This window comes from Oenanthe melanoleuca, chromosome 23 (assembly GCF_029582105.1).
Source record: "Oenanthe melanoleuca isolate GR-GAL-2019-014 chromosome 23, OMel1.0, whole genome shotgun sequence".
In the NCBI taxonomy this organism is placed as follows: Eukaryota; Metazoa; Chordata; class Aves; order Passeriformes; family Muscicapidae; genus Oenanthe; species Oenanthe melanoleuca.
Window position 1 is genome coordinate 1,533,226 of NC_079356.1, and position 69,991 is coordinate 1,603,216.

Genomic DNA, 69,991 nt, shown 5'->3' on the forward strand with positions numbered 1-69,991 from the left:
GAATTGGAATCAGAGAATCATGGAATCAGAGAATCAAAATCAGAGAACTGGAATCATAGAATCATGGAATCAGAGAATCAGAAACAGAGACTCATGGAATCAGAGAATCAGAAAATCACGGAATCAGAGAATTGGAATCAGAGAATCATGGAATCAGAGAATCAAAATCAGAGAATCATGGAATCATAGAATCATGGAATCAGAGAATCAGAAACAGAGACTCATGGAATCAGAGAATCAGAAAATCACGGAATCAGAGAATTGGAATCAGAGAATCATGGAATCAGAGAATCAAAATCAGAGAATCATGGAATCATAGAATCATGGAATCAGAGAATCAGAAACAGAGACTCATGAAATCAGAGAATCAGAGAATTGGAATCAGAGAATCAAAATCAGAGAATCATGGAATCAGCGAATCATGGAATCAGAGAATCAGAGAACTATGGAATCAGAGAATCAAGGAATCAGAGAATCATGGAATCAGAGAATCAGAAACAGAGACTCATGAAATCAGAGAATCAAAATCAGAGAATCAGAGAATCATGGAATCAGAGAGTCAGAAATAGAGACTCATGAAATCAGAGAATCAAAATCAGAGAATCAGAGAATCAGAGAATCGGAGAATCATGGAATCATGGAATCATGGAATCAGAGAATCAGAGATTTATGGAATCAGAGAATCATGGAATCAGAGAATCACAGAATCACAGAATCATGGAATGGGTTGGGTTGAAAGGGAAGGGACTTTACAGATCATCTCGTTCCACCCCCTGCCATGGCAGGGACACCTCCCACTATCCCAGGCTGCTCCAAGCCCCATCCAACCTTGGGCACTGCCAGGGATGGAGCAGCCAGAGCTGCTCTGGGCACCCTGTGCCAGGACCTCCCCACCCTCCCAAGGAACAATCCCTTCCCAATATCCATCCATCCCTGCCCTCTGCAGTTTCCCCAGTGCTGTGGAAAGGCTCCAGACAGCTTCTCCAGAGCACAGCACAGCCTGAAGTGACTCCAGATGCCACTGGAGGGAGGGCAGAATCAGCTCAGGGCTTGCTCTGCTTTTCAGCCTGCACATACACAGTAAAGTGCTTTTATAACAGCTTTGAAGGACAAAAGCTTCAGGCTGAAGGAGAGGAGGTTTAGCTGGAATATCAGGGAGCAATCCTCTCCAGGTGGGGCCCTGGCATAGCAGAGCTGTGGCTGCCAGTGTCCCAGGCCAGGCTGGACAGGGCTGGGAGCCCCCTGGGACACTGGGAGGTGTCCCTGCCCAGGGGTGGCACTGGATGAGATTTCATGTCACTTCCAACCCAATCCATTCTGGGATTCTGTGACCCCTGATTTCTGCCTCAGTCCTGCACATCCTCTGAGCCCCCCCAGCACTGCCCCTCACTCTGATTTCCACGAGGATCAGTGGAAATCCTCTGTCCTGTCACACCAGACACCCAATTTTCTTATTGCACCTGCAGCAAAACAACTTCATCCCTAAAGCCACCAGTGCTGTGCCTGTCAGCAGCTGGCTCTGCCCTGGTGACAGGGGCTGGTGTCACTGCAGGCTGAGTGGCAGGTCCCCCTGAGCTACCCAGGGGTGACAATGGCTCTTTGGCTGGACACTTCTGTGGGGAAAATCCCCTGCTGATCCCTGCTTCAGACCAGGGCAAAGCTCATGGTGGCACTGCCCTGTCCCTGTCCCTGCCCCCAGGGACCTTCCTGTGCATGCTGAGCTCTCCATTCTGCCCGGCTGGAATCTCCCCAGGAACCTTTTCCTGCCAAAGCCCTGCTGTTCTGCACTCACCCTCACTTGGGCTGAGCTGTGCCCAGAGCCAGGGAATGTTTCCAGGGAGGGGTCCACCTGGATGTGCCAGAGCCCCTTCCCCACGGAGGAACCCCAGCCCAGCCTGGGAATGTGCTGGTGTCCTTCCTGCCTCCCTCCCGGAGCCAGGCTTGTCCCCGTGCCAGCTTCACTTCAGCATTATTCTAATTTAGGGAACTGATGCAAAAGGCTGTCCTGGCAGTCCAACTTGGCTTGGGTCGGGGTTATTTTGGTTTAGCTTCAGTCATCTGAGGACAGGTCACGCTCCAGCCCAGCCTCTCTCTGCAGGGCAGGGCCGTGTGAGGGGTCCATGGGGAGGGTCAAGGAGAGCTTTGGGAGGGCACAGAGCCCCCAGGAAAACTGCCCAGGGCTCCAGACACAGTTTGGGAACATCCTCACCCCAGCACATGCACCCTGCTCCCCCGGGGATGCGCCCTGAGCTGGGGAAGGCTGACACGAGCCCTGCTGGTGACATCCCCGTCCTGAGCCACCATCACGGGCAGCTGCCCACCCAGAACACCAGGTTTGCTCTGGTTTCAGGTCCCTCCCCCTTGGCAGGTCCCTGCAGCCTCGCTGGGGGAGGACTGCCCTCTGGAAGGGCAGCCTGGACCTCACCCTCTGCCCTCCCTGCAGCTGGGAGAGGCTGGCACTGGCATCTGCCTTCCTCTGCTGCTGCCACACTCACCCCGTGGGACACAGTGGAACGGGGCTGTGGCATCCAGGAACAGCAGCAGAGAGGTGGAAATGGTCCTCTCCAGCTCTCAGCTGCCCAAAAATGGGGCTGGGGACTGGTGCAGGGCGTGAAGGTGTGCTCTGGGTGCCCAGCTCACCTCTGGCACATCCTGGCCCAGCCCCGGTGTGACAGCCCAGCCCCAGGGTCACACTCTCTGTGCAGTGAATTTCATGTGCCCAGCAGAGCACACTGAGGCCAAACTGAGTCCCGCTGATGTCCAGGGAATTCCCTGAGCTCCAGAGAGAAGTGCTGAGTCGCAGCTGCCACCTGGGCACGGTGCTGAGTGCTGTGGCTCCGTGCCCACGCTGTGTCCTCGCTGTCCCGGAGCTGGCCAGCTCAGGATGGGGCTGTGCCAATGCTGAGCTCTGTGCGTGGCTCCACAGCACCACAGGCTGCTCTCCCAGCACAAGCCATCTCTCCACGACTCCCCAGCTCATCCCCAGCACGCACTGGGAGTTCCAGTCTCCTGCTGGGGAAGCACTGGGAGGCGCAGAGCAGGGCTGCCCAAAGCCCAGCACGGTGGCTGAGGGATCCTGTGATGTGTCCCAGCTGGGACACTGGGTGGCTGTGCAGGAATCAGCTCTCAGCCCGAGGAACGTGCTTTTCCTTGGATTTGAGAGTGAGGGTGCTTCCTGCACACACTGACGTTCTGTCACGTTGGAGAGCAGCCCTGCCGAGCCCTGGTTCTCATTTAGCTGCAGCCACAACGCCCTGAGCTGCTGGGAGCCCGGGCACGTGTGCTCCGCAGAAAGGGAAAGGAGCCCCGAGGGCTTGGCACCCTCAAGAGGCCCTCGAGGAGGCGGGATGGCAGGACCATCCCCATGGCTGAGGAAGGAGCCACAGCAACGCCACCATCGAGCCAGCATGGCACCAGCCACGGGAGGGGACTGTCCCACCGTGTCCCACTCCTCTCTGTGCTGCTGCTGCACCTCGAGGGCTGGGGGCAGTTCTGGACACCACAACAAAGGAAGGATTCAAAGATATTACAGAACATCCAAAGGAGGGACACGAGGATGGTCACAGGAGGAGCAGCTGAGGGCAGTCGGTGTGTGCAGCTGGGGCAGAGCACACTGAGGGCAGAGCTCAGGGACCTGCAGCTCTGATCTCTGCTCCCTGGGACAGGGACAGACCCAGGGAAGGGCTGGAGCTGGGCCAGGGCAGCTCAGGCTGGAGCTCAGGGAAAGGTTCTTCCCTCCCCCAGAGGTGCTGGCACTGCCCAGGCTCCCCAGGGAATGGGCACTGCCAGAGCTCCAGGGATGGGCAGGGGGATTGGATTGCTGGGGGTCTGGCCAGGGACAGGATGATCCTGGTGGGTCCGTTCAGCTCAGGATGGCCTAGGATTGAAACTCCAAAATATCCAGGACCCTCGCCTGCTGTGGTCTCCTCCAAACAAAATTTCACCTACCTGCACAAGGCTCCAGACAGGAGCAGCCCACGGGAGGTAAAGGCTGAAACTGCCCCAGGGGACTAAAACATCCCTCACTGGCACAGGGCGGTGGCACGGCCCCATCACTTTCTCTGTGTGTTTTTGTGGTACTCCTAGCCAGTCCCACTTGGCCATAACCCTAAAATCAGTTTTGACCCTCAACAAGCAGCGCAGCCCTCACGGGTGGCAGGGATGCTGAGGCAGCAGTGAGCCGGACCAAAGAGGTGCTGTGCCCTCCACCTGCCCTCCCTGGCTGTCACCTGGGCTGGAGCCTTTCCGTGCCTCACCTGGCCCCAGGCTGCAGGTGCTTGGTGGGAGCAGCTCCTGTGTGTGACTGCTGTAAACGCCAGCTCCATGCAGTCATTAGAGGACATTTATGGTCCTCATTAAACAGCAAGGGGAGAAAACGAGCAGTGAGGACCTGATCTCGCTGGGCTGTGCAGACAGCAGGTGCCATCCCAACGCGGAGCCTGCAGGGACGAGCGCTGTGTCTTTAACAGCAGCGGGCTGGGAACGTTCCTGGCAGGGCTGCACAGCCCAGCAGCGGCACAGCGGAGCGGATAAAGCACTGGCTTGTTCAGCTGACGGAGAAAATGCCTCTTTCTGTGCTTATTTACCGCGTCCGGTGTCAGGCTCCGCCGCGGGGGACAGCGCGCGTCCCCCGGGGATGCTGCGTGCACCGCGCCTCGTGTGCTTCACTGCCCGGCCCGCAGCCAGCACAGCAGCCAGGACAGCGAGTCCAGGGGTGCCCTGAGCCCCCAGGGTCGCGGGGAGCGCCAGGAGCTCCCGGAAAATCCCCTCTCTTGTCTCCGCAGCCTCAAGCCGTCCGCGCTGCGCTCCGTCCCCGGCGCTGGCAGCAGCGCGGGCACCCAGGTGGCACCGCCCGCCAGCCCCGAGGAGCCCCTGCAGCACAGCATCCCCCCGGGTCCTGCCCCGGGTGCCCAGGACACCCGCACCCCACCCCGCAGCCCCCCGGATCCGCGTCCCGCTCCCCCCGGGGGCGCAGCGTGTGTGGGAGACCTCCCTGCGCGGCCGTGGCTTTGGAGCTGTGGATTTGTAGCCCGGCTGCTTCCTAGCTCAGCATGGAAGACACTCTACAATTTTTAATTTGCCAAAAAAGCCCTCTTTTTAGTTTACAGGGACAGAAGGGGGACTTTTATGTGCAATCTGTACAGCTCTCCAGAAAGCACTTACATTTATGATGTTCATGAAATTTATAGCCAGTTGGCAGTGCTGCTCTCTCCTCTCCTCTCCACCAGCCACCCTGGCAGGATGGCAGACTATAATAAGCAAGCCACACATTCAAGTGGCATAAAAGGCATTTCTACAAGTTAGCCTCCTGCCCAGCCTTATAAACTCTAACAAGTCTCTAACAAGTAGGCAGGATCTCTTTATACCCAGGGAGAAAAACCCCTTTCAGAAATGGCCTTTTCACAAAGCCCACACCTTTCTTCTAATTAAGGTTAAATAGCTCCATGTTTTCTGGCCAATTTCATTCTTTCCCCTTATTCCCCTCTTAACAAGGCAGCCTTTAAAAAGACATCACTAATTGGTGTCTGCTTCTCACATACCATGCGTGCTTTGATAGTCAGTTAGAAAGCCTTCCCCATCGATCAAACTTCCCCTGAAAGGCTGCTAATGTGCTCCATGTGTCTGCCACCAGACAAAGCCAAGTGGCGGCTCCCCAGCTCCCTGCTCCTCCTGTTCCCATACTGCCGCCCGGGACCGAGGGTCCGCAGCCAGCTCTGCCCCCCGGCCCCGGCCTCCCTGGGAATAGCCCGGCCCCGGCATTGAGGAGGAATGACTCCGCGATGTGTGTGGCAATTGGAAAATTAATGGGGAGTGGTTAAATGTTAAGGGTAGGATCTGAAACAGAGCAGGCGAGAGAGCAATTGTCATGCTTATGAGACTGGAGGAGGGCCAGGGAGCTTTCCTGTGAATTCCAGTCTCCCCCGGTGCTTGGAGTATTCCTGGGGAGCGGGCTGGGTGGGAACGCTGCCGGGGCGAGGGGCAGCGATGCCCTCCGGCCCCCGAGGACGGCAGCGAGCAGGGATTCTGCTGTTGCCTTTCCCCGGCCGTGGATGATGATGATGATGGGCACAGGCTGCCCCATCTGCAGCTCATCAGCCCTTCCCCAGCAGGTCCTGACCGCCGCGGGGCCCGGGGAGAAGCCACGAGAGATGGTTGTTGTTAGAGCGCTGCGAGCCAGACCTCCCATGGCCCTGCTGCCCCCAGCCCGGCCGGAGGCTCGCAGAGGGGTTTGGGTTGAAAGGAACCCTGAAATGTCACCCAGGCCAACCCCCAGCAATGCTCCGCTCCTCCATCCCAAGGACGATGCTCGGGATGTCCCAGCCCCGCTGTGGCTGTCACCACACACTCCATCCCACACTCCCGACTCAGAGCAGAGCAAATCTCCCGTTCTGGGCTGCTCCGGGGGTCTCAAAGCACCAGCGGCTTAACTGTGGCTGCAGGAGTCACCTAACTGGGCTCCTGAGCTTGGGGACACGCCAGGGTTTGTCTGGAATGGAACCACAGCATGGTTTTGGAGGAGATGGCAGCTCACGGACTGGAAAGAGCCTTCCTTACCTGACCCAGGCACCTCTCCCCAGCCATGGAACCAAAACAAGCACCTGAGAGAAAAGAGAGTGGGGGCAGAGCAGCCTGGAGTGGGCTGGGCACGCAGGATCACAGCAGGATTTGCTGTGATGCTGTTCCAAACATCTCTCTGCCCCCCAGCCCCCCCAGCTAATAAACGTTGGGGTTCTTCAAGCACAGTTCCCTTTCCCACTGTAACTCACGCATGGCTGCCACACCTTCCCCCAGGGTAAAGTCATCACCTGCAGCTTTAGAGGCCTCCAGTGGGGCTGGTAATCCTGGAAGTGTCTTTTAGGGGCTCTTTTTCTAGGGAGGGAGCCAAGGATTCCCCGAGGAGAGAAGCAGCCAAAACCAGGCACCTCTTTGGCACCAGGTGCTCCACGGGGCAGCCACCTGTGACACAGCACAGTGACAAGGCGGTGGGGTGTCCCCGGGGCACACACACACACTCCAGCTACTTTTTCAGTGGTGATTTGCAGCCCTTTGTGCTGCTGGAGCCCGGGAGGGGAGAGATGGTCGGCAGCCAGATGCTGGCTCCCTCCCAGTCCTCGGTGGGGCTTGTCAGCGCCATGGGCTGTGCAGGTGGAGAGCTGCCAGCAAACGGCATCCCCAGGTCTCCCCGGCAGGCTGGCAGGTGCTTTCCCAGCCCTGCAGCCAGGGACAGAGCCGGGGGGACACACAGAGCCCTTTTGGAAAGACTCCTGCTTGCTGTGACCCTGCCACTCCTCCCCCGACTGAAGGACTACCCGAGGTTTTACAGCTTCATCCACAATTTGCTGCTGCAAAACAGCACGGGAGCAGGATCTTCCCTCTCCATCACGCTTGGCACTGAATTTGCTGCTCTGGCAGGCAGCAGAGTTCAGCAGCTCCCAGCGCTGGGCACGGCAGCCCTTCCCCAGGCTGGTATTTCAGGGCTGGGGCATCTCCCAGCTGCCCTCCACACCCAGCTGGGATGGCACAGCCGCTTTCCTGGGCAGCCTGTCAGGGCAGAGCCACGGGCTTGTGTTCTGGTGCCTCCAGACAGGGGGTAGTGACAGCCCTGCCCTGCAGAGCTCGTTCAAAGAGCACTGCTGCTGCTGCCTCAGCCTCTCCCAGCAGCTCACAGGTGTGACTCGGGTGGCTGGGAGCCCACATTTTCCACTGCACAGCCCTGTGTGCAGCTCCTGCTGCTTCCCCAGCTCTGCTCTGGCTCTGTGCCCGCAGATCTTCCTGTAGGAGAAAGTCAAAGCACACAGAGAGCAGTCCCACCATTGTCACCAGCCCTCTGTGTCAGCTGGGATCTCCAGGGGCACGAGGCAGAGAATAGAATCACAGAATGTCCTTGGATCCACAAGGATCATCCAGTCCAACTCCTGGCCCTGCACAGACACCCCAACCATCCCTCCCTAAGCCTCAGACCATTGTCCAGACACTTCTGGAGCTGTGGCAGCCTCGGGGCCGTGCCCATGCCCTGGGCAGTGGGACAGGCTCCTTGTTGTGTCTGCTGAAGCTCACAGGGCTCAGCACAGCTGCCTCAGCAGCACCCCAAATCCTGCCTCCACCTCCCAGCACTGCTCCAGCACAGAGAGCACAGCAGCAGCCAGGCCCCACAGATGGCCCAGCCTGGAAGTGTCCAGGGCCACGCTGGACAGGGTTTGGTGACCTGGTCTAGTGGGAGGTGTCCCTGCCCATGGCAGGGGTGGGACGAGAGGATCTGTAAGATTCCTGCCCACCCAAACCATTCCACATCTTTGTGATGATTTTATGTTGACTTTCACCCCACCAGCCCCATTTCCCTGCAGGGCTCAGAGCCCCAAGCACCTGACAGGGACCAGGGCTACCCGAGTCCTCAAGCACCCCATTACACAACTGAGCTAATCCTCCTGTATCAGGTGTCCTGCCTGAACATCTGTGCCACGATGGGAAGTGGCCACAGGTGCAGCAGGAGCTCTCCAGAGGCAGGAGGGAGCTGCCAGGGGCTTGGGATCAGAGCCGTGCTCGTGTCAGGCTGTTGTAATGAAGTGCCTGGGGAGAGGTACATGAAACAGGGCCTCTCTCATCAGAGCGTGTGCACAATAATTACTGTGCCCAAGGTGGGGTTTGCAGGGGAGGGGTGCAGCCCAGGCCCTTGGCAGAGGTGCCTGGTGCAATTCAAGAAGCTCTGGGGGACCTGAGACATCTCCACAGGGCTGGCAGATGTGACACAGGATCTACGGGACACCTGTGCCCTTCTGCCGTGACAGATGGCGGCCAGGTGGGCTAGCCCGGGGTGCCCCAGGTGGCACTGGTGTCAGCGGGGGACACACCTGAACGCAGACACCTGATCTGTGTGTGCAGACACCCCACGGTGGTGCCTTGCCACCACCTGCCCCTCCGTGCCTCGGTGTCCCCACCCGTGTCCTGGGGACACACTTGTCACCTGCACAGCTGTGCTGGGTGTGCACCTGTGCTGGGTGTGCCCTCAGGCCCCCAGCTGCACCCCTGCCTCGGGCCAGGGGGTGCAGGGGCTCTGAGCCATCCCTGGGCATCGCTCCCCTCTCTCTGCCTCATTTCCAGCTCCGTCTCCCGCGGATCTGCCTCCAGCTGCTGGTCCTTGCTCTGTCTTTCACAGCCAGATTAAAGGGCCCTTTAGTACCTGGGATTTTATCCCCATGCAGGCACTTACACGCTGCAATCAAAACACTTCTCAGCCTTCCCTGTGAGCAGCTGAGCAGCCCAGGCACTGCAGCTCTCTGCAGGGCTTTGTGCTGCCCTGCCCTGCTCAGGGGGCTCCTCTCAGGCTCCCTCCACCCCAGGGCTTTGCCCTTGCCCTGTGCTGCCCTGCACAGCTCTGTGCAGCTCATCTCTGTTTTTTTCAGCGTTCCTTGGCCATACAAAAATGCATCTTTCAGCTGTGCCTGGTGCAAGGCAAAGCTCCCCTCTCCATTCCCTCGAGACAGCTCATTGCCCACATTGTGTGGATGGGGAGGCTGAGGCAAAGGGCAGCCAGGAAGTTTTTGGCTCTTTGGACCTTCTCCCGGCTGCTCCTTCCCTCCCTGGCTGCCCTGAGGCTCGGAGAGGCGGCAGCCGTCACCCCTGTCAGATCCATCCCAGCGCCTCGCTCCTGGCTGCATGAGTGACTCTGAGCACAGGAAGGAAACAACCAAAGGCCACCCATGGAAAGCGGAGTGCCAGCTCTTGACAGCTGCCATCCTCCCCCCAGCTCGTCAGCACGGCACAGCTGCCCCTGATGTGACACTTGTCTGTCTCTGTCTCTGGCAGGAGCCACCTCCCCGCGGAGGGGACAGGCTGCAGCCGAGCTGTGCCTCCTCGGCGTGAGCACCTCGCTGCCTCAGGCTGAGCTTCCTCTTCTCCCTCGCAACTCCCAATTTTCCAACCCCATCCCAAGCCCCTCCCATATCCCAGTCATTCACAATTTCCCACCATTTCCAATTTTCCACATCCCAACCATTCCCAAATTTCCACATCCTAACCATTCCCAAATTTCCACATCCCAACCATTCAAAATTTCCCAACCATTCCCAAATTTCCACATCCCAACCATTCCTGATTTTCCACATCCCAACCATTCCCAAATTTCCACATCCCAACCATTCCGGATTTTCCACATCCCAACTATTCCTGAATTTCCACATCCCAACCATTCAAAATTTCCCAACCATTCCCAAATTTCCACAGCCCAACCATTCCCAAATTTCCTCATCCCAACCATTCCTGATTTTCCACATCCCAACCATTCCCAATTTCCCACCATTTCAAATTTTCCACATCCCAACCATTCCCGAATTTCCACATCCCAACCAGGTTCTCCTGGCTGATCATCCTTGGCCAGTGTGGGGCTCCATGGGCTCTGCTGTGCCATGGACAGAGGTTTGTTCTTGTCTTGAACCCTTGCAGAATAAACTGGAAATAATGGCAGAGAATTGCTGTGAGGGGGCACATGCCAGGACCTGAGTGCTCAAAGGAAAACTGAGGCCAAGGAAAGCACAGCTGCATTCAGTGGTTTCAGAGAAGCCTGGATGTGCTGGAGCAATGATCCAGCAGTGATCTTCTGTCAGTGATCTTTAAAGTCTCTTCAAACTCAAACTTCTTTTGTGCATTGACAATGGGAGACACTTGGGACCCACCATCTTCCTCTGGAAAAGCAGCACAAGAACCAGGACCCACCTGGCAAGAGGGGACAGACCTTGCTGGGGTGTCCAGAAATCTCCTCCATTACACTTTTGTCTGGGGAACTCTGGGCAGATCAGCTGGAGCCTCCAGAGGGTTGGAGAGGCTGCAGGTTTAGTGACAGGAGCACAGACAGAGCCAGGCAGCACCAGACCTCCTCAGGATGGAAAAGCACCACGGAAGCAGCCCCTGCCTGCTGGATCCCAGCTGGGTGCTCTGTGTCCTGGTCCAGCTTCTCCTCTCTCTGGGAATGCCTGAGTCTGGAAGGGAAGAGCCAGAGGGTCAGCTCAAGGAGGAGGAATGGCCAGGAATGTGGGAGGAGGTGTTTGTGAGCTGCTCTGACACAGGGGATGGTGGGAGCACCCTGAGGGGCTGGTTGGCTTCAGCTGGGGGGTGCAGTGCTCTGTGAGTGAGCATAAAGCAAATGTCAGTGCAAGCAGGCATTTAAAGATAAAATTGGCGGTAATAATAATGATTATGATAATTCTGTCACCGAGAATAACTGTGCAAACACTGGCAGAGTGAGGGCAGGGATGTCCTGGGTTCTGACAAATTGTGTGCAGCCAGGGAAGGGTCTGAGCCCCAGGAGAGGCTGAGGGAGCTGGGAAGGGGCTCAGCCTGGAGAAAAGGAGGCTCAGGGGCCCTTGTGGCTCTGCACAACTCCCTGACAGGAGGGGACACTGGGGGGGTCGGGCTCTGGGAACAGGAACAGGGACAGGAGCAGAGGGAACGGCTCAGGCTGGGCCAGGGTTGGATATTGGGCAGAATTTCTACATGGAAGGAGTGCTCAGCCACTGGAAGGGGCTGCCCAGGGCAGAGGTGGAGAAGAAATGAATGGAGGTGGCTCTCAGTGCTCTGGGCTGGGCCAAGGTGGGGCTGGTCACAGGCTGGACTCGATGGTCTGGGGGGCTTTTCCAGCCTCAGGGATTCTGTGATTGTGTTTGGGCTGGGTCTGCCTGGGGCCTGGGCTCTGCAGCCCTGGTTCCTGCTCACAGATCCCTGCCAGGCACTTTTCACAGCACTTAAGCAACTCTGGAAACAGCCAGAAACTGCACTGGTGCCTCTGGAAACCTCTGGGATTGATTTCAGGCTCTGAAGGGGAAATTGTCACGAAGGCAGGAGCTGTGCTCAGTCACATCAGGGAGTTATTCTGGGTGTTTGTGGCAGGGGTGGGTGAGTGTGTGGGAGCCCATGATGGAAAAGGGGGTCTTGGCCTGTTCCTTTTCCCAGACCCACTCTGATGACCCTGCAGTTGTTTCCCTCTTAGCTCAGAGAATCCCAAACTGGTTTGGGTGGGAAGGGACCTTAAAGCTCATCTCAGTCCACCCCCCTTCCACGGGCAAGAACACCTTCCACCATCCCAGGCTGCTTTCATCCAGCCTGGCCTTGAACACCTCCAGGGATGGGGCTCTGCAATTCCCTCTCATTACTACCCAGTGCAGGAGAAGGAGGATTTTTTTTTGCCATTGCCTCGGAGCAACTGTGCTCTTAAGTTTCTTCCAAGACTCACACCAGGGCCGCTTCTCTGCATGTGTGGTCTCTTGGACTGCATAGAGCTCATAAATAAATAAGGAGAAAAGTTCTTAATCTTCATTCGAAAGCTCCTGGTATCACAATGCTGCTGCACAAAAGCCATCTTATTAGCCCCAAGTGCAAAATGCTGCCTTTTCTTGCAGAAGCTCATTAATTGCAGGTCACCATTCAACAAGAAAGATGAGGCACTTGAGTTCTTCAGGCTCTCATTAGCCACCGAGCCGAACAGTATGTGTGAAATTAACAGTCACCTGAGTACCTCTATAATTTCATAATTATTAGGCCTAATGGGTTAGTCTCTGCCAAATGGTTTTAACTCCTTCCTAGACAGAGCAAGGAATCACATGAGATGCCAAGGTTGGCGCATTTCACGAGTTTTATAACCATTTAACAGCTTTCTTGTGGAAATAATAATAAGGAGAGGAAGTTTCCAGGATCATGTACTGTTTGCATTTTTTAACATATGTTTAGCTTTTAATTATTCATATCCAGCGCGCCAAGGAAGCAGATAGCCTGTATCCTGGAGAGTGGGTGAAAGAGCTTTCCCTGCAAAGGGATTTTAATTGGTTTTAAAATGTGTTCTGCGTGTGTGTTTATATTTGCCTGTGTGTGTGAGAGCCGAGCCTTTGGTTTCTCTTCTCCTTGATGATTACATTACATTATTTCCCGTCTCTTACATTTTTATTTATCTTAGGCTTAAAAAGCAAAATCAGAGCTGAGATTTCTGTCTCTGCTTTTGAACTCGAGAAGCTTGGAAATGGCACTGCCTTTTAATGGGGATTTTCTCCTACTTGAATCCAGCCCAGGCGAGCAGCCCGGGGGGAAGGCTGCCTCTCACCTCCAATCACTAATTGTTTTTCTTGTGGTTTGTCTCACAGTCCAGAGCATGGGCGTCTCATTCCAGGTGGGAACAAACACAGCAGAACCCCCTCCAAATTTGGGGTGAGCTGGAGGGGGGCTCTGGCCCTATGGCCATCACATTGCACCCCATGGCAATACCCTGGGCCCCCCACACGTGGACAAACAGCCCCTTCCCTCCTCCCACCCATTCAAAGCTGGACACAGGCACAGGGCAGGAGTTCCAGCCTGTCCCAGACACTCAGATTTGATAGCTGGGATTTAAATTTGCTTTTAAAATCATATCTGCACCCACTCCAGAATGGGTTATACTGGGAATGCTGTGCTCTCCTCCAGGATATAAATCCCTTTCCCATTGCTTTCAGCCTTGATGAGACCCTCAGCTGTGATGAGAGGACAGGACGTGACAGCAGCAGGCCCAGAAAAGAGGTTAATGGTTGGGCTCGATGATCTTGGAGGGTTTTCCACCCTTAATGATTGTGTGAGGTGTCTGCAGTCCCCCTCAGTGCCCTGTTTGAAGGTGACGGATCCCTGGGGGCAGGAGCTGCTGCAGGGGGAGCAAGGAGCACTTTGGCTGCCGTGGGCCTGCCCAGCTGAGCTCAGCCCTCACCTGGAGAGGCACAGCACAGCCCAGAGAGTGACAAACACAGCCTTGCTTGGTGACAAAGGGTGGCCTTGGCACTGTGATGGTGGCAGCAGAGCTCCAGCCCTCGGCTCTGCCAGCCTCAACCCATCCTCTCTGCTCTTCACCTCCATCACATTTGCAGGTTTGGGGCTCTTTTTTTTGGGGGGGTGATGCTGTCCTATTTTTTCTCATTGTGCAAGAGAACAGAGGGGAACAGGGGGCTTGGGGCCCAATGCCTGTGGCACAGCAATCCCTGCCCTGTGGGTGCCTGAGCACCTCAGCAGGACCTGCAGCATCCCAAGGCTCTGTCTGGGATGGGTTTCTCAGCACAGGAGCCAGCTGGGAGCCTTGGATGGACCCAGAGTCAGGCCCCAGCTCTCTCTGCTGGTGCTCCACTCCTGGCTGTGCCTGTGCTGGGAGATCAAGGCTGGGAGGAGGGAGGGTCTTTCTTCACTTTAGGTGCTGCAGAAACGTCTCCTTCGATGATATTTCACCTTACCTCTCCTTGCCACATCTGTCAACTTCTGCTAATTACCGAGTTTGCTATCACCCTCTGCACTGATGTGAAGGGTAGGGAAAACAGAAAAAGGAGGTTAAGGGATTCTACAATTATAAATGATGTCTGGCAGGCTAAGGTACCATATAATGCATTATAAGCACTTAAAAAGCTAACCCATTCTGTCTTCTTTCTTTGGCATAAATAATGGCTTTTTTATGAATAAATCATGCAGCCAAGGTCTCTGAAAATAGCAGGAACCTGGAGCAGAATGTCTCCATCCTCATTTTTGCTAGGACAGCAGAGAAGTCAGCAATCCACTCCATCACCACTGATAAACCAGGGTGAGTGCAACTCTCAGTAATGAAATAGGGAGATAAAGTTTCGGGAGGGTAGTTGGATATTTCTGCCAAGGCACCGACTGCACCCGGGCTCCAAATGAAACATAATGGACTCCAAGGAGATAAGCATTTTTTTTCCTGCCCCATGAATAAAGCAAGACCTCATAACTCATAGACAGGCAAAGCTGCCAGCAACTTAAAAGTGCTTCCTTCTGCTTCTGGTTTGTGTTTCCTTTTAATGAAGCTGCTCCAAAGCCGAGGGGGAGCTCAGAAGTGGGGCTGGAAGCAAAGCCTGCCTTTCTGCGTGTGGAGTCCGGCTGCCTGCGGGCACTGGGGAGGGCTGGGTGGGCTGGGAGGGAGCTGGGGAGGGCTGGGAGGGCTGGCTGGGCACTGGGATGGGCTGGCTGGGCACTGGGATGGGCTGGCAGAGCACTGGGATGGGCTGGCTGGGCACTGGGATGGGCTGGCTGGGCACTGGGATGGGCTGGAAAGGCTGGCTGGGCACTGGGATGGGCTGGCAGAGCACTGGGATGGGCTGGGAGGGCTGGCTGGGCACTGGGATGGGCTGGCTGGGCACTGGGATGGGCTGGAAAGGCTGGCTGGGCACTGGGATGGGCTGGCAGAGCACTGGGATGGGCTGGCAGGGCTGGCTGGGCACTGGGATGGGGGATGGGCACTGGGGATGGGCACTTGGATGGGCACTTGGCTGGGCACTGGGATGGGCTGGGAGGGCTGGCTGGGCACTGGGATGGGCTGGCAGAGCACTGGGATGGGGGCTGGGCACTGGGATGGGGGATGGGCACTGGGATGGGCTGGATGGGCACTTGGCTGGGCACTGGGATGGGCTGGAAAGGCTGGCTGGGCACTGGGATGGGCTGGCAGAGCACTGGGATGGGCTGGCTGGGCACTGGGATGGGCTGGCAGGGAATGATTTTGGAGGGTCCAGCTTGGTGCTGATGGTGCTCACACCCCTCACACCCTCACACACACAGGTGCTTTTGTGCTCTCACAATCTGGGGGTGCAGGGTCTTTGCACCTCCCTATCAGACCCTTCCCTCTCTCTCTTTTTGCTGCAGGATAATGAAGGTTTCCTGGGGACAGCTCCTCCTCCTCCTCCTCCTCCTCCTCCCCTGGGCTGTCCCCAGCCTGCACACGGTGTGCCAGCCCTGTATCCCGTTCTGAGGGGTGCCGTGGAGGATGAGGAGCAGCGAAGGCTCTGCCTGCCCCGTCTGCTGCTCCTGGCAGCCCCCAGGCCAGGTGGCTGGGTTGTTTCCTTGGGCTCCGTTCAGCACAAGCAGCTTGTGCTGTTCCTTCTCCTCCCTGGGGTGGGCTGCTCATTTTTGCCCCATAAGACAATGCCCTTTTTCAAAAACAAAGAAATTACAAAGTACATATGAACATATGGTAACATATATTCTAGGCTGCCTATGTGGCCAATTTTCTGTATGTTACCATATGGTGCCGCGTATTTAGCAAAAATATAACTTGACTGTTTCTCTTTCCATATGGGGATTCTTTTGCCTTAATTAATAACATTGAGCAAAAACTCTTTCTAAGGTTTCCAAGATTTCTGCAAGGGAGTATCTTATGACAGACACATGCTCCTGAAGGCTTTCCTCCTTATTTGTCTGCACCCTTCTGTCCCTGTCCTCTTCCACGTGCTCCAGGGGCAGCTGTGGGGACATCTGCCCATGGGATTGTTGGGAGGGGGATGTGCAGCCTGGCTTGGGAGCTCCTGTCCCACTCAGGACCTGTGGCTCAGCCCTGCTGGGCTCATCCAGCTCCCGTGGGCAGCAGGGATGGGAGGGGAGTCCCTCATGAGCTCTGTGCAACCTCTTGAAGGGTTCAGTGAGCAGTCCTGTGTAAGTAACCTGGACAGAACAGCTGGATCAGCTCCTGGTGTCTCAGCCTCTTTCTGCACCTCCAGATCGTTCCTCTTGAGGAGCTGAGCTGACCTGGAGCCCAGGTCTGTGCCCATCCCCTGAGCACCCCCCCAGCTCGTCCTGGCGGAGTAGGACAGAGCAGAGCTGGCAGAGTGGCAGTCACCAGCACCTCTGTGGCCACGGGGCACTGCCAGCACTGTGTGTGCAGCTGTTCCTGGCCCAGGACCTGGCAGCTGCTCCCCCATTTCCTGCCAAAGCCCAGAGCAGGACTCAGGGTGGGATATGTGCAGGGCAGGACTCAGGGTGGGATGTGCAGGGCAGGATTCAAGGTGGGATATGTGCAGGGCAGGATTCAGGGTGGGATATGTGCAGGCAGGACTCGGGGTGGGATGTGCAGGGCAGGACATCCTTGCAGCCACGTGGAGATCAGCCATGGCCTGGGAGCCCCACTGGGACTGTCTGCCTGCTGGCTTGGCCATTTGCTGGTGGCTTTGGGCTCGTGCCTGGGAAGGCATTTCCAGAGGGCAGGACACCAGGGCTTCACCAGCCTCGACTCCTACATTTGCATTACAGGCTGGTTGTCACCTGGGCATCCATGGCTGGGATGCAAATGCAGAATGGTTTGGGTTGGAAGGGCCCTAAAGACAATCCAGTTATCCTGCCATGGGCAGGGACACCTTCCACCCATCCAGACTGCTCCAAGCCCTCTTTGGAAGGGTGTCCCTGAGCCAGGCTGCATTCCCACCACAGTTCAGAGCAGAGCAGCCTCTGCGTGGCACAAATCAAATCCCACCCTGGCGCCAGGCTGCCAGCTGGGCTCGCATGAGGGCGGTGGGAGCAGGGGCTGGCGGGCTGCTGGGGCCCTGGTGGCATTCAGAGATGGCTCTGGGAGAAGGTCAGAGCGTGCAGAGCAGGCACAGGCTGTCAGCCTCAGCTCTGCAGGGAGGACAGCCACGGGATGCAGGATCAGCTCTGCTCAGGAGCTGTCTGGAGACGCTGCAGTGCAGGGAGCAGAACCACATCATCCTGCAGTGCTGCCCTCGAGTTCAGCTCTGGTGCAGGGTGCACGGGAATTTCTGGGAGAACAGTGGAGCTTGGCCCAATATTTCAAAAGGGGAAACAGGGTGACGTGGGTAATTTCACATCTGTCAGGCTGACATTGATCCTGGAGAAAATAGTGGGATGGCTGATCCTGAACACAAGGGATAAGGAATCCAAAAGGGTGATATAATTAATGCCAATCAACAGGGATTTATGGAAAATAGATCCTGTTAAACCAACTTGACAGCTTTCTTCTTGTTGTTTTTTTTTTTCTTTTTTCTCTTTTTTTTTTTCTGTTTAAAAACAGGATTACAAGTTTCTTCAGCAAGGTGAGGTTTGCTGAGGACATGGGAAGAGCAGCAGATCACCTCAATGCTGTGTGTTTTCTTATAAAAAAATAGAGGAAAAGCCAACCAGCCATGTGGTGTGGCTGGTTTAGGAAAACATTTAGGAGCTCGTGGGTGGGCACAGACTGACCCTGCAGGGGATTCTGTCTGGCCAGTCCCTCCAGTGCTGGGCAGGACACATGGGGCTGTGTGGAAAAGGGTCTCACTCACTGGGAGGTTCTGCTGGGACGTCACTGGTGCTGCTGGAGGAGACGTGATTTGCAGAGGGGGCAGCACCAGACACCAGTTCACCACGGAAAGGGCTGGTAATGCTGATGGAGAGAGTCCAGAGGGACTTGGAGCTGCTCCAGGGGTTTGAGCCACTCTGCTCTGGAGCCAGGCTGGGAGAGCTGGGGGTGCTCAGAGCCCCTTGCAGGGCCTGAAGGGGCTCCAGGAGAGCTGCAGAGGGACTGGGGACAAGGATGGACAGGACACAGGGAATGGCTCCCACTGCCAGAGGGCAGGGCTGGGGGGGATCTTGGGCAGGAAAACCCTGGGAGGGTGGGGAGGGCCTGGCACAGGGTGCCCAGAGAAGCTGTGGATGCCTCTGGATCCCTGGAAGTGTCTAAGGCCAGGTTGGACAGCGCTTGGAACAGCCTGGGACAGTGGCAAGTGTCCCTGCCCATGGCAGGGATGGATGGAAGATTTGGCTGGGCCAGGGGAGGTCAGAGTGGATTTTAGGGAAATTTTCTTCATGGAAAAGACTGTAAGTTGCAGGCTGTCACTGAAGGGGTTTAAAAGATGTGTGGATGCAGCACTTGGGGATGTGGGTTCATGTTGAGTTTGGAAGTGCTTGAGGAATGGTTGGACTCACTGGTCTCAGAGGACTTTTCTTCATGATTCTATGGCTCAACCATCCCCATGCTCTGGGTGCAAGCTCAGTTCCACCACCCCTTGGTAACTCTCCCCAGGATCCCTGGGGGCACCATCCCCCCCTTTCTCAGCCCAGACACACAAGCACTGACAGCAGCAGCAGCAGCCCCACCTTGTAATATTTAAAACAATTTTATTCATGAAAATATGCTGTACAATGCACTATACACAGTTCTTTACATTGCCACATACACAAACTCTAATAGCACAACCAAGAAAGTTACCATTGCCTACGATAGATGCGTGTGAGAGATGACGCCTCCGAGACCCTCCCCCCCAGCCTGTACAGTTATAAATAGAGGGAAAGGACAGACCCAAAACCTCGGGGGAAGCAAAGCTGGGGGGCCCTCGGTGTCCCCCCACACCGGCTCCAGGCAGGGCAGGGCAGGGCAGGGTGGGAGCAGGGGGGAGCGCTGTGGGGTGGGGGTGATGGAGAGGGGAGGATGGAGCTGAGTGAGTGGGACCTCGCTGACTCCAGGAGGGGAAGCTGGAGCCTCAGCCAGCCTGGACAGTGACACAAAGCCCTGGTGTCCCCTTCCCCACACTCACAGTCACAGGGGGACCCCCAGGACCCCACAGGCACAGCCCCAGCTCCCCCACCCATCACCGCCACCCACCCGGGCTCACAGCCCCGCATCCTCCGGTGCCGCGGTGGGGCCGCCTGTGCCCCCTGCCCCTGCAGCCCCCATCCCCGGGGGTGCCCGTGCCTGCCCCGCCAGCCCTCGCCCCGCACGACGACAGAACACACGACGCCACCAACACGACTGCACCGCACACACGACAAGCCCACGGTCACGAACCACGACGACAGCTTGGCGAGGGGCCGTGCCCACGCAGCGGGGCGGGGCGGGGGGACAGGGCGGGCACGGGGCAGGGGACACCTCCCTCCTGCTGCACGGTGACACCCAAGGGGCTCAGGGACCCCTGCTGGGACAAGCCCACCCCCAAATTGCTGCCTGGCACGCTGGTGTGCTGCTGGATCTGTGCCTGGAGGTCAGATGCCTGCAAGGGCCAGGACCCCCTTCCCTTTCTCCCATTCCTGGGGGGCAGAGACCCCTGTTTCCTCCAGGGCAGCCACAGCTGCCCTCCTGCCTCTGGGTCCCAACTGGGGGGTCGGGGATTAAATAGCCATTTGCAATCAGTTTCCAAGGATTTGAAAGATGCCTGAAACGAGAGGTGGTGTATAAAAGGAATGCGGTAATGATCCTGACCAAAGAATAATCCTTTTTAAAAAAGCATTCAAGAAAGATTATATATAATAGAATATATTAAATTCTGTACATGATCAAATAATGTAAACATAATTAATTAACTTGTAAGAATGTCTTTAGAGACCGTGCCTGCTGCGTGCCCTGGGTGAAGGTGAGCGGTGGCACACGGGGCTCCTCTGTCACACTCTGCCACAGCCCTGTGGGTCAGGGGAGGAGCAGGAGGTGCCACCCTGGGTCCCACGCTGTCCCTGTGGCTGGCTGGGACCCAGCACCTGCAATGTGGTGGTGCTGGGGCAAGAAGGGAAGAGCTGGGCTGGGAAAATGTGCTGGTTCAGTGCACTGAGCCTGCTGCAAGCCAGGGGCTGGGGGTCTGAGAGAGCCTGTGGTGCCCAGGAGGAAGAAGGGCTGAGCAGAGAGCCCACGGGACAGAGCAGCATCTCCCAGCACCTCCTCCCAGCACCTCCATCATCTCCAGACCAGCGGCTCCTGCTGGGCCCTGCCTGAACCCCCCCAAAACCCTGCTGCTCCTGGCAGCAGTGCAGGATGGCCAGGACATCCCTGGCCCACTCCTGCCCCAGGGAGCTGTGGTCACTTTGAGCTCCTGACACACAGCAGGACCATGTGTGAGTCGTGGTCCCCATCCCCACAGCTCCAGCTCTGGCAGGTGGGTGCACCCCTCTTGCTCAGTTCCTGGCATGCCAGGGGGGGCAGTGAGACACTGGGACAGGCACTGACCCCCCAGGAGCCCCACAGCCCTGGCTGGGGGCCCTGTGGCACCTCCCTTAGCAATGTGGGTCACCCAAGCTTGGAGCAGGAGGGACCCCACACTGCATCCAGAGGCCTGGCCACCACATCCCTCCCCTCCTCACACACACACACAGCCCCTCCTCGAGGATGACCCACCTCACAGCCCCCCAGCTTCCACCCCATCACCCAACACCCTCCCATGGCCAAGCCACGATGAGCCACGGGATGGGACACAGCCATCAGCACTGCTCATGGCCTCTCTCTCCTCTCCCTAAGCTCGACCCTTTCTTCCTTCCAATGCAAAAACTCAATGGCAAAAGAGTGCATGAAATCAAATAAATATGCCCCCCTCCCCGCCCCTGCAAGCTGCCCCTGAGCCTCCAGCTCAGGGGACCCTCACGCCCAGCAGGACCCCCCTGGAGTGCCCCCTGTCCCAGGCAGGGGCTGCAGCCTTCCCCTGGCACCCTCAGGCCCTGGAGGCTGCTGAGATGCTGCTCCCAGGGCTGCTGACTGCAATCATCACTGCTCGGTAAGAACACCTGCCTGGAGCCACACGAGCTCACCCGCAGGGGAGAGAGCGCTGCTCTCCACCAGGACTGGGGGGCCATGAGCCCCTCCTTGCCCTGGGGCAGGGTCCCCACTCCTGACACTTCTACTCAGGACTCATTTCCCAAGGTGGCTCAGAGAAGAGCCCCTTCCCAGGGGGGATGCCCACGCAGGGAGGGTCCCACACCACCACACCACCAGCCGTCACCACTCTGCCACCCAGCCCAAGGGCAAATCAAGCTGGCACCATTGCCATGGGGCACTGGGACTGTCTGAAAAGGCTCTCCCTGCCTGCTCCCCCCTGGATCTGCCTGGCTCTGGCTGCCTCTCCCACCCACCTGCCCTGTATCCTCCAGAGGACGCTGGCAGGACCTGCAGACCGGGCACACGTGGGGCTGGAGGTCCTCCCCCATCTCAGTATTTGACCCTCCGGTTTGTGTTCCGTGTTCGACCTCAAGCTCAGCCCGATGGCTCTCGCCCATCTTAACAAACAAAGGCAGAAGAGAAAGGAAAAAAAAAAGTTAGTCTCAATGTTCCCCTCGTGGCTTCCCAGCGGCGAGCCCGGCCGGGGCGGGCTCACCCGGGCACCCAGCTCTGGTTCGTGGGCTGCGGCGCCCCGGGCAGCGCGGGCACGTTCAGCCCGTTCTGCGGCGGCAGCGCCGAGTCGAAGTTGAAGTCCATCTCGTCGCTGTCCATAAAGTCATTCAGGATGATGGACTCCACGTCGCACTCCAGGCTCCCGTTGAACATGTCCAGGTCCAGGTCTGCTGGGAACCTGTCTTGGCCCAACACCGGGGGGTGGCCGGGCCCCGGGTAGGGGCCCTGCAGCGAATCCAGCAAGCTCATGTGTGCCCCTTGGTTACTGGCGTAGGAATGCAGGTGCCCGTGGTGCGGCACGGCCGTCACGCCGCACGAGTCACCGGGCAGGCTCATAAGGCTGACGGGGTTGGCTAAGGCACTGGTGTTGACCGCAGGGTGGTGGCCGGCTGATGACGGGTGGTACAACGCGTTGCTCTTCATCAGAGAGCCCGGGTGGGGCGGGTAGGGGGACAGGCCCTGCTCCCCGGCCCCGCACAGCAGCGGGTTGTGTCTGTGGCCACGGGCCGGCACCATGGGGCTGGCCTGCGGCAGGGGCAGCTCCCCCCCCGGGACCATGCTCTCCTTGTGCGCGTAGGAGATGGAGGAGAGCAGCTCCTGCAGCGAGGCGTTCCTGTAGGAGCTGACGGGCGAGAAGGTGGCCTGCTTGTTCTCCTGGATGGTCTGCATGGGCAGGCGGCGCATGAGGCTCATGGCTGGCTGGCTGTAGATGGTCCCGCAGTAGGTGTTGGAGGCGTCCCCCATGCTGGAGCACTTGGAGTTGAAGGTGAAGCTGGAGCTGCGCTGCCGCAGGGCGGCCGGGGGCAGCTGCTGGGAGGGGCTCATGCTGTAGCCGTCCTGCAGGTCCTCCAGCATGCTCTCCCCCAGGCTCTCGTTCAGGCTGATGGTGCCGGTCAGGTCGGTCAGCCGGGGCAGCTCCACGGAGCAGCGGGTGCTGAGGGAGGGAGACATGGTGCTGGAGGGGCTGGGGTACATCAGCGGGGAGGAGGGGGTGCCATCATCCTCCTCCAGCTCGTCGGGCTCGTGGTTGGCCATGATGGGCGAGAGGCGCCCGCTCAGCGTGCTGGCCGTGGAGTTGGCCCGCGTCCTGAAGTCCGCCCAGGCGTCGTACTCGTCGCTGGCGTGGGACACGGGGCTCTCCGACCACTTGGCCTGCTGCGAGGACGGGCTGTCCTCCCCTCGCTCCTGCGTCACCTGCAGCTGCTTCTTCTTGCTGGCCTTGCCCTTGATGCGCAGGAACTTGCTGTTGTTGTCCATGGACACCGCGCGCCGCCGCGGCGTCTTGCCCGTCTTGCCGCCCTCGGGGTTCAGCATCCACCAGGAGCTCTTGCCGGTGCCCTCGTTCTGCACGCGGATGAAGCGGGTGTGCAGCGACAGGTTGTGCCGGATGGAGTTCTGCGGGGACAGCAAGGACAGGGGCAGGGTCAGCACCCCCAAGGAAAGGGATGCCCAGGGGGCTGGGGGGTCATGGGGCACTGTGGGACACCTGGGCTCCATCCCCTGAAGGGTTTGGGGCTGGGAGCTCAGCTGGCAGGTCCCTCCCACATCCCGTGGGTCACAGCCCTCTGCTGCACCTCCCAGCTCTGTCTTTGGCACAATTCCTGCCAGGGCAGGGACAGGGAGTCTCTTTAGCACATGTCCCAGGGACCTGCAGCTCTCAGGGACCTTCCTTCCCTGGCAGGAGCCTGCAGAGGGACAAGGTGAAGAGGCAACAAATGCAGTGACGAGGACCACACACAGGTCCAGGGTTTCTCCATCCCTCCCAGCCCAGCTCCACTACCCCACAGGATGCTCCTAGCACAGCCAGCACCCCTGTGGAGATCCCAGCCCAGCAGCTCCACAGGCAGAGGGAATCCCTTTGGGCAACAACCCTTTGCAGTGGACTCCAAGCCTCTTCCCCTACCTGCTATCATTCAGAACGGGCTGCCCTCCACCCTGTGCAGCACCAGCACAGCCCAAAACAACCTGTTGGCACCATGTGTGACCCTGTCCCCAAAGGTCTGTCCCCCCCGTGAGCAGGACTGAGTGTGGCTCCCTGCACGGCTGGCTCAGGTGACAGGGACACATCCCCTGCCCAGGATGCTCGGGTACCCTCAGGCTGTGGGGCTGCCCTCAGCCCTGCCCCAAGGCTCGGGGCTGCCCGGGGGCTGCTGGAGAGGGGAGGAACCTCCCCAGCCCTTCCCAGCTGCAGGAGGGGCAGAAGGACGAGGAGGGGGAGGAACCCACGGTACAGGGGAGAAAGTTTGGTGCTGTTGTGGTGTACAGTGGAATACTAATGAAGAGGCAAGTGAGCTCCAGCCTCATCTATCATATTATGTAATGGCTTACTTCTCTGCACTTCATTTATTTGGAGATTGCTCCCAGGCTGGCTCCTCGCCAGCAGCCACCAAATCCAAGTCTACAGAAATCAATCTCGCACTGACTGATTAAGCCGTGTTTAGAACTAATTGCTCCTTCGTGTGTGGGGAGAATAAATTACGGGCTTTAATTTCACATCTTTAAAATGCAACTGCAGGTATGGGCCAGCCATTAACCCCTTCCTGCACGGCTGGGGAGGGGGCCCAGGGGGTGGTTGGGGCACAGCTGCCCAACCAATGCTCACCACCTTCAAGCAAAGCAAGTCAAGCTTTCCTGGCAGGGAGAGTCCCCTGACCCTTCCAGCACCTCTCCTTAAACCACAGGGTGATCCCAACTCCCATCCACGACCCAGCCACCGTTCAGGCAGCAGGGACAGAAGCACAGCACGTGGCTGTCACCAGCCAGCCCAGCCCCACGGCGCTGCCCTGCACCCACAGGAGTGGGGAGCTGGGGATGCCAAAGCTGGGCTCTGCTGGAGCGATGCCCAGTCCCTGCTGGGCCCCTGGCAGGACTGGGGACCCCCATGGCCACAGTCCCTCCAGGTCTGCTCAGCTCAGGAGGCAGGAGATGCTGCAGCCCGTGTAGCAGGGATGGAGCTGCCATGCAGAGCACGGGCATGTCACAGCTGGATGCGGGTGACATTCAGCATCCTGTGCTGCAGCCCCCTCCCACCCCAGCGGGAGCACAGGGCACCCTGCACCCCCGCGGGAGGGGACGGGGCTGGCAGGGTCAGGCTGCCCGAGGGAGAGAAGGGGAGGCTGCTGCTTCTCCTGCAGCCCAGCTTCATTAAGAGCCAGAAGACAGCAGCAATTATGTGCAAGGTGCAGCGCACCCGGCTCTCTCCTCATTAGCACCCCGACACGCTCGGCTGGCCGCGGCTGGGGCGCACGGAGCGGGGCGGGGGCTGCGCTGGGCGGGCAGGAGCTGATGAGCAGCAGCCAGGCAGGGACCTGCCTCACCCCCGGAAACACAGCGACCCCCAGCCCCGCTGGCAGGGACGCACAGGTGGGGACACACGCGGGACAGCAGGGCTGGCAGCAGTGACAAAGGTGCCCTGAGGTCAGGAAAGGATGGTGCCAATCCCAGTGCCAGTCCGTGCCCTGCAGCACTTCTTACAGCGACCCGCACCGCTGCAGGGCAGCCCTCCCCGTGCCCTCTGTCCCCGTGTCACCTCTGTCACCTCTGCCAGCCCAGCCCGCTCCCGTGGCTCAGCCCCACACGGCCGGGCAACCCCGGGAACCAAATCCCCAACAGCACCGGGCAAGGGCATCGGTCCCCAGCTCACAGCCAGCCTATGTCGGGGTGACCCCAGCCCGTGCCAGGGTGACCCCAGCCCGTGCCAAGGTGACCCCAGCCCGTGCCAAGCTGACCCCAGCCCGTGCCAAGGTGACCCCATCCCGTGCCAGGGTGACCCCAGCCCGTGCCAAGGTGACCCCAGCCCGTGCCAAGCTGACCCCAGCCCGTGCCAAGGTGACCCCATCCCGTGCCAGGGTGACCTCAGCCCGTGCCATAGTGACCCCAGCCCGTGCCAGGGTGACCCCAGCCCGTGCCAAGCTGACCCCATCCCGTGCCAGGCTGACCCCATCCCGTGCCAGGGTGATCCCAGCCCGTGCCAAGCTGACCCCATCCCGTGCCAGGGTGACCCCAGCCCGTGCCATGGTGACCCCAGCCCGTGCCAGGGTGACCCCGGCCTGTGCCAAGCTGACCCCATCCCGTGCCAGGCTGACCCCAGCCCGTGCCAAGGTGACCCCATCCCGTGCCAGGGTGACCCCATCCCGTGCCAGGGTGATCCCAGCCCGTGCCATGGTGACCCCAGCCCGTGCCAAGGTGACCCCAGCCCGTGCCATGGTGACCCCAGCCCGTGCCAGGCTGACCCCGGCACTCCCCGCAGCTCTGCCGAGGGAACAGGGATGCTCTAGGGAGCAGGAGTGGCTGCAGGTGCACCGGACCCCTGTTCAGCCCTGGCTGGCACCAGGGCAGGGCGAGGCTGAGCCCGTGCCAGCCCCCGGCCAGCAGCTGCCGGAGCCTTTGCCAAGCTGGAAGAGCCCAGGGCGGTGCCGGTGCCCGTCTGCCGGGGGCTGGTCCTGCTGCGGGCCGGCGGGGGGGCTGTGGGCACCCACGGAGCCCCTCACCCCCCCGGAGCCCTCCTCCGGCGAGCCTCATTGTCAGGGGAACAGGCAGTGTGAAATCGGTCTGATTAGCAATTAGTCCCATTGTAAAAGGATTAGCCGGACCCATTGTCGGGGAGAGTGACTTGACTGTCAATGGGCATCTGGCAGTGATGATGATGATGATGATGATGCTGATGATGCAGTGGGTGCCGGAAGCCGTTCCCCGAGGCCGGACTCCCGAAATGACCCCCGAGATGAACCTCGGACCCCGAATGAGCCACCCAGACAGGTGACGGACCCCAAAGCAGGCAGCGCTGCCCATCCCCACCCCGGGCAGCAGCTCCCGGGGTCCCGCCCAGCCTCGGGGTGCCCACGGGGGTCGGGGTGCAGGGAGTGGGGCTGGACTCCCCTCTGCGTGCCCTGAGGAGAGCAGGGTGCAGGGAAAGGGCTGCAGTTCGAGCAGGAGCAGGCTCTGGCCAGAGCTGGGGACAGAAACAGGGCGCTCGTGGGCCTCCCCATGCCTGTCACATCCCCTGCACCCCTCTGCTGTCCCCACCACTGCCACCTCTCCGCGCTGTCTGTCCAGCACCAAGGGTTTTCCAAGCAAACTCCCCACACCTGACAGCCCTGCCCTCAGAGACCCCCGTGTCAGGGTGTGTCAGGGGCTGTCTGTCTGTCTGTCCAGGCTGCTGGGCCATCCAGCAAAGGCTCCCGTGGGTTGTTACCCGGTGGGGATTCTCACACCGTTGACAGGAGGAAGCAGGGACAGGGACAAGGCAACAAGAGCTCTGCCAGCAGCACAAGGACGGCTCCAGGGGTTAATTGATGCTTATTCATTTCTTGTACATAAAAATTGCAACTCCTGGAGGAAATATTCCAGAGGGCAGAGGTTGTCAGCGATGCCTCAATGGGGCTTCACCCCTGGGGAGGATGTACAGGGACAGTCAATGGTGACACCACCAAAAACATCAGTCACCCAAAAAATGGCTCTGCCTGCGGGCGCCAGCTACCTCCTGGCACCATCCCCTGGGCAGGGGCAGGGATGGAAGCAGGGGCAGGGGCACAGTCGGGGCAGGGGGAAGCAGGAGTAGGGATAGAAGCAGAGGCTGGGGGAAGCAGGGCAGGGGCAGGGATGGAAGCAGAAGCAGGGGCACAGTCGGGGCAGGAGGACGCAGAGCAGGGTCAGGGATGGAAGCAGGGGCAGGGATGGAAGCAGGGGCAGGGGCACAGTCGGGGCAGGAGGACGCAGAGCAGGGGCAGGGATAGAAGCAGGAGCAGGGGGAGGCAGGAGTAGGGATAGAAGCAGGGGCTGGGGGAAGCAGGGCAGGGGCAGGGATAGAAGCAGGGGCAGGGGCACGGGCAGGGGCACAGGCAGGGGCACAGTCGGGGCAGGGGGAAGCAGGGCAGGGGCAGGGATGGAAGCAGAAGCAGGGGCAGATATGGAAGCAGAGACAGGGATAGAAGCAGGGGCAGATATGGAAGCAGAGACAGGGATAGAAGCAGGGGCAGGGGCACAGTCGGGGCAGGGGGACGCAGAGCAGGGGCAGGGATAGAAGCAGGGGCAGGGATGGAAGCAGGGGCAGGGATAGAAGCAGGGGCTGGGGGAAGCAGGGCAGGGGCAGGGATAGAAGCAGGAGCAGGGGGAGGCAGGAGTAGGGATAGAAGCAGGAGCAGGGGCAGGGGCACAGTCGGGGCAGGGGGACGCAGAGCAGGGGCAGGGATAGAAGCAGGAGCAGGGGGAGGCAGGAGTAGGGATAGAAGCAGGGGCAGGGGCACAGTCGGGGCAGGGGGACGCAGCCGCCCCCCGCCGCGGGGGTCTCGCCGGCGGCAGCGAGCTCAGGCAGCGCATTCGGGTCAGCGCTCCGGCTGAGCAGAGCGGGGCTGACGTGCTGCTAATTGAACCAAATGCCCATTAGAGGCGCGAGGGGCCGCGGCCGCAGGTGTCTGACACGCGAGGAGCCCGGGGCGGCACGGCCGGAGCATCCCCGCCTCCCCCCGCGCTCCCAGCGCCGCCGGCAGCTCATTAGGGAGCGCTAATCACCCCCGGGGTGTGCCAGAGCCGAGCGACAGCTGCGGCTGGGGCTGCCGGGGTCCCCTGCTCAGCCTGGAACCCCCCCGAGCATCCCCCGGCCCTGTCGGAGCCCCCTCGGGGTCCAGCCGTGCCTCCGTGGGGCACACGGACCCACGATGCCAGGCGAGCTCATGTCTGGGATGCGGGAGCGGGGCTGGGGTCGCACACCATGGCCAGGCTGTGCCACCCCCTGCCCGCGTCCCTCTGCCACCCCCGGGTGACACCTGCACTGTCAACCCAGCTACCACAGCTGCACAAAGGTGCCCCTTGCCTTGGGCTTCTCCTGATGGGGCCAGAACAGCCCCAGACCTGCCCTGGCTGTGCTGGGGCTCTGTGTGACACCCTCTCCTCCAGCCGCAGCAGTTCCCAGCCTGGTTCAGGACAGGACCAGAAGAGTGGTCCCAGCACCCCACAGGGTCCTGCCCCACCACCCCGAGGGGCTGTGCTGCCCACCCGTCAATCAGGGGGCTGAAGGGGCAGAAGAGGAGCCCGGGGGTGATGAGGAGGGCAGGGATCCCTGTGCCCCTGCAGAACCACAGCCCTGCCAATGCCCCGGCACCCCCTCCTGCCCCAGGCACTCCCCGCGGGGCTCATTAGATCGGAGCAGGGCTGTGATAACAAGCAGGCACACCTTCCCTCGGGGGACACGGCAGGGCTGGGGAGCTGGGGAGCCCCCTGAGGGACTGGGGGGTGTTTCAGGAGAGCCCAGCCTTCCCCCACTCCCTGCAAGGGGGCAGGAGCCCCACGGAGCTGTGGGCACACAGGACCCGGCTGCAGCACGCTCTGGCACCAGGGACACAGTGATGGGCTGGCCCCACTCCCTGCCTGGCTGTGGGGACCCTGCAGGGACATCCAGGACCCTGCCCACCCCCTTGTGTCCTGTCTCCCTGCCTGGAATGCTGCCAGAGGGGAAGAGCTGCTGTGCTCCCCTCTCAGCTCTGTGGCCCTGGCATGGGCACCCACTCACCCTCAGAGCTGGAAGCAGCTGAGCCACCTGCCCTGGGCTGTGCCAGGGCACCTGTCAGTGCCAGCAGGCACAGCCCAGCCCTGGGGATCTGTGCAGATCCCACTGCCTGCCCAGCTCTCAGCCAGCCCCACATGATGCTGGGGGGCACTGGGGTGCTGAGCACAGGTCAGACTCTGCCCTTCCCTTCACAGCCCCAGCTCGCCTCAGGTGCCACCACAGCCTGGGCTGCTCACAAGGTGCCCACATCCAGCCAAGGCACGTCAGCCTTGGGGACAAAACCCACCCTCAGCTCTCCCTGCCCACCCAGACCCCTCCAACAGGTGAGATGCCTTGGGAGGACCCTCTCCAGCAGCAGCCACTTACCCCATGATGCTCTAATGACACCCCAGAGCTGGCCACCACAATAGCTGCACTAAATCACCCGGAGCTGCCATGTAATTTTTGCATGAAATTACAGGATTTTTTCCCCTGAGTTCAATTTCCTCCACACCAAGTTCTCACCACAGCTGAATCATTAAAGCAGCTGTACTCCCTTCTCCTTGGGTACCACTTTATCTCCCTGCTGGCACTGGGGCTGGCTGGGGACAGGGGGTGCCCCAGAGCTGCTCCCATTCCCTGGCAAGGCACACCAAATCCTGCTGAGAGACCCCAGGGAGGCCCAGCACCCAACCTGGCCCTGGGGAATTCCAGGGATCCAGGGGCAGCCACAGCTTCTCTGGGCACCTGTGCCAGGGCCTGCCCACCCTCACAGGGAGGAATTTCTTCCTGCAAGAGATTTCATCCCACCACCAGCAAGCACAGATGGCAAAAGCTTGGGAGAACTCAGGGCTCTCAGCCCTGGGGGGGATGGGGGAAAGAGGGGTGGCCAGGACAGCAGGGACATCCCTGCCACCAAATGCCCTTGGCTGAGAGATTCTTCATGGAACAGCTTTATTAAAAAAAAAAAAATTAAAAAAAAAAAATATATATATATATAAATCCCAGTTGCTCAAGCAAACAAATGTTTGTACCAGTTTGCAAGTTTCAGGCCCAGAGGGTGGAGCAGGGGAGGGTTCAGTGATTCCTCTAAGGGAGAAAATCCTCACCACGGGGACCTGCTGAGCAGAAATGTGCCAAGAAGCACTATTTAAAAAACATCTCTGAAAATAAGGAGCAGTTCCCAGCCAATGGTGGGGTCGAGTCCATCTGGTCAAGCCCATGGCACCCAGCAGGCTCTGGGCTGTCCCTGCTGTCCCCAAGCTGCTGTTCAGTGCTGACAGCCCAGCCCAGTGCCACACACACCGTGGGCTGGTCCAGCCCCCTCCTCACTCAGCCCTGGAGCCAGAGCCCCCCGTGCCAGCACACACAGAAACCCTCCAAAACCCTTCAAATCATCCCTGGAGGAGTCCCAGGGCTTGGAACTCCCTGGTTTGGTGGAAGGTGTCCCTGCCATGGCAGGGGGTGGGACTGGATGGGCTTTCAAACCCAAACCATGATGCTGTGAGACCCCCACAGAACTCCCCACTGCAGAGCCCTGGGGTGGCACCCACAGCTCGGGAGGGCGCTGGGTGCTGGGCAGGAGCCAAAGGCAAAGCTGTGGTGGGGACATGTAAAAACCATCCCAGGGGGCTGCAAGAACACCCCCCTGCCCTGCCCCAGCCCGGGGGGGTCACAGCCCTGCCCGGGATGTCCCCAGCCTGCAGCGGGGTGTCACACACTGCAGTGGTCACACCCTCATGGGTGCACCAAAACTAACAGCCCCCCTGTACCCCGGCCCCCCTCCCGTGTCCCTGCCAGCCCTGCTGACTCAGCTGACCCCTTTTTGTTCCATTTGCTCTGCACCTGCTCCTGACAGACACCCCCTGCCGCCCCCGCAGCTCTGGGCTGCTGTCCCACTGCCTGTGCTTACTCACAGCACAGCCAGCCAGGAGCAGCAGCAGGGAGGAGGAGGAGGGGAGCCTTCCCCCGTGCTCAGCAGCTGCCCAAGGGTGGGCTTGAAGCCCCCCTCCTGTGCCCCAGAATGTGCAGGGCCTTGTGCCAGGGATGTCCTTGTGCCAGGGATGTCCTTGTGCCAGGGTTAAAGCCCCCCCAGGCAGGACAGTCACACACTCCAGTGCTCCCCAGGCACTCCCAGCACCCAGAAATCCCCAGGCACCCACTGAGCACAGCTCTGCCCATGACTGCTGTGGCTGAGCCCAGGACCCCTGGTGTCACCCCATGGATCTCTGGTGTCACCCCACAGATCCCTGTTGTCACCTGGGCTCCTGGTACCGCCCCACAGACCCCTGGTATCACCCACAACCTCATTGGTGCTCATGGGGTGAGCACAGCCCCACTGATGGGTGGGAAAAGGGGGTTTGGCAGGACGGGCTGGCTGCATCCCCTCGGTGCTGGCACAGGGACTGGCTGCCAGCAGGGCTGTGCCTCCCAAAAACACCCCAGAGGAGCTCCCAGCCCAGCACACGGGGCACAGCACAGGATCCACGGGGAAATCCTGGCCAGGGCTTCACTGCAGGCTCCAATTTCATCCAAACACATTCCCTGGGCAGGGCTGAGCGCTGCAGCCTCAGCAGGGGAATTTCCTGGCTCTGCATCCACTGCTGGAGAGAGCACTGGAACTGCCCATGCTGGGAGGCTCCCAGCCTCCCCTGCCCTGGGCTCTGAGCCCTGACCCGTGGGGCTTAGGGGGCGGCTGGTCCCCCCAAGACATGCACTGGGAGTGGGGGACTTTCCACTGGAATGAGAGGACACACCACTGGGAGTGGGACACAGAGCATGGGGGACACTCGACACTCACCCCTGGGTGGGCTCATGGCATGAAGGGCACCATCAGCTGCAGGCAAACACCCCAGCTCCAGCCTGTACTGGGATGCTTCACCCACCTCACCAGTGCCCTCCCAGTTACCCTGGGGAGGCCAGGAGTGGCCAGCTGTCCTGGACACTTGCCAGCATCCCTTGGGAACTCTGGCTGCCCAGACACAGTCCCCAGCCCTGTGCACAGCCTCGCTTTTCCTCTCACCCCGAGCTGCCCGTGGCTCCCCACACTCAGCAGAGCCACGACGCACCTGCAGTGAGCAGAGTGTGGGCTGAGCTCTGTCGTGACAGGGCTGCCTGCTCCCCCAAATCTGCCCAGCTCATGCCTCATTCTTTCTCAGAAAGAGCAGCTCTGGGACTTGTCAGCTTGTCCCCAGCCACCCAAGTCCACCCTGGGCCCCCCCAGCACGGCCCTTCCCCAGTGCTGTAAATGCAGTGGCTGGGCACAGCAGAGGCAGCTGGGGACCCCCAGACCTGCCTGGCAGAGCTCCTGGATGCTGGGTTACCCGGGAAACAGGGCTGACATCGCAGGGGATGCAGGGAAACTCTGCCCGAGGTGCGCGGGATGCCACTGCCGTTGCCAGGGAAACAGCAGGCGACATCCTGCAGGTGAGGTGGGTGCTGGGGCGGGGCCTGGCAGCCCAGCCTCACCTGCCTGCAGCCCCCGGGCTGGGCTCTGTGGGGTTTGCCCTGTGGCACACGCCCTGGGGGCACTGAGGCTGGCTCTCCCGTTGCCATCCCCCCCGGGCACTGCTGAGGCGATGGGGAGGGGACTGTCACCTTGGGGACACTGCCATCCCACCTGGGCTGGGGGAGCAGGGACGGAGAAGACACTGAGCCCCAGCTCTGAGCACTCTGCTCCCTGCCCCCCGTCCTGGATCTGCACAGAACAATGTGGAAGCGAGCCCACCCATGGAGGGGAGCTCTGCATCCTCCACCACCTCTGCCACCAGCTCAACCACAGCCTCTGCTTCCCCTCCAGGGGCTCAGGAGCACCAGGAACGCCTCAAGCTTTCTCCCAGTGTCCCAAACTCTACCACCATCACCCTGGGCAGGGTGTCCCCCATCTCTGTTTGATCACACAGGGTGACAGGAAAGCCACAGCCTCTGCAGTGGTCCCCGGGCTGAGGCAGCAGGATGCAGGGATGCTGCCAGAACAGGCACAAACCCAGCAGGACCTGGGGGAACAACAGCCCAGGGGCAATTCGTGGTGCAGCCTGTGCCCCCCAAGCACAGCTCTGGGAAGGACTCAGCCAGCACAGGCAGCCCGAGGAGGAGGAGGAGGAGGAGGAGGAGGAGAGGAAGCAGGCTGGGGCCACCCTGGGGAGGCAGCGGGGTCCCTGTAGGCTGCTGCAAAGCAACAGGAACACAACAACCCCTCCTGCCTGCCTTGGGGGAGTTTGCCACCCGAGGTAGAGCAGTTTTAGCTGTAATGGCAAAAATTACATCAGCCAGAGCTGCCGAGGCAGCCGGTCCTGATCCCAGCCAAGGGAAGGTCCGGATCCACCCCGCGCTGCCACGGCCCCACTCACCCAAAGCACAGGGAGCAGCTGCCCTCCTGCAGCGAGCAGGGAGGGGAGATGCTCCGGGCAGGCCCTGCAGCACCCTCAGGACCGGTTTTTATCGCTGATGGGTTTCTCTGGAGCAGGAGCCCCCAGTAACCTGTCCCCTGCCAACCAGCAGCAATGCCTTGGGCTGTGGGATCAGCCTCACCGTGCAGCTCCTGGCCCCGGGACCCTGCCCGGGTCCACACTGCCAGTGAATCAGACACGTGGAAATAAAACCATAAAAAAATAGTGTCTGGGTAGGAGGGTGTCACAAAATGCCCAAAAACAGGCAGTAGGAGCCAGTGCTCAGAGCACCAGGACAAACCAGCTCTGGGCTGCAGTGACAGTGCCCTGGACCTGGACCCATCCTCAGCCCCCCTGGATGTTAATTTTAGGGTGTTCCTGGGGGGTGGGGGTTGCAGCAGGGCTGGAGCAGATGCCAGGACACGGGATGGAGGATGGCAAGGCACAGGGAGGAGGTGTGGAAACCATGGGAAGTCACACATCCCCGCAGGAAAGCAGCTGCTCACCACTCTTCCCCTCTGGAAGCCGCTCCTGAGGGTCTGAGCAGCGGGGTCACACCTCAGCCCCCCAGCTGGGGCTCCCCAGGGCACAACACCTGCCTGAGGGTCTCCCCGCAGAGCTGGGGGGCGACAGGACCCCCCATCCCGCCCCGGCCCGGGGGCCCCCGGCCGCCCCCACGCACCGCCGGCTTCGTGACACGGCGCGGTAATTGAATTAGCCCGAATTAGCCGCTGCTGCCCGGGCAGCGCCGCCTGCAAACCATCCTCGAATTCCTGGGCACGGCGCCCGCTCCGTGTCTGCATCCCGGCCCCCAGGCTGCGGCCGGACCCGCTGGGGGTGCAGGAGCCCCCCGTGTTTGTGGGTGCAGGGAGCCCCCCGTGTCTGTGCCCTGTGTCTGGGGGTGCAGGGAGCCCCCCGTGTCTGTGCCCTGTGTTTGGGGGTGCAGGGAGCCCCTCGTGTCTGTGCCCTGTGTTTGGGGGAGCCCCCCGTGTCTGTGCTCTGTGCCCAGGGGAGCCCCCCGTGTCTGTGCCAGGGGGTGCAGGGAGCCCCCCGTGTCTGGGAGTGCAGGGAGCCCCCCGTGTCTGTGTCCTGTGTCTGTGGGTGCAGGGAGCCCCCCGTGTCTGTGTCCTGTGTCTGTGGGTGCAGGGAGCCCCCGCGGCCGTGCCCGTGCCCGGGTCAGCTGCAGCCCGAGCCAGCCCTGGCTGCGCCAGCTTCCCCCGCTACAGAATGTCCCGAGCTCTCGGGGCCGGGCCAGGGACACGATGTGCTCGCTGCTCCCCGCTCCGGGCCCTGTTTTTCCTGGCGGGGCTCCTGCTCCGCTGGCGGCCGCGCTCTGTCACTCAATGCAGCTTTTGTTCGCTGCTCGCTCGCCTCCCTTCACACCTCCATCCCAGCCCTACATCCCTCGCAGAGCCCTCGGGACCCCGCTGTGACCGTCCCCGGCCCTGGTGTCCCCAGCGGTGACTATCCCCATTCTCGGCTGTCCCCAGCCCTGGCTGTCCCCAGCTGTGACCATCTCCATCCCCGGCCCCAGCAGTGACCGTCCCCATTCCTGGCTGTCCCCAGCCCTGGCTGTCCCTATCCCCGGCTGTACCCATCCCTGGCTGTCCCCATCCCTGCCTGTCCCCAGCCTCACTGTCCCCAGCCCCGACCGTCCCCTGGCCTCTCCTGCAGCTCCTCCAGCGCCTCGATGGGATTTTCCCCCTCCCAGGAGCGTGGGCAGGGTGCTGGCAGCGCCTCCTGAGCAGCTCCCAGACGCCAAGCCCCAGCAGGGAGGAGGTCACAGTGCCTCCCCCTCGTCCTGCCACAGCCCCTCCTGCTCCGGGCACGGACTGGCAGCCCGTGGTGGTGCTCTGTGCATAACTCACCCCTGGGTGTTATGGGGTCCCTCCACGGTGCCTGCCCCACCACTGATGCTGTCCCCCCCACTGCTGCCCTGCCAGGACCCCCAGAGACCCCCACCCACCCACACTGGGGATCTGGGGAGGGTGGGAGATGGAGCTGCTCACACGGGAGAGCTGAGCACAACCTTCAAGCCTGACACCCACTGGAAAATGGGAATTTTCCGCTTAACTGCCAGAGGGCAGGGACAGATGGGATATTGGAAAGAAATTCCTCCCTAGGACGGTGGGCAGGGCTGGCACAGGGTGCCCAGAGCAGCTGTGGCTGCCCCTGGATCCCTGGAAGTTTCCAAGGCCAGGCTGAATGGGGATTGGAGCACCCTGGGATAGTGCCCATGGCAGGAGGTGGCAGTGGATGAGCTTTAAGGTTCCTTCCAACCCAAACCAGTCTGGGATTCTGTGATTTGAGGTCCAGTACAGAAGCTGATTTCAGCTTCCCAATCTTTAAAAATTTTCTGTGGTCAAAGCAAAAGAGTTCCTATGATTCCAAGCTGCCAGTATCCCATTTAACCCACTGGAATTGCCTCCTGCCTGTCCCTCTCCTCCTTCCCCTTTCAGCCACTTCACCTGAGTCCCCTGACGCAGCAGCTCTGGCTGCCAAGCAGGATCTGCCCACTGAGCACTGGGGCAGTCGGCCCTGGGGCTGGGACCCCCCAGATCAGCAGTCCTGGGGCTCCACCAAGCATGCAAACCCTCCCCACAACACCACAACCATCCCCCCAAACCCTGGCATCTTGGGAATCCCCAAGATTGCAATGGCAATGCTCCCTCCATCCCTGCCCACAGCCCGAGATCAGCCAAACCTCCTCCATCCCTCCATCCCTGAATCCTCTCCCACTCCCATTAATTAAGCCTGGTGGCATCACTCCTGTATCCCCAGCCCCTCTCTCCTTGCCCCTCCCCTCGTTATTTGCAGCTGCTCTCTTCCCCGGCGGTGGGAGGGGGTCTCTCTCCCCTGCATCCGTCTGGCAGCTCAGCCCCTGTCGCCGCGGGGGCATTAGCACCAGAGCTGCAGGGAGCTCCCCGGGGAGAAGTAAGTGGATCAAAGGGTTTTAGCAGCAGACGGCTCCCAGACAAATCTGGATCGTCTTCAAGGCAGCCACTTGCGGCTACAAATGCACTTTCTGCCTGCAGCTCCCCAGCCAAAAGTTTCACACCGGCTTTAGTGCATTTAACCCCTCGCTGCTCCCGACCCCGCAGCAAATCCTGGCTGGGTGGGGGGGCTTGACCTGCCCTGGAGCAGATCCAGCCCTGCAGGAAGAGAGAGACCACCCCCTAAGAGATGGGGTGTCCTGAGCCAGGCAGCAAAACCAGCTCAGTCCCCCATCCCTGGCACAGGGACAAGGGGGACATTGAGGCACAGCATGGGGAGCAGCTGCAGGATAGTGGGTGCAGATTTTGAGGAGCAGAGTGAGGGGTGCCAGGTGCAGTTTTTGGGGTGCAGGGTGATGGCCTGGCACAGCACAGCACAGCCCTGCAGGGAAGTTCATGCCAACAACACAGCCCCTGCATGCCTGGGGCTGACATTCCTGCTGCTCCCAGCTGTGCCCCCTACACCCCACAGCTCACACCCCACACCTCACACCCCACCCTCCTGCTGCAGGGCCGTGGGTGCCCAGGCCTGCCCTGCCATGCCCAGGCAGGCTGTGCTGCCCTGCCAGCCCTGCTGCTGCCTGCCAAGCCTGGCACAGCTCCCTGCTGCTGCTGTGCCTGCCCCAGGCATGTCTCCAGCTGCCTGGCACCGTGTGCCCAGCCCCTGCTCCATCCCACCTGCCCAGCCCCTCCTCCATCCTACCTGTCTGGCACTGTGTCCCCTGCCCCATCCACCTATCCCAGCCCCTGCCCCTTCCAACCTGTCCCAGCCCTGCCCCATCCCACCTGCCCCATCCCACCTGTCCCAGCCCTGCCCCATCCCACCTGCCTGGCACTGTGTCCCCTGCCCCATCCCACCTGTCCCAGCCCTGCCCCATCCCACCTGCCCCATCCCACCTGTCCCAGCCCTGCCCCATCCCACCTGTCCCATCCCACCTGTCCCAGCCCTGCTCCCCAGGGCTGCCCGTGGGGCTCTGCCCAGCGCTGCCGCCTGAAGATGAGGCACACTGGGCACAACCACAAGGACGTGGTGGGTCCCAGGGCTTGGCTGGGCACTGGGTGGTCCCCATGCATGGGCAGAGGGTTTAGGTTTAGCACCCCTAGGCAAAGGGCAGCACAGGGAGGAACTCAGCATCCTCCATCGCTGGTACCCCCAGTGCTGGGGACACGCTGCATCAGCCAGGAGCTGCTCCTGCTCCTCCTATTTCCCTTAAAAACCTGAAATCTGGTGGGAAGTGGAGCCACCCCCCAGTCCCACAGTCAGCTCCTGCCTTTCACCTGTGAACTCCTCTGCTACACACACCTTCACCAACCAGCACCAACCCAAATTAATCCCTGTGACAGAACAGAGCCGATTTTAACAACCAGCACCATCACTGTGTTACACCTCGGCAAGGGTGTGAGCAGAAACCCTGAAAAAGAGACTCCTTGTCTTGGCTTTTTTCTTTTCCCTCCAGCTTACAGGTAATAGCCAGCAATGGGCAAACCCTCTTTTAATGGACTCTTAATAATGCTGTAATTTCCCTTTGCACGGAAAGTTTTCCAAACAGTCAAAGATTCAAAACAAAGCAATGATTGTTCCTATTAGCATTAAATTCTACTCTGGGAGAGAGAATAAATCAAGCAAGGGGATTCAATTCAAAACAGAACTATAAAAAATCCAATAATGATTTTTTAATATTAATAAGAAAAATATATTGTTATGCACCCTTAGCATTTAAACTTCTAATCCAATCAGCACAAAGTGCAGAGATAAATCACAGCCACAGAGGAGAAGGGAACAACCATCAAGCAGGCAGCAATAAAATGCTGTCTTACATCCCTGGGACAGGCATAGGTTTGACAGCCTCGAAACAAAAGCCAAAATTTATAAGTCTGTCGCTCCACAAGGTTGTGAATCCCTCCCTGCATCCTGCACACACATTGCAGGGCCAGGATGCAGGGAGGAGATGATGGCTGGTGCCGTGGCTGCCCAAACCTGGTGCCCAAACCTGCTGGCTGGGCAGAGACTGGCACTTGGCCATCTTCATCCTGCCAGAACCCATTCCAGCAGCCACCAGTGGGGTGGGATGGGATGGGATGGGATGGGATGGGATGGGATGGGATGGGATGGGATGGGATGGGGATGGGGATGGGGATGGGGATGGATCCCAGTGCCCTGCAAGCACGGCAGGAAGCAGCCACTGCTAAAGGAGTGCTAAAGTAGAACCCAAGCAGGGTTCTAGGCACGGTGGCAGTGCCAGTCAGGCTCTCCCATCCTTACTGGATGTTTCCAACCCTGCACTATCAAACACATCCAGCAGCCAGTTTTTGGGGATGCTCCAAACCTCACAATGCCATGGTGTGGTGCCCACTGTCCCAGCGTTCACAGAAGCCAATGTGGAGCCACTGGTGTCCCCACAGCCCCATTCCTGTCCCTGTGCAGGGACGCCAGGCAGCCCTTCCCATCTCCTGGCGCTGTACAAAAAGCGACTGGCCCTGTGCCTGGGAGATGCCTGGCTCTGCCAGGGTTACAGCCCGGGAGTGGCCCCGGGGCTCAGGCTGTGCCAGGCTCTCTGGGACTCGGGCTGTGCCATCCCCGGGGCTCGGGCTGTGCCATCCCCGGGGCTCGGGCTGTGCCATCCCCGCTGAACCCATCGCGGATTACGGCACCGCCATTGCCCCGGGCTCCGCTCCCAGTGTTGGCTCCGGCGGCCGCAGCGAGCCGGGACAGCGGCGAAACGCCCCGGAAGGCGCTCGGCGAGCCCCAGCTCCGCCTGGATTCCCCCAGAGCCCAGCGCTGCTGCGAGCGCAGGGAATCGCCGGGAGCAGCGCGGCACCTGCAGCTGGCGGCCCGGCCATGCGACAGCCGGGGACAAAAGGCATCTCAGGCGTGCGGGGAGTTCCCGGCCGTCTGCAAACTGCTGGCGCCACGAGCAGGGCGAGAGGGCGTTTGGGGACAGGGCCGGACACGCTGCTGCTGCTGGGGAGCACTGCTGAGAGAGGCTGGGCAGGGGGAAAGGATCCATCACAGCTCCAAACCTGACGCGTTTCGGGGCGTTTCTGCTCTGCTTTCCCTTCATTCGGTTTGGGCAGAGGGCTGGGAGCAGGTGCCAGGCTCGTCTCCAGGCTCCCCAGCCTGGCACTGCATGGGTGCCAGTGACATGGCAGTGATATGGATGCCCCCAGTGCCCTCGTGGCACTGTGAAATGTATTTTAAGGAAAAAAAAAAAAAAAAAAAAAAAAGGGGGTGAGGTGGTCACAAATCCTCAGCCTAGCCTAGTGAAAGGCACTGAGAGCGCTGAGTTTGTAGGGTGGCTGCAGCTCAGCGCTCCTGTGGGGCACCCAGGAGGGGAAACCCATGTCCTGCCAGCCCCACATTGCCCTGGCACTCCTGCAAGTCTGGAGGAGATGCCAGCGATCTCTGGGGCAGCACAGCCACCAGTGCGTGTGGCCAGGGCTGGAAATTGTTTGGGGACCTGGAAAGTGGACAGTGCCAGCACTGAGAGCAGAGCAGGGCTTTCCCATCAGGCTCCCAGCAGGACCTGGCACGCAGCACCCATCCCCTGCACATTCCTTGGGGATCTCAGCAGCGCCAGGGCTGGGCAGGGAGCTGGCACAGCACCACGAATGGCTGTCTCCTCCACAGCCCAGGGCCAGCCTGGCTGCAGGAGACGGGCTGGACTCCCCAGAAGGAGTGGGCAGTGCCAGGGGTGCAGGGCCAGGGTGTGCTGCCCAGGGGTCACTCACAGCCCGAGCAGAGGAACCCCACGGGGTGGGCGAGCAATGGGGATCTTAGGGAAGGCGGAGGGGGGGGGTGAACTTTTGAACCCAGAGGCAGGAGATCAGTGCATTACCTTAACGTGAGTTAAAAATAACCGTCTGGTCCCTGGAAACGAGCCTGTCTGCAGCTCCAGCCCGGCGTGTCTGCTCCGCAGCGTCCCCGCGCTGGCGCCGCGCCAGGCGCCCCCGGGGCTCCCCCCGCCGCTGCCTCTTGTGTTCTGCTGCGCTGCTTTCGACTGTGGGGCTTCTTCTTTTCCCCCATCCCAAGTAAATCAAAGGCACTCAGTGCCCCGGTGTGGGTTACCCCTACCCTGCCTGCAGCCCAAGCACAGTCACGCTGTGTCCCCAAGGACATACTGTCCCCCCGAGGTCCCCAAGGACAGGGGGACACTGTCACCAGCCCTTGCTTGCAGGAGGGAGGTGCAGCAGTCAATAGGAGCCAACCTGAAGTGTTTCAGGGTCCTCCTCATGCTACTCTAGCACACCCAACGTGCATCCTCCTGCAAGGTGTGGGCTGAGATCCGTGGGGAGCCCGGCACACCCCGGGCGCAGGAACACACGAGGGAGCACAAGAGGGAGCACACAGGGGAATGTGTGAGAGAAAACGTGCCCACAGAGACTGCAGGTGCCTGGCAGCATCACTGCCTGCACCCCCTGGGATCTGCCCAGCCCCACAGGCAGGTGTCTGTCAGCACCAGGGGATCCGGGTGCAGCCAGCCCCCTGCCAGCATTCTGGGCTGTCTGGGAAAGCTCCTCGGCCCTACAGGCCCCAGGGAGCAGGAGCTGGGCTGCATCACTGCTGCATCCCCGGCTCAGTGCGTACAAAGTGCCACCAGCCCAGTGGAAAAGCCCAAGAGCCGCCCTGCTCCCAGGCTGCTGGGCACGGAAGGATGCAGGGAGTGGCACGGGGGTCCTGGGGACGGGAAGAACGAGTCCCTTGCTGACAAAGCGCACAGCAGCCACACAGACCCCAGTATCACCCCATTCTGCTGCTGACCCCCACCCCACAGGACAGAATAGTCCCAGGGGTGCACATCTAGTGGAAGTTGTCCCTGCCCGTGGCAGGGGGTTGGAACAAGATGATCTTCAAGCCCAAAGCAGTCTGGTTATGATTCTATGACAGCTCCCAGCAGGCAGCAGCTTGGGATGCCCTGGGATGCTGGAGCATCCCTGCTGGGTGGGAAGGCACCAGCCTCCCTCGGGGGTCCCCGGACTCCCCGCCCAGCGCCGGCTGCCTCCTCCTCCTCCTCCTCCTCCTCCTCCTCCCCGCCGCGGGTGAAAGCGAGCTTTGTGCCGGGGCTTTCAGTTCCCCTGGCTGGCACCCGGCCAAGGCACCACATAATAATGAACAGATGCTGTCCAAAATGAGCCTCAGCAGCAGACAGGCGAGCCTCCGCGTGTCCTTCCGTAACCCAAAGTGCCTTTCACCTCACCAGGCACCTACGGGGGAAGGGTCAGGGTAATTAACAGTAATGTGAGCTGGGAGCCCACGGGGGTGGGTGCAGCTGACTCCCCACAGGCAGGGTCGGGGTGCAGTGGGGTGTCAGGGCAAGGGGACACCCAGATCCAGCTCCAGAGCATCCCCAGGGTTGACACTCACAGTGGCTGTGAGGCCTGGGATGAGCTCCAGGGATGGAGGGGACAGCCTGGGGATGGGGGTCCAACCATGCCCAGACCCTGCTGATGCACGGGGAGGGGACATTCATCCTCCTCCTGCAAATTCCGTGCAAGGACCCAGAGGTGAGAGGAGTCCAAACTCACTCCTTAAGCCCCAAGGGCTTCCCAGTGCCAGCAGCATCCCAGTGAGGGCCCCACTGGGATGGGAAGCCTGGCCAAGGAGCCCCAGCTCACTCCCAAAACACACCTGGCTCGATCCACAGCCTCCCTAAAAAAATATTTACAAGGTTTTTTAATTACCAGATCCATTTCCTAGCCCAGGATGGTGGTCCTCCTCCCATCCCAGCACCAGGAAACAGAGGCAGGGATGCATGCAGACATCCAGGGGGGCAAGGATGGTGAGAATGCCAGGCTGCAAGTGCTCTTCCAGTCCACAGGATCTTAACTGTAGTTTATATTCCAGTGGTTATTAAAAATAAAGGGGGAAGTGGGGGGAGGAAGCTAAGAGCAGAGCAAGCTGTTCATTTGGAGCCTTTCCCTGGGGTTTAATAAAGCCCCACTCGCTTCTGTAGTATCATTTTTATGCTATCATAAAGCTGGACCATTTAGCAGGTTTGTGTTACTTCAGCAGTTAGCGCTGCATGAGAAGCGATTCCAGAAGAACGGAGAGAGGGGGGAAAAAAAAAATCAGAAGATGAAAACCTCCAAAAGGAGAGAGCAAAATGAGGTGGGGAGGAGGAAAGGGGATTCCTCCCAGCCACAGCAGTGCAGCACTGCAGCACATCAGGGGGGTGTGAGTGGGGTCTTCCATCCCTGGGCGAAGCTGGGGACAAGTGGGGACAGACACCCATCCCTGAGAGACCCTGAGAGACCCTGCCTGTGCCGTGGGAAAGGGTGAGGGGATCCAGGGGTGTTGCACCTGTGGGAACAGGAGAGGCAGGAGCTGAAGCAGAGGGTTCCCCCAGGTGAGGAGCTCCCTGGGCTCTCCCAGCCCCTCTGTCCCAGCCCAGGGCAGCACTCCGGGGAGCACCAGGCTCTCCCTGCTGCTGGAAAAATCTCCATATATGGAGAGGATGGGATCCATGACCGAGCTGAGCTGGCCCAAGGGGAGCCCTGAGCGGCCAGCCTGCACTCAGCCAGGTCCTGGGCTGTGCCCTGCCAAGCCCCCCTGAGCCAGCTGCTAGCCACACTGCTGATCCCAGCACAACCAGGAGCGAGCCAGGCCACCCCATCCTCCCTGAGACTGCACCCTTCTCTGCTGTGCCACCCCATGGCAGCACCCACACCCCCGTGGTGCTCCCTTCCCAGAGGGGACAGTCACACCCACTGCTCCCAGGGCTGGGCTGGAGCCTCTCCAGCCGCACTGGGCAAGGCTCCAGAGGCACTGTCCCCATCCCAGAGGGGGTGGCAGCAGTGAGAGAGCCACAGAGGCAGGAGCTGCTCCCTGGAACGATCCTCTGGGGTGCCCAGTGGGACCCTCCCTCTTGGCCATAGCTCAGGGGTCCACGGAGCAGCAGGGGGGGGAAGCAGCCTGGTCCCCCAAAGCCCCAAATCCTCAAGCAGCAATGAGAACTCTGACCATGCTCACACACCATTTCCACACCTCTTCCCCCCTAATTCCTTAATTCCTTTCCGTTCTGCCCTGCAGGAGGACGTTGGCACTGGACAGGGGGATGTCTCTGCAGGGCAGCCCCGGCCCCCACACCACCCACAGGGCAATGTAAAGGAGGAGGAGGAGGAGGGCTGGGAAATTAAGGTTTTCAGCGCTGTCAGAGCCGCATCAAGCAGGCATCCACCAGCTGATGGCTTGATTGTTATATTTTGGATGTCAAAGCGGAGCAAGCACAACCCTTTAAAATGCATCAGTGCCGCTGCCTTTCTGACGGAGGGTGTTGGTTTCCCATTAACAAGAGGAAAGCGTGAGCTGGAGCAGAAAACTTCAAGCGCTTTGGAATTGATAAAATAACAACTCCCTAATTAAGCAGAACTGTCAGTCAGCGGGCGCCCGCTGCCCTGCATCGGGAAGCAGCAGCAGCAGCTCCTGGTGCACCAGCCCAACAAGCCAGCTCAGCCTGGGGGGATGCACTGCCCGAGGATCAGCAGCCAGAGCATCCCCACTGCTCTCCATCGGACCCAGACAGGTCCCAGTCCTGGTCCCAAGGCTCAGCATGGCCGAGGTGTTTGGGTTCTGTCCCTCAGTTTACCTCACCATCAATGATGTGGCTGCCCCAACCCTGGAAGGGACCAAGGGCAAGCTGGACAGGGCTTGGGATAGTGGAAGGTGTCCCTGGCCGTGGCAGGGGGTGGAATGAGATGAGCTTTAGGGTCCATTCTAACCCAAACCATTCCAAGAGTCTATGATTTTATGAATCCATGTATTGCAATGCACAGCCTGGTGGAGAAGGAGAGGCCTGACCCCAAAAATACAACCCCTGCCAACAGCCTTCCCTTTCAAGAGACAACCACCAGCCTAGGGCACACATTCCTGACAGACACATCAGACACCACAGCCAGGTGCACATTCAGCATCCCCACTGCCAGCTGGATACAGGAAGGGGTCTGGCTGTGAGGGTCCCTCCAGGGCCAGAGCAAGGCAGAGAGGGTTTGGAGAAGTCAAGAGAGGGATTTGAAGTGTTCAGCACCAAGCTCTGGGCAACCTGGTCTAGTGGAAGGTGTCCCTGCCCAAGGCAGGGGGTGGGATGGGATTGTCTTTACAGTCCCTTCCAACCCAAAGCATTCCATGATCCCACAAAGAGCAGCAGCACAGCCAATGCCTGTGGGGACACTGGGCCCTCAGCCAGACCCCCCCAGACCCCCCATCCTGCTCTGTCCAGCACCAAGAGCCTGTGAAAGAACCAATCAAAGAAGCAGCAAGACCTCACTACGACCCTGCCATGCTGGGCAATGAAAAGCTGCAGCCCTGCCATGCTTCTGCCAGGGCTGGGGCCAGAGGGAAAACCAGCTCAGTGCCCTGGGGGCACCTGGGGGAAGGCACACCGAGGGGGTTTGGGCAGGGAACAGCCAGGAGGGACCACAGGCTGTGGGGATGGTGTTTAACCCCGGACATGCTGGTGTCTGATGAAGCCACCATGCAGAGGAGGGCTCTGCTCCTCACTGCACCAGCACCAGGAGAGGCTCCAGGGCACCCAGCTCTGCCCAGCCCAGAGTGCAGGCAGGGCACTGCACGGGGCAGTCCTCAGCCCGGCTGGGGAGCTCAAATCCCAGTGCAAACCTGGGGGCAAGGGAGGCTGTCAGGAGGGAAGCAGCCCCAGGCAGCAGAGCCACCTGCCCACAGCCCAGGCAGAGGCGCTCCAGGCTAGGGATGGGCCAGGAAAGGGGAGAGCATCCCACGGCAGAGTGCACACAGGAGAGCCCCCCTGAGCAAGCAGCCCCTGAAAATGACCCTGCTGGGCTCTGAGCCTGTCCTCCCCCCTTGCACACCACGCAGTGTGAAGCCACCAGTGACACGTGTGACTGCCTGGGAATCCCTTCACTCCTCATCCAGCCCTGCCAGGTCCAGAGCCCTGACACATCATCAGTGTATGTCCCCTGCTGTCCCCACGAGTGCAAGCATTGAGAGACCCTTTTCCCCAGCACGTGCCTGGGCTGTGCAGGTCTCAGGTTTGAGAGGGTTTGAGAGGCCCCACACAGGCACCACCTCCTGCCACCTCCGCAGCCCTGACACCCTTCCCACACCGGGGGGACACCAGCTGCCCCCAGCCCACTCAGCCCATCGGGAGTGGGTGCCCAGCCTCCACACAGCAGCAGCTCCCACAGCCTCGGTACAGGTGCCACATAGTCCAGTCTTCCTGCCCCAAAGGAGTCCCGTTTGCACCCAGAAAGAACCCCCGGGTGGGCCGGATCTGGCTGCCACCAGCAGAGCAAGGATCTGCGTGCCAGGGCCACTGGCTGGTGTGGGAGCCCCCAGAGCCTGGTAACACACTAATCACACTGGAGGTGACAGGGCTTAGGGGAGGACTTAAGAGAAACCGGCTCCTTTTTACTGACACCATCTGGACACAGCCGAGCTCTTCCCCCTTTTCAGTGCAGAGCCCAGCCGGAGGGGCAGGGGCTGCGGTGACCTCAGACCCAGCACCCCCTGTGCCCTCGCGGGTGCCGGGATGGCCGGGATGGCCGGGGCCGGGATGGCCGGAGCCGGCATGGCCGGGATGGCCGGAGCCGGCATGGCCGGGACGGCCGGAGCCGGCATGGCCGGGATGGCCGGAGCCGGGACGGCCGGAGCCGGGATGGCCGGAGCCGGGATGGCCGGAGCTGGGATGGCCGGAGCCGGGATGGCCGGGATGGCCGGAGCCAGGACGGCCAGAGCCGGCATGGCCGGGATGGCCGGAGCCGGCATGGCTGGAGCTGGGATGGCCGGAGCCGGGATGGCCGCGATGGCCGGGATGGCCGGGATGGCCGGAGCCGGCATGGCTGGAGCTGGGATGGCCGGAGCCGGGATGGCCAGAGCCGGCATGGCCGGGATGGCCGGAGCCGGCATGGCCGGGGCCGCGATAGCCGGGGCCGGCATGGCCGGGGCCATGGATCCCCTCTCTCACAGAGAGGGGAATACCGCCTGCGCCAGGGAATCCTAACGAGCCCACAGTGCCAGCCAAGCCCAGAGCCGGGGAATGCCAGCTCGGAGCCGCAGGGACCGTGCGCTGCCTGCCCGGCCCCCCGGGAGGGGGACGCGGCCCCGGCAAGGCGGGGGCTGAGCCGGCGGGGACGCACCGGGTAAAAGCCAGTCCGGAGCCAGCTGTGTGGGGACAGCCCTCCCTCCGGCTGTCCTGCCGGCCACACAGGCACCTGCCACGGTTGGGTCCCCACGGCAGGGCCGGGAGAGCTGTGGCGGCGGGGTTATCACTCACTGTACCCGGTACTCGGGGTTGGCACTCACTGGCTCGCCGGGGAGAGCCGCCCGCGACCCCGCTGCTTGTCGCCATCCCTCGCCCCGACCTCCCGGGGGGACGGCGGCACCGCTGCGACCCTCAGCCCGCAGCCGGCGGGTGACACAGGGACAAGCTCACCCCGGTTCCAAAACACAGCACCACGCGGTGCTCTACCCAAAACTTGACCGAGCCCTTATCTCCCCAACTGTGAGGACGGCGGGGATCGTCCAAACCTCCCCGCCAGCGCCAAGCTCCGGCTGCCCCGGGAGGAACCTCCGCGTTCCGGCACACCTTCGGGAGAGAGGGCAAAGTTGCGCTGGGGTTGGGGTCAGGGGGGTCAGGTACCTTCCAGCCGGCGGAGCTGTTGCTGTCTCCTTTATCCTTAAAGTAGGGGACGTATCGCACCATCCAGTCGTAGATCTGGGAGAGGGTGAGGCGCTTCTCCGGCGAGCTCTCGATGGCTTTGGTGATGAGGTCGGCGTAGGAGAGGTTGCCCCAGGCGTTGCGCCGGGAGGTCTTGGCCTTGCGGAGCTGCCCCACATCCGCGCCGGGCGGCGGCGGGGGAGCGGCGGCGACTCTGCGCTCCACCGGGGCCACCGCGTTCTCCGCCCCGTCCCCGCCGGCCGCCAGCGTCGGGGTTCCCCCCGCGCCCCCATCTTCCTCCTCCGCCGCCAAGTCGGGATGGGGGAGAGGCCAAGTGCAGGAGCGGGGACGGCTCTGCGGCTCGAAATCCGGGTCGATCTCCACCTGATGCGCCTGGAGCTTTTCTTCCATGGTCGCCTCCCCGCTGCCACCCCACAGCCCCCCCCCGGAGTTACGGGCGGTTTCCGCCCAAAAAAAAAACCCCAAACACACAATAAAAAACCCAAAATCTCGAGAGGGAGAGGAGTGCGAAGGCGGGCTCCCTGCCCGGCTGGAGAGGAGAAGAGAAGGAGGAGGCGCTCGGTGCGCGGTCCTGGCAGGGGGAGCCCCGAGTCCGGGGGAGCCCCGGGTCCGGCGGCTCTAGGAGGCGGCTGTGCCCGGCGCCGCGCCGGGAGCGCCGAGCCGGGGGACACGCTGCATGGTCCTCGGCCGCCTCTCCAGTCCGGCCCGAAGCGAGGGGGTGTTTTTTGGTTCGGATTTGGTTTTGGTTTGGTTTTCACCAGCCGCAGAGCTCCGGAGCGGTTCCCTGCTCGGTAGCCAGCGGGGCGGCTGCGGGCGGGCAGGGCGCGGGGGCGGCCGCATCCATCGGGCTGGCGGCGCGGTCACGCAGCAACAGATGAACCGGAGCGAGCGGCGGCGGGCGGCATCCTCGGCCGGGGAGAGCGGCGGGCTCCGGGGCCGGGCGGCGGGGCGGCTAAGCGGGGAGAGGCGGGACGGAGATAGCGGGGAGCCCTCGGCGCGGCGGGCGCAGCCTCCCGCGGGCGGCCCGGCGCTAGGTCCGGCGGCGCGGCGGAGCCATGCTGGCGGGCGGCACGCACCTGACAGCGCCGGCGAGGGCGGCGGCGGGCGGCTCCCGCCCCTACGCCCCCCCGCTCCGCTTCAGCGGCCGCGCACCTGCCCGCCGCCGCCGCCGCCGCCGCGCTGCCGCCACGGCGCGGGCGGGCCACATGCTGGGGCGGCCGCGGCTCGCTCGCTCTGCCGCTCGTTCGTTCGCTCCCTCCTTCCCTCCCTCCGCCGTGCCCGTTCCCGAATGCGGGCGCCGCCGTGACACAGGGGGAGGGCCCGGAGGGGCGGGGGGAGGGCGGGGGAGGGGAGTGCCCCCGCTCCTGGCGGGCAGCGGCGGGGCGGGACGGAGCGGAGCGGAAAGCTCCGGCCCCGCGCTCCGGCACCGCGCTGCCCCCGCCCGGCCCGGGCCGCGACCCCCGCCCGGCCCCGCCGAGCCCCACGTGCGCCCCGGGCGCCCCCCATTGTTGCCCCGGGCCGCCGCCGCCGCCTCATTGGCTGGAGGGGCCCGCTGGCCACGCCCCCCCGCGCGCTGATTGGACGGGCGCCGGCGGGACGCTCCGCGCGCGGGGGGGATGAATGGGGGAGCGGCCCCGCGGGTGACGTCACGGGAGCCGGCCGGCCGGCTGCATCCGCGCGTCACCCGGGGCAACGCGGCCGCGCGCCGGGACACGCCCCTTTACTACGGGACACGCCCCCGCCTCGGCCCCGCCCCCGCAGCGCGGCCGGGGAGACCCCGAGTGGGCCCCGCCCCCGTGAGGACACGCCCCCTGCGCGCGGACACGCCCCCCGCCCACTTTGGGGCGATCCCGATCTCGACCCCGATCCCCACCCGGTGCCGATCCCGATCCTGATCCCCACCCCGGTCCCAGTCCCGACCCCGATCCTGATCCCCAGCACGGTGCCATTTCCGACCCCTATCTCGATCCTGATCCCACCCCAATCCCATTCCCGACCCCGATCTTGATCCACAAACCGGTGCCGATCTAGACCCCGATCCTGATCCCCACCCCGGCCCCAATCCCAGTCCCAGTCCCCTCGGCCCTGTCCTGCCCGCCGGCCCCACCGCCGGTTGTCTCCCCGGTGCTGTCCCCGCCGGGGTGGGACACACGCAACCCAGCGCTGTTTCCTCCGGCTGCCGCAGCCACGCACAGCTCGGCACCCGCGAGGGTGCAAACCCCTCACCGTGACCCAGCTGCACGGGGACACTCTCCTCATCCCTGCTCCCGCATCCTCCTCACTGCCTGCACCCTGCATCCTCCTCCTCGGGCACCCCTGGCACTGCCCGCACTGGGACAGAGCGTCTGCAGCAGCACTGCGTCCCTTCCCCACCACCGCAGGGTCCGTCCTGCCTCACACTGCCCGCTCTGCCCGTCCCCACTGCACACCTGTCCCTGCCCACCCACCAGCGCTGTCACCCAGGATGAGTTCCCTGCATCCTTCTGCTCTTTGTCACCCTTGGTGCCACCGGTTGTTCCTGTAACAGCGTCTCTCATGCCACAGTCACGTGCAATCCGGTTCCTGCAGCCCCATTCCGGCCCAAAGGGACGGCCTGAGGTTACCCAAGCAACTAAGGAGCTGATGGCTCCAGCCTGGAAGTGCTCGGCCTGACAGCTCTAATAATATAATAAAGTATAATATAATCTAATAGATACAATATAATATAATAAATATAATACAATATACAGGCGGGACTTGACAAGTGCTCTGTTTCACAACCCGCAGTGACAGTGATGGCTGCAGAGGCTCCAGCTGTCCCTGGAGGCACATCCCAGCAGCGGGGGTGTGTTCCCTGTCCCCCTGCCAGGCAGCTGGGGACCTGCTGGCCGAGCCCCACATCTGCTGGTGTCACTGCCCCGGGGGGGCTCAGCCAGGCTGGCACCAGAGCACTCAGCCAGACCTGACCCCAAAATCTCCCGACCCTGAGTGGTGCCACCCCCATATCCCTGTGCCTCCCTCCTCCCCAGGATCTATCCCAAATTTTCCTCACTGTGGTTTACACCCATGACCTATTTCCTCTGCCCGCTGTTCCCTCCTCTCTCGCAGCCTTTTGCCCACTTGGAGCCCAGCGATGTTTTTCCCCTCAGTCTTGCCTTTCTTAGTCAAAACCCTCCCACATTTCTCGCCCTCTCTCCCAGCCTTGTTTTCCCAGCCCAGCTCCCCAGGGCTGAGCCAAGCAGAGGGTCCCAGCCTGCACAGCTCTTCCCGTGCTGCTCCCTTCCTCCCTGCTGCACTTTTCTTCAGGTGCCTCTCCCTGCCCTCACCCTCAGCCACCTCACCCCTGGGGGATGGCACTCAGACCTCCCTGCCCACACTACCACATCACCCTGGAACTTTAGCAGCTCCTAATGCTTCAGAAACACGCAGGTCTCGCTCACCTGCTTCCCCACATGTAGGCATGGCTGCAGGTGGGGAAAGTGGCAGGTTGGGCAGCTTTGTGGCTCCTCACAACCATCCCACGGTGCTCCCGTCCCAGGCTTGCCCAAGGCTCATCCCTGACCTCCTCACCCATCCCCAAGGATGTGGAGCAGCACACTCCTGGTGCAGGTGGCCCCATTCCTGCCAGGTCTGGGATGCCCAGAGGAGGATGGTGAATCCTCTGCCCCCAGCAGAAACACGGGGCTGGCTCAGCCACCCTTCCCAAGCACCTGAATAATTAATTATCACTGAACCTGCTGGCACCAGGCAGGAGCATCAGCCACGGAGTATTGGAGCTGCAGCCCTGCTGCTCAGCCACCCATGGGGACACCAAGCTGCCACCTCTGTCCCCAGAGCCCAGGGTCCCCCTGGTGCCAGCTGCCTGATCCCTGGGGAAGATGGGGCTCTGTGGAGTAAGACTTGAAATTTCAGGGATCCTTCTGAGTCAATACCCCCTACACCTCTCACCTGCTGCTCCAGCCCTGCTTTTCCAGAGGCTGGCATGAACATGGGCACAGAGGGCGAGCGTGAAAGAGCAGACCCTTATCTCCTGGCACACATTATCTGCTAATGGGCCATCTTTAAACCAGCTGGGCAATCATCTTTATCTTCCCACAGCCCATCCTCCCTCCAGGAGATATCTCCTGTTAATGGCCAGTGAGTCCCAGGGCATGACTGATAAAATTCCATCATCCCACTGGGAGATGCTCCACCCAGGGGAGGAGCCAAACATTTCCTACCCAGATAAAAACTGAGATTTGGGACACTAAGGGACCTTCTTTCCACTGGATTCCAGAGGAAAACCAGACCTTTCCACATCATCCCTGGAGCTTCAGAGGAAACTGCACCTTCTCCAGGAGCACTGCTCCAGCTGAACCACATCTGCCCCTGCAGGAGGATGCAGCCACCATTGAATGGGACTGTGCCAACACCCTGACTGACTGACGGGTGTCAGCTTGGATTCTGACTCTGGCAGGGTTTGGGATTGTTCTTTGGAATACTGCATTTCTATTTTAATTTTCCTAGTAAAGAACTGTTATTCCTAATTCCCATATCTTTGCCTGAAAGCCCCTTAATTTCAAACTTATAATAATTTGGGGGGAGGGGGTTTACATTTCAAAGAGAAGCTCCTGCCTTATATTGAAAATTCCCCCAAATGCTAATTCAGGCCACGTGTGACATTCCCACGTCGTTTCCTCCCCAGGATGTCGTGGCGTGAGGAGATCTCCAGCTGCACCTATTATAAAAATACTTTCACAGAACATAAAGTGGAAGCTAAGTGAAGGAAATGATAAAGTCAAAATGAAATATTTTTACTTTCCTGAAATGAACTTCATGTTTTGACATTATTGGAATAAACATTTTGACACTGCTGAAACAAGAAAGTCAAAGTGATTCTGCGAGGCTTCTTCCCAGGAAAATGGCAGCGAGATCGACAAGTTCCCTGAGGAAGATTTGATTCCAATAAATCCCTGTTTTCTGATGGAAAACCATTCCAGGGAGTCCTTCAGCTCTGTGTAGAGAACAGGTTTCCAGGTGTGACCAGAACCTGATTGGATCATCAGAACAGTAACAGGGAAGGGAGTCTGCCTTTATCCTGTGGGGAAAGGAGGGAGGGATGGGATGGGATGGGATGAGATGGGATGGGATGGGATGGGATGGGATCCATGGGATGGGATGGGATGGGATGGGATGGGATGGGATGGGATAATGGGATGGGATAATGGGATGGGATAAGATGGGATGGGATGGGATGATGGGATAATGGGATGGGATGGATGCACCTCAGGCTGGATTCTGCACCATCACACAAGGGCTGATGCTGAACCCTCAGTCCATGCAGGGGGCACAGGTGTCCAACACCAGCTGGGTTTGTCCCCTCTTCATGGACATGCTCAAGGTCACACGTGTCAAACCAAGGGCACGATAGTGGGATTAAATTTCACACGTCCGTTTGGGAAAATTTCAAGGGTTGTTTATGGTTTTTTTTAGTTGAAAACCCAAATCATTGCGTTTCAAAGGGCTGGAGTTTTGCTGAAAAACAGTCAGATAACTTTAGGAATATTCTTATGTAGCTGATGGCTTCATTTTTCATGAGATACCAGCTGGGTGGGAAATTGCTGACCAACCTTTGGCAGAAAATTTCCGATCAACCTTTGGTGCACACTCCAGCTATTGGATTTTGCTCCAGAACAGCATTTAGGGAAAAATCTGTTTTTTAATAATAGCAATGCCTAATAATAGTTTTCAATGCTAATTCTTGGCAGCAATTCCATGTGATTAAACACACCTTTGCTGAATAGAAAATGGTGCATGTCGTGCAACAAGTCCATTCACCCTCTAATCTCCCCTTCTGGCACAGCCACCATGGCCAAGCATGAGGGCAGGGAAATTGCAGCCCAGCACAATTGCTGCTCCACAGCAGCAGCTCCTCTGGGCTCAGCATCACCTGGCAGCCCACTTGTCACAGTCCCCAGCCTCCCAAGGGAGGAGCTCCTGGGCAAGAGACTTAGGGGATGTTGTTTCCTCACACTGGTGACCCACAGGTGAGGGCACGAAACCCTTGCCAAGGCTCAGGTCAGCAGCAGGGCCATTGGGAAGCATTTATTGCCAGCATTTATTGCCAGCTGAGCTCCTTCAGGACCCCCCTCCACTTCCCAGGTCTGTGTGGAAGGATTGCCCTGTGTCGCTGGTGCTGCTGACCTGGGGACACCCACCAGCACCTCCAGCTCCCCCAGCGCCTCTGTGGTGACCAAGGACACAAAGGGAGGTGCCTGGTGAGAGCCCAGGAGTGGCTGGGGGAGGTTGGTGACATTGGGGAGGCTGCTGGTCACCAGTGTGGGGCTGTGACAAAGGGCCCTGAGCCCCAGCACCCCTGCAGGCACTGCACCAGGGTCCCCAACATCCCTGCAGGATGGCATCCGTGCCAGAGGCTTGGCCAGCCCTGAATTTGGGAGATGGATCCCTCAGTCACAGCTTCAGCCTCCCTCTGCTTGAGGAGGCAGAGCACTCCTGCTCAGACTGCATGCTAATGAAGCATCCTGGAGTCCCTGCGTGCTCGCTTCCTAGTTAGGCTCATCTGCCTGAGTGAACTGAAAACTGTTAAACACATTGAGTGTGTCAGACCAGATATTATCAGAAATAGGACTACCTTTCTCTGGCACCCACAGCTCCCAGACACACAGCAAAGAGATATTTAAATCTTTTCCAGCTGTCTCCCTTGTTTCCAGAGAGGCTCAGCTCTGACAGGACTTTTAACCCTTCCCTTCCCTTCCCAGTGTATTTTGGTTTTCTTTTTCCTCTCCTGGCCTTCAGGAGTCCCCATTCCCTGCCATCCCATCACTCCACCAGCACCAGAGGTGTCTCCCAGCACCCTCCAGCTCCACTCCATCCCAGTGGGACACTGGCAGTGCCCACATCCACAATGTTGCAGTCAGTGAGTCAGGGGTCTCCCTGAATTCTTCAGAGAGAAATCAGAGTGCAGGGGTTGAATTAAAGTGAATTGAAGTATATTAAGCCACTCACATATAAAACAGACATTTAAGTAGAAGTAAGCTGGTTGTTTTAGGACGAGTTCTGATGCTTTCAGTAAGTGAAAGGTTTCAAATGCCAGAGTAGCAGAGTGAGCTCTAGTGGAGGCTGAAACATCCTGACATCTCTCCCTCCACTTTGGGACCCCTCTCACTTCACCCTTAACTCCTCACAAATCAATTACCACCCCGGGTAAGCTCTGGGCTGCCAGCACTGTCCCTCCCAGCCCAGCCCAGCCCAGCCTGGCCCTGCCCCAGTGCCTCCTCCTCACACGGGGCTCTGGGCTGCTTTCCCAGAGCACAGGCTGAGCCAGCAGCCTCAGAGCACAGCAGAGCCAGGATTGCAGCCCCGTGCCTGTGAGAGGGGCCATCTGGCCGGGCTCGGCGTCCAAGCCCAATTTGCTGGATGGTTTTGAAGGTCACTGAGCAGGGACTGAAGGCGCTTCCATGTTTTCTCATATAAATAACCACATTTCCAAGGGAGAGAGCAGGAGCACGTGCTGGTAGGAGGATCTGGAGGTTAATCTCACCCTCCCTGCCCAGAAGGGAGCAGAGCAGGACACAGGAGCACAGGCAGAGGCACAGACACCAGTGGAACACTTGCTGGCTCCCACATCCATGGGTTCAGGTGTGCCCACACATACCTGCCCATGCACACCATGCTCCATGCATCCTCACACACACCTGCACCGAGGACAGAGCTCTCCCAGCTGGGACAGGCTCCTCTCCCCAGCCAGGATGTCCTGCTTGTCCACCCCAGGCACCCTGCTCTGAAATTCCCTCTGGAAGCAGGATCAGGCCCCCTCTGGAAGCACAGCCATGAGCTCCAAGAGAGCACCTTGTGCTCCACAGCAGGGCAGGAATGACCCAAATCCTGCAAGACCCCCAAAGAACTCTCACTTCAGGTCTTGCCATGCCTTTCCCCAGCCATCCAGCCTTGTCCAGCTCTGCACAAGGTGGGACCCAGCCCCCAGCTGCAGTGCTCAGCACCTTCTCCCAGCCACACTGCCCTGGGGACAGCCAGCCCTGGGGCCACTCAGGCAGGACCAAAGCTCCCTGTTTCTCTCCTGGAGAGCCCTGGAGGAGTGCACTGGGCTGTCTCTGCTCCTCAGCACTGGCCAGGTGCCACATGGCAGGGACACCATGGCCGGGACACTCCATGGCAGGGACACTCTCCATGGCAGGGAAGAAATTCTTTATTGTGAGGGTTTTGTTGTAATAATTCTGCAAGGTAAGCAGTGGTGGTCAAAGAAACTACCAAATTTCCGTGGGACAGCTCTTGGGACAATTGGTCATTTAACCATCTGGCCTTGGGAGATAAAAAACAGAAGTGGGAAGTTGATCTTTAGCAGATAGTTTGGGATTGATTACACAAAGGCAGGAAATCGGATTCTGCAAAAAAACCTTTCAGACTTTTTTTTTTTTCTTTTACAAACTGGTATACACAATATTCATAACAGGGGGATTTAAACAGAGTTTAACAGGGTTTCATCATATATTTCCCTTTATCTAGGTCCATGTTCTTTCTTATTTTAAGTATTCTGGTTTATAAAACTCCAAACCTCCTATGATTAACACGAATCATTTGTCAACCACCACAAGTGTGAGGTGGGTTTGTTCTTTCCCCCTTGTTTGCGCAGGTCTTTGTCCGGGGATATTTTTAAAGCGCAGCAGCATTCCTGCGGGCCGGAGCCGTGACCCGGCCGGAGGGTTCTGCAGCCAGGACGTGCCGTTCCCGGCCCCTGCCCGCGGGGAGGGGAGAACTGAGCCGGCCAAGAGGGCTGGAGCCAGCTCAGCTCACTCCCAGCAGCATCCTCCGCTCCGCCTGCTCACCCCTCCCAAAACATCCCGAATCCCAGCCGGACCCTGCTCGCCACAGCTCTGCCAACAGCCCGGCCCCGGCGGGGACACGGGGCATGTGTCACCTGCCCCCTGGCACCTCTGGGGAGGGGACAGCTCCTGCTGTTCGCTCTGTGCTTCCAGCCTGCAGCAGTTCAGCCCCTCTGCCACCCCAGCCCCTCCTTTCCACCTGCCTCAGTTTCCCCTAAGCCTCTCTGCCACCCCCAGCCCCTCCTTTCCACCTGCCTCAGTTTCCCCTAATCCCTTCTGCCATCCCCAGCCCCTCCTTTCCCACCTGCCTCAGTTTCCCCTAATCCCTTCTGCCACCCCCAGCCCCTCCTTTCCCACCTGCCTCAGTTTCCCCTAAGCCCCTCTGCCACCCCCAGCCCCTCCTTTCCTGCCTGCCTCAGTTTCCCCTAATCCCTTCTGCCATCCCCAGCCCCTCCTTTCCCGCCTGCCTCAGTTTCCCCTAAGCCTGGTGTAGTTTGGGAGTGCAGGGGGCTGTGGTGGGCTCTGCTGGAGCACAGAGGGGTGCCAGGAGAGCCCCTGGTGCAGAACCCTGAATCCCTGCTCACCTCAGCCCTGCCCCAGCCCCCTGGTGTCCCACAGCCAGGCAATGGAGATGTGCCCTGAGCATGTCACAGCCCAGGGAACGGTCAGAAGGACCCAGGACTCCTGACCCAAGCTCTGGGAAGTGCTGCCTCCAGCCAGGCTGGGGTGAAATCCTTTTTGCTGGACGTGAGCCCTGTTCCTCTCCCCACCCTCCTTCTCCCACGCAGAGGGCTGGTGGCCAGGTATTTCTGGGGCTGTGGGCTCCAGCCAAGGGCCAGGAAACGTGGGTGCCATGGTCACCGTTTCCTGCCCTGCCTGGGGCTCTTTCCAGGGGTGCAGCCATGGGGAAACCCTTCCTGGTTTGGAAGGGTGGTGGAGGCACTGCCCTGAGGTGCTCGTGATCATCCTGGAGGGACAGGACAGAGGGGAATGGCTTCCAACTTAAACGGGATATTGGGAAGAAATTCTTTGTTGTGAGGGTGGTAAGGCCCTGGCACAGGGTGCCCAGAGCTGCCCCTGGATCCCTGGAAGTGTCCAAGGCCAGGCTGGACAGGGTTTGGAGCAGCCTGGGACAGTGGAAGGTGTCCCTGCCCATGGCAGGGGGTTGGAGGTCCCTTCCAACCAAAACCAGTCTGAGACTCTGTGATTTCATGGACTCTTCAAGCACCAGTGAGTGTGGGATGAACTGTTTCCATGCCAGGTAAATCTGGATTTAAACACTGCAGCACCAGGATAAAGAGGGAGGAACTGGACTGCTGTGGGCAAACTGGTTCAGCAGTTGAGATGGGAAGCTGGCAGGGAGGGCATATGCCAGGACCCCTGCCCCTGCACCCCCTGAGCCTTTCCTGCCCTCTCCAGAAGCTGGGCCAGCTGCACTGAGCCCCTGCTCTGGCAGGGATCCTGCCCTGGAACAAGCAGCAGCTGGTCCTTCTGCTCACACTCATTGACTCCAGCTGGATTCCTCACCTGGGTCTGGGTCTTTCAGCAGAGCAGAGGGGATCCAGAGGAGGCCACATGGGCTGGAGTGTGTGCAGAGGCTGAGGCAATGAGGGGATGAGAGAACATCAAGGGGGAATCTCAAGAAGGCAGAGCCAGGATCTCCACAGCTGTCTACTGCAGGAGTGGTAGACAAGAACCAGAACAACTTTGGACTGGATATGGGGGGATATTTCACCATGGGGAAGGTCAAACCTGGCAGAAAGCTGCCCAGAGAGGCTGTGCAGCCTCTGTCCTTGGAGGCCTTCAAGACCTGACTGATGATGGAAACAAATCCCTGAGCAGCCTGGTCTGATCCTGCTTGGAGCAGAAGGTTGAACAAGAGACTTTCAGAGTCCTTTCACCCTCAATTTTCCTGTCGTGCTCTGCTGCTGCAGGTGGGGTGGTTTTCTCTCTCTGTATAGTTTTTCTCTTATTATATCTTCTGTCTGAATTCCTTAAAAAGCCATTTCACTGTTGAAGGAATGTCTTGGGAATGGCTTTGCGCTTTCACTTCAGGAGCATTCAAGATTGCTTCCATTTTCTGGTGGCTTGGGGGATTTTTCACACCCATGATTGATAGTGTGCCACATGCAGCAGCTACACGAGCACTTAAGTTGCAAAGCAAAGCAACTCCAACCCACAGAAATGCCACAAGTGACACAGCCCACAAAACCATAACTGTGCCTTCTTATCCATATTCAGGCTGCAGGGTATTTAATTACGAGATCCCAGATTATCAGCAGCACTCCTGCCTGGTTCGGTGGGGGAGGAATGATGTGTCTGGAATGACAAAGCTGCTCAACACTTTCTTTTCCTTGGTGCTCCTTCAGTGAATCACAGGATCCTGCACGAACAAACCTTGATAGGACCCGAGCTGGAGCTGGGCCAGGGCAGCTCAGGCTGGAGCTCAGGGAAAGGTTCTTCCCTCCCCCAGAGGTGCTGGCACTGCCCAGGCTGCCCAGGGAATGGGCACTGCCAGAGCTCCAGGGATGGGCAGGGGGATTGCTGGGGGTCTGGGCAGGGACAGGGGCTGGACTAGGTGATCCTTTTGGGTCCTTCCACTCAGGGTGTTCCATTCCTACTGTCCAATTCTATTCCACCCATGTGCTGAGCCAGAAGGATCCTGTGTCACCCTTGGCCTGAGCCAGACAGGAGCCCCCAGCCCTGTGCTGACAAGGGAAACCATGGATGTGTCAGAGTTATTTCTGCCTTCCTCCACTGCAGCCCCTCTGCTGCACCCACCCATCTTCCTCTGGAAAACGAGTCTTTGATCCCAGGGCCGGGTCCTGGGACTCTCCTTTGCAGAGGGACAGGGCTGTGGGCAGAGGGCAGGGAGCTGCCCCCAGCCTGGCACAGGGTGTGGCACAGCCTGTCCCGGGCTGGGCTGGCACCGGCAGGGCCGTGCAGCTGCCCGGCAGCCGCTGGCCATACGGGCAGCGTGGGACATGTCCTGCCTGCTGGCACGGTGCCTGGCAGGCCAGCCCAGGGCAGCAGCCAGCTGGCTGCTCCAGCCTGCAGCGGGCAGGGAGCTGGCCGCGCTCCACGCGGCGCACAGCAGCCGAAAAATCGCTGGAAGGCTTCCACTGGAGTGGAAATAAAAAAAGGTGTCGGTGAAAACTTGTTTAGCCAAACGGGCTTCCCTGGCACGAGGCTGGGGCTGGGCACATCCCCACTTTGCTGTGGTGCTCAGCCCGTGCCAGGCGGGCACAGGAGGGAGCAGAGGGAGCTGGCCCTGGCAGAGCTGTGGGATCCACACCCCAGGCCAGGGACAGGGACAGAGGAGCACAGGACAGCCTGCTCTGTCACTCATTGTTTTTTATTTATTTTTAAGTGCATGTAAGATATATATATATATTTTAAATATGAACTTAAATATATATATATAGTGTATATATATATATATATATATATATATATATATATATATATATAATATATATTATAATATATAATATATATATTATATTATATATTATATATTATATATTATATATTATATATTATATATTATATATTATATATGTTATTGTGTTCTTATATTGATATACAATATATAATTCTAAATATATAATATTATTAATACATATTATTATAAATATAATAGTATTGTATTTATATTATTTTTAAGTGCAGGTGTTTCCCAGTGCTCAGCATCACCCTGGCAGCAAAGGGAGAAGGGGAAGCCCTTCCCTAAAGTTTCTCCCTCTGTGCTGCCTGTCCTCCCTGCAGTGCCCTGTGTGCCCAGCACACCCTGCCCACCTGCCCAGCTCGGAGAGGGGCTCCCAGCACCACCAGGAACCAGATCACTCTGCTGGGCCCCAAAACCTGGTTGGATGGCAGCTCCTTTCCAGGGGACAAGGCTCTGAACCCGGGGATCACCCAGCATGGGCTCTGCATGAGCTCCAGCTCCTTTTCTGTTCTGCTCAGAGGGGCTCAGAGCCAGCCCAGCCTTTCAGGCTGCTCAGGACTGAGAATCTTCTCTTGATTGTCTCTGGGATGCACCAACAGCAGCTGAGGTGTGTCCCTCCCTGCAGGACCTGCTGGGGTTTTCCGTGGGGTAAAGGGGTCTCCTACCCATTTCCACAGTCCCTCGTGCTGGACACCATGTCCTGGGGATGTTCCCACACAAGGTGCTCAGGTGTCTTCTCAGGCCTGGGAAAACACCAGCATAGTGTTGGCAGCCCAATTTTGTAGCTAGATTTTGTAGCCCAGTCCACGACTCCTGCCCTGAGGGGGTCCCTGCTTCATCCCCACCCCAAACATGCAGGGTTTTAGCAGAGCCCCCCTGCTAAAAATGCCTCCTGCCTGACCAGTAAATGCAGGGGCTGCTTGCCAGAGCCCTCACCTCCCTGCACCCCTGCTCCAAGGAGGTTTCTCTGTCTGCTCCAGGGCCCCCATCAGCATCCACACCATCAGCAAGGACAAGCTCCCTGCAGGCAGAGGCTTGGAGCACCCCCTGCCCCAGCCTGGCACCCCTGCCCAGGGCCAGGGGCCAAGCAGAGCCTGGATCAGCCAGGCAGATGGGCTCAGATGCCAGCAGCCAAGAGGCCATGGAAATCCATGTCATATGTGCAGGACAGGATTCCCATCAGTGTGTCTCCGTCTGGCTGGGCATGTTCTGCAGGCAGGGGAATGCTCAGCTGCTAATCCATGTAATCCTGCTCTAGGCTGGATTAGTTTTAAAAAATAAATAAGTGGCTGAGAGCAGTTTTGGGACTATCTGACTCAAGTGCCGGGCTCTGATGGCGAGAGGCAGAACCACAGGAGTCTTATTTACATTGATTTTCATGGAATGTGCTGCTTGGATCAAGGAATTAAAGGACTACAAGGCGAGGGTAACCTGCAAATCAGGCGAGGGCGTCCCAGTCGGCACACGGGATGTAAGATCTGATTACACTTGCCTGGGCTTTAACCTCTGTTTGCTGCACCATTTTCATATTTACATCCAGAGCCCAGGCATGCATACAAATGAAACAGGCCCAATCTTGGAAATTTTGGTCAGAGAGCAGAGTGACACTGGAATAAAACACCCAAACCATATCCTACACAGGAGCCTCCATCAGGGTGTTTGCCACATGGTGCAGCACAGGGGACTCAGCAAATCTGCTGAGCATCTCCCCAGGATGGCAGGATGCTCTGGAGCATGTGTAGGTGTGAGGGGAAGGTTTCTCACCCTGGCAGCATTGGGCAGGACCTGGGTGACCCAGGCAGACACCTCAGAGGTGTCAGCTCATTCTCCTGGGGCAGGACCTGCTCTTGGCAGGACCTCTGGGTGTGGACCATGGTCTGGTGGGTGTCAGCCTCTTCCCCAGCCCAGGATAACCTCGGGAAGGGCAGCACCCAGCCTGGCTGATCTGTGTTACAGAAAATAGTGTATCATCTCCAAAGCAGCCTTGCTTTGCTCCCAGGAGAAAGGAAAAGGAGGATCCAGGGCCTGAAGGGACTTGTCCCCATCAGACACCTCCAGCTGAAAGCCAAGTTTCTGTGATGATCTCAGGGCCAGATTCACAGCAGCAGCAGACACACACCCCAGCCTGCTGAAACTGGCAGGAGGCAGCAGCCAAGAGGCTCCTTGCAGCAATTCACCCGTGGCTGTGGCACCAGCACGATCCCAGTGCTCTGCCGTGTCTCTGCCAGTGCCCGGTGTGGGAAATGCCTGACCCAGATTCAGGCCTCATTAGCAAGTCAAGTTCCTCGTGAAAAGCAGGTTCTTGGTGCTGCATCTGGCCATGAGTAACTCCACGTGGTTGCACAACCCCTGCCTGTGCCATCTCGCTTCCCTTTCCCTGCTGAAACCCGAACCCGGGCATCAGCAGGTCCCCATGGTGTGTGGGTGATGCCAGACCCCTGCAGGACTGGGGCCACTGGGTTTGCCAGGAGACCCTGTTTCCCAGGTGAAATATCCTTGCTTTATACAGAAAGTGGTTCTGTTTCTGAGCACTCCTCAGCAGAGCCCACAGCTGAGCCCTAGAGCTGTTTGGTTGGTTGTGGGGAAGGGCAGGAGAGCCTGGAGGAGGATGAGGCAGTGTCAGGATGCACATTGGTGTCTGGCACATGGAAAAAGTGTGGGGGGTGTAGGAGGATGGAGAACCTGCCCTGTTGGGAGTTTCCCCTGAATCCTGGCCAAATATAATCTCACAGGAATTAGCCTCATTGGTGCCAGAGTGAGAACAGCTCTGTATGTTTTGGACACCTCTGAGCAGCCTGCAAAGCGAAGACCTGGCAGCAGCAAGGTGTCCTGGTCAGATGGGCAGTGGGGAGAGGCAGCCCCAAGGACAGGCTGGGGGGCACAGCCCTGCCAGCCCCAGGCTGCTGATCTGATGCCTCCTGCTTGCAAGACTGTGTCCTGGTTTGGAGGACAGGTGTCTGCCAATAAAGGCAGAAGCTTCTCTTTGAAATGGAGAATGTAAACCCCCTCCATCTAAACTATTATAATTTTGAAATTAAGGGGCTCTCAGGCAGAGATATGGGAATTAGGAATAACAGTTCTTTACTAGGAAAATTAAAATAGAAATGCAGTATTACAAAGAACAATCCCAAACCCTGCCAGAGTCAGAATCCAAGCTGACACCCGTCAGTCAGTCAGGGTGTTGGCACAGTCCCATTCAATGGTGGCTGCATCCTCCTGCAGGGGCAGATGTGGTTCAGCTGGAGCAGTGCTCCTGGAGAAGGTGCAGTTTCCTCTGAAGCTCCAGGGATGATGTGGAAAGGTCTGGTTTTCCTCTGGAATCCAGTGGGAAGAAGGTACCTTGCTGTCCAAAATCTCAGTTTTTATCTGGGTAGGAAATGTTTGGCTCCTCCCCTGGGTGGAGCATCTCCCAGTGGGATGATGGAATTTTATCAGTCATGCCCTGGGACTCACTGGCCATTAACAGGAGATATCTCCTGGAGGGAGGATGGGCTGTGGGAAGATAAAGATGATTGCCCAGCTGGTTTAAAGATGGCCCATTAGCAGATAATATGTGCCAGGAGATCAGGGTCACTGCCACACCTCCTTCAACAGATGGGGACAGAATTCACATTTCTGGCCACATCAACCCAACACACCAAGCACATTTTCCATCACTTTGTGTTTGCTGGAGTGAGCCCTCATCACCACTGGGAGGGATCAGAGCCCACAGCTGTGGGAGCACAGAGCAGCCCTCATGTCTCCCCACACACACAGAAAACACTCAACACTGCCCAAAAACTGAACCACAGGCACTCAGCAGCTGTATCCCCACGAGCAGCGTGTGGAAAATGCACATTGTCTGATGTGGGAATGCTGGAGCTGATCCTCAGAGCAGAGTCTCCCTCCAGGGACCCCAAGGACTGCAGAGCAGAGCAAGGCAGCCCCCCTCCCATTGCCTGCTGCCCAGTGGGACACCTTGAAAGAGAAACCTATTTCCTCTCACAGCAGCACCTGTCAACTGCAAACCTTTCACTGCCTGGTGATTTAGCTTCCCTTCTGCTCCGAATTAGGGAATAAAAAGCAAAAGTTTTAATGTAATGGAAGCCAGCGCAGTGGCCTTGCAAGTTGTTAAAATTTAAAAAGGCAACAATAAATCTGCTGAGCTAAGAAGAGCTCTCAATGAAAAGGGGTAGATTTGTTTTCTCTTTATTATCTTGCAGGTGATTTTCAGGGCTCGCTGGTATTTTATTTTTTGTTAATTGTTCTCCTTTCTGAACCGAGGGCTCTGTCACCCCCCCACAGAGCCCAATCAGGCAGGAACACCTGGCAGGGGAGTGGCAGCAAGGTGAGGGTTAATTCCACACCTGCCTTCCCAGGGGAGGCTCGCCCTGCTGCTGGCTCAGATGCTGTTGCTGTTTCTTACCTTCCTCCTTCCCCAGATCAAACCAAGATGTTCAAGGTCATGTGTTCTGTCCCAGGGAGATCTGACGTGCAGATCTTGGGGCTGTTCTCAGTGATGGGGCTGAACCCTGACCTTTCCTGTGCTGCTGGGCACTGGGGCTGCACAGCTCCCCTGGTCCTTCCTTGGAGGGCTCATGGAGCCAACCATTCCCAATTTTCCATCTCCCACCACAATTCCCAGTTTTCCAGCCCCATCCCAAGCCCTGGGCACCTCCAGCCCTGCAGATCATGGCTCTCCCTGGGCCAAGCAGGGCTCAGCCTGGATGGAACCAAGGTGGGGTCCTGCTGTCCCAAATCCCCCCATCCCACCCCCTCCTCTCCCAGTCCTGCTGGTTCCCCTGAGCCAGGGAGGGGACAGCTGGTGGGAAGGGATTTGGCTCTGGGAACTCACCCAAAGCTGCTGAGCAGCAGGAGGTGGGGAAGCAAGCTGGGAAAAGACAGGCAGTGCTGAAGGCTCATCTCCTCCTCTTCCTCCTGGGAATATCCTGTCCATCCATTCATTTACTGCTCCCTGAGACCTGACAGCCAAACCTGGAGCAGAATGTTCAGTATCAAAGGGCACAGACCACCATGGAGCAGCTCCAGGTGTGGTCACCTCAACCCTGGAAGCTCAGAGAGCTGCAGAGCAGAGGAGGGTACGAGGGAGGAACAGGCTGGAAGGGTGATTGGGATGGACAAAGTGGGAGTGTGGGGATTCTTCAGGAGCAGGGACACAGTTTAAAGTCCATCAGAGATTACAAGGCAGGTGGATTCAGAGTCTGCATCAGTTAGGGAACAAAATTTGGTGTGTTCTGGAGGAAATTGGTCTAAAATGGCCCCAGAAGGAAAAAATTACATGTGTGTATTGATCACTTAACCTCACATGGATCAGGAGCTCTGGAATTTCACATCCCTTATTTCAATAGTCCAGATGAAGAACACTCACAGCCCTGCCCAAAATCAGCAGCTCCCTTTGGAGAGCACTGAGGTGAAGTCTTCATCTTCCTGGGTGTGTCCCTGTGAGCCCCTGACATGCATGGAGGTTTCAGCACAGCCCCAGGGATTTATGAGCACTGGATTTACCACAAGCACCAGGAGGAGCTGCCAGCAGTGCTGGGTTTCCAGCCCCTGGGAGCCCCAAGCACCAGCCCAGCTGCAGGACATGGGTGACTGTCACCCCTGCCAGGGAAGGGAAGGGAGCTGCTTCCCAAAGCCATGTGTGCAGGGCCAGACTCCACCCTGGGCCTGTGAACAGGTCTGCATCAAGGAAAGCTGCACAGAATAGGGGATTTATCATGGAGGGGATCCCATAGCAGTTGGATTTTACCCACGACAGCGAAGCTGCAGTTGGTCCCACAACACCTGTGACCCCATCCCACATCCCAGCTCCCCCATCAGGGATCTCCACTGCTGAATCCTGCTGATCTCTGATCCCCAGCCCAGGACTCATGAGCATCCCTATCCCCACACCAGCTTCCAGGCAGCTCTTGTTACACTCACCTTTCAAATCTCCCTGTCCCCTTTTTTCTGGACTGGGAAAAAGTGACAACAAAAGCTGGATTTTCCAGGGAGTTACCTGATTCCAGAAATTGAATCTTTAAGAAAGGCACCAAATGTTGCAACAGAATAAAAAGGTTTCATCCATATTTTTTTTTTTTTTTACTCCAGGAGCACCAGTGGTTCAGGGATGTGGGGAGAGAGCAGGCCTAGGAGGCAGCTTAGCTGGGATCAGCCCCCCCTCCATGTGCACATAATGGGATGGCACGAAGGCAAGTGAGCTAAAAATTAAAACCTGGCAGATCCTGCCAGGAACGACTTGGAGGAGCAGCTTGCTAATGGTGTAAAAGCTGGTAATAAAAGCTTTTTCAAATACATCAGAGGCAAAGAGCCTGCCAAAAAGTCTGCAGGGCCAAGAGATGGTGAAGATGTAAGAGAAACATTCGGTGAGGAAAAGGTCACACAGATGAATTATCTGCATCATCGTTCACAGGGAGAGCTGCAGGAGGTCCCAGTGCCAGAGCAGCTCTTTGGGGATGGGGATCTGGGAAGCATTTCAAACTGAAACATCCATCAGAAGCAGCAGAGAGTCACCAAAACCAGGTGGGTTTAGCTCTGGAGGTCTGAGGAACCCAGTGGTGAAACCACTGAACTGCTGAGCTGCGAGCGCCCGTGGTGCCACAGGAGTGGGGAGGGCAGAGGTGGCACTGCCTGGGAATGGCCAGGGAGGTGACAAGGCAGGCAGAGCAGGGCCTGGCCTGTGCTGGTGGGCAAGGCAGGGGTGGGGGATTTGCAGGATCAGTTTATTAGAGTCAGTTTTCAGCACACAAAGCTGGAAATCTGCTCTCAGCACTGCAGCTCCTGTCACACCCATCCTGAGCCTCGTGCCCTGCTCACAGAGGAGGAGGAGGAGGAGGAAGAGGAGGAGGAGGAGGAGGTGATGCCAGCCCCAGCCCCTCAGCCAGAGCAGCCTCTGTCCAAGCTGGTCATCACCCCTCAGCCCCTGGGGTGGCACAGCCCTGCTGAGGTGCTTCCCCCAGACAAGCTGAGCTGTGCCTTGGATGTGCTGCTCTCCCACTCCTCACGGGCAAACCTGGCTGGCCACAGACCACAGAGCTGCTGGGGTTTGTAGGGTAAATCCAGCCATGAGCTGCTGGGAAGTTAAACTGCAGGTAAAATTCAGCAGCAGTGAATACAAGGAATGCACATGGGAGGGAACAAGGGTACAAAGGCATGCAAGGATGGAGAAGCCCGTGGCTGTTAGGGAAATTTTTGGATTTGGTATCTTAGATGTGTCTTCCGACCTAAACAATTCCACAATTCCGTGTTTCTGCAGGAAAATGGTGCAACTTCCAGCACAAGCCCCAGAGATGACACCTGGCTGAGCACAGCCCACGGTCCCCAGGGCACAGCAGCACCTGGGAGCGCCCAGCCCTGGGGACACTGGAAGGACACAGCTCTGGGTGGGAGCTGCTCGGGGATGAACCCCTGCAGACCTGCTGGCAGGGTGAGGAAGGGGTGAGCAGGGCGAGAGGAGCCCCCAGGCCGCCCAGGGCAGCCCAGCTGTCGGGATGCAGCTCAGAGAGCAGAGCCCTGGGCCCAGGCTGCTGTGCCAAGTCCCTGAGCCCAAGGATGGAGAGCTGTGCTGCGAGGCGCCAGTGCAAACCACAAGAAAGCCAGGCTGGGCTTCTTTGTAGCACTCCAAGCTCGACAATTAATGCGTGCAAGCCACTGAATTATAGGCTGGAGACGCTGGGAGCCCAAATGGCAGCTAACGAGGGCTGTTGATTGGCTTTCCGGAGGCCATGGAGACACAGACACTTATTCTTAGAGACATGGGTCCCACAGGGAGCTGGGCAGACACAGGAGCCTCTCTCAGCACTCACATCCTCCCTGTCCTGGCAGCCCCTGGCTGCAGCAGCAAGGCAGGGATGCAGGGATGCAGGGAAAGGGGGCACCTCACCCTCACCCCCCCTTTGTTCAGCCTCAGACACCCCTAATAATTTTATTTGTTCTTTGTGCCTCCACCCTGGAGGACAGAACTTGCCCTTGGGAGGTGATGCCTTAGGATTTTGGCTTTTATATTTTTCATCTATTTGTAATCCTGCAGTTCTTTAGTGTATAACTCCAAACTCCACATCCAGTGTGAGCTGCTGCTTTCCCATTTTGGTCAGACAATTCCTCTCTGGGCTGGAAATCAGGGACACCTCACTGCCTCAGACCTGAGAGATGGAAACAAAAGTGAGCTGGGGGAGCAAACTTGGGGTAAATGACTTCATTACCTGAAGCTGAAATTGGAAGAATAACCCCAAGATGCAAATTGACCAAACTTACAGAACTGTGAAAACCTGTGACCCATTGCCCATTTTGGGTGCAGCCCCTGGCAGGCTTTGTGTGACCAAAATGTACCTGAAGGCTTTTCAATAAATATAACCCCTTTTTATTCCTTTAATTTTGCCTGGCCTCTGTTTTTGGGTAGTCCCAAAGAGGCATCAGAGGGTGGGGTGTGAGGCCAGCAGGTGCCAGTCCCCAGGGCTGGATGCCCCTGGGTCTGGGAGGGCAGGCAGGGAGTTCAAGGAGGAGCAGCTGAGCTCCCTTCAGGCAGGTCAGTGCTGCAGGAAAAAAAAAAAAATGTAAAAAAAGTGTAAAGGAATCCCAGGAAACATCACATCCCCAGAGCTGTGCCCTCCCTCTCATATCTGTGCTTCCAGACACCATCCAGTGCAGGAACACTTTACAGTCAGTGCATGCTTCCTGTCACACTCCCAATTAATTGCTGAAGTATTTGAATGCTGGGTTTTCTCTCCATCCCTCCCGAACAGAGGCCGTGTGCTGCTGCCCTTCCTCTCATCTCCACGCTGGATTTTCCCTCCCTGATTATTTCTGTGTTTATGCTCTCCCAGCAGCAGCCAGGCATGATCCTGGCACCTCCTGCAGCAGGGCAGTCAACTCCAGCTCTGACTGGAGCAGCCAAGGGCAACCAGCTGGAAAATCACTCCCTGGGCCAGGCACCAGTGCTTCAAGGTCAAGGCAGCCCTGAGCAGGCCAGGCTGGGCTCTGGGGTGGCTGCATCCCCCCAGGACACGTCTGGGCAGCACAGCATGGGCTGGTTGGAACACTGGAGCAGAGCAGAGCGCCCTGGGCAGGGCTGCACAGCCCAGGACACCCCTGCAGCATCCAGAGACAGAGCTGGGCTCTCACAGAGGCACCAGAGTGGGGATGAATAAATGTGTTTGTAGGGATTTGTTTGCCACAAAAGCAAACGCCCCAGTGTGATGCTGAAATGCATGGCTGGACATCTGAGAATGGCCCCAGACTGAATGCTGCACCTCTCAGTGCTCACAGCACAGAGATACTGGGTTAGGGCTGAATTCTGAGGTTGTCAGCAGCTTTTTGGGGCAAGCTGGGTGATGGATCTTGTGGCACTCAGCCCTGTGTCCCAAGTGTCCCTCACCCCTGCTGTGACACAGATTCTGTCCCAGCTGGGACCTTCTCCCTTCCCCAGGCCTCAGATCCTTCCCTGGCTCTAGATCAAAGTTTCCAACTTTACAGTTACCATTTAAAAATAAGAGAATAGCACTGATCCATCTGAAAGTGCAATGGGGTTTTTAGTGTTGCTCTGTTTTGTTGTTTGGTAGGGTTTGTTTTTTTTTTTTTAATTTCAGATAAATCCATCCTCTTGGTGGGTGCTGATTTGCATTCAGCAGCTCTGTGTCTCTCTTTTGGACACTCTTTAATAGCTCTAAACTCATATTGTGGCACCCAAAACTCCTCCAGCACTCGAGGGAAGAGAGCAGCACTCCACAAAGCAGGAAGGTCGTTCACCATCCAGAGAAGAACCTGCTGGATGGTGAGTGATGGATTTGCTGCCCTGCTGAGGTCCCTCCCTGCTCCGTGTTGCCACCCTTGAGTTGTGTCACCACTGCCTGTCACCAGCAAACCACACAACAAAGGCAGCAGTGACATTCTCACAGTCCTGCTGGGCATGGGGACTCCAAGGGAGGAGCTTCCCAAAAAGGCTTTGCTGCTTTCCCAGCACAGTCCACCCAGGAGATGTGGAACCACTTTCCCCAGGTGCCTCTGAGAACAGCACTTTTATCCCAAGAAATTTCCAACAATTCCCCCTTATCAAAAATCCATCATTTCACCAAAACCCCCCTTGGATGTGATTTTCTTTAATTTTCCATTTGCTGTTTTTGTTGAAATGATAATTTTCCTTTTTTCTTTCCCCATTTTCAGGGTGTTTTAGCAGATTGCTGTTTTCCACATCCTTTTGTCAGACCCTGGTTACCACAGGATGAAGGGCATCAGCCTTGGTCCTTGGGGGTTTTTTTTGTAATTTTCCCTTTGCTAATGTCCAATTTTGCAAACTTCTCCACATTAGAAAAGTGGTAAAGAGGACTGCATAGGATGAAGATAAAAAGCTAAAATAAACCCAGAGT

General features: G+C 58.9%; 1 protein-coding gene across 1 annotated transcript; it reads right to left on the reverse strand.

Annotated features, from left to right (window-relative positions):
* Window positions 1-21,140: 21,140 nt before the first annotated feature.
* On the reverse strand, window positions 21,141-47,753 carry FOXO6 (forkhead box O6). Its single transcript, XM_056509344.1, has 2 exons — window positions 47,325-47,753; window positions 21,141-23,245 (listed from the first exon to the last, which is right to left on the reverse strand). The coding sequence occupies exons 1-2, from the start codon at window positions 47,751-47,753 to the stop codon at window positions 21,830-21,832; spliced, it is 1,845 nt and encodes a 614-aa protein (XP_056365319.1). The 3' UTR covers window positions 21,141-21,829.
* Window positions 47,754-69,991: the final 22,238 nt, after the last annotated feature.

Bases quoted from the DNA above. Each gene is read 5' to 3' on its own strand.
- FOXO6 (XM_056509344.1), bottom strand. From the start codon at position 47,753: ATGGAAGAAAAGCTCCAGGCGCATCAGGTGGAGATCGACCCGGATTTC. The intron at 23,246-47,324 runs GTACCTGACCCC...CTGTCCCCGCAG, and splicing joins ACAGCTCCGCCGGCTGGAAG to AACTCCATCCGGCACAACCT.